This window comes from Nomascus leucogenys, chromosome 14, assembly GCF_006542625.1.
Source record: "Nomascus leucogenys isolate Asia chromosome 14, Asia_NLE_v1, whole genome shotgun sequence".
Classification (NCBI taxonomy): domain Eukaryota; kingdom Metazoa; phylum Chordata; class Mammalia; order Primates; family Hylobatidae; genus Nomascus; species Nomascus leucogenys.
This window is the reverse complement of record NC_044394.1, coordinates 3,402,663-3,474,751: the sequence shown is the minus strand read 5'-3', so window position 1 is coordinate 3,474,751 and position 72,089 is coordinate 3,402,663. Positions and strand designations below refer to the sequence as shown.

The 72,089-nt window shown below is 36.7% G+C and overlaps 1 protein-coding gene across 1 annotated transcript; it reads right to left on the bottom strand.

Annotated features, from left to right (window-relative positions):
• Nucleotides 1–41,545: 41,545 nt before the first annotated feature.
• Nucleotides 41,546–43,568, bottom strand: KIF2B (kinesin family member 2B). The gene is given in 2 exon segments (XM_012503290.2): nucleotides 41,546–43,135; nucleotides 43,137–43,568. Coding segments are annotated over 2 exon segments (2,022 nt in total).
• Nucleotides 43,569–72,089: the final 28,521 nt, after the last annotated feature.

The window sequence follows — 72,089 nt, the reverse complement described above, 5'->3', positions numbered from 1 at the left end:
GGGTCTTAAGGTCCCTAGCCACACTGCCTCCTTCTCTCCTCCTTTTAGAATCTTCTTATGTTTTGTTTTACATATTACATCTAGGAGTTTGGTTGTACATAGCAGATAGAATAGAACAAAAGCATGTCTACTTCATCTTCCTGGAATAGGAAGTTGTCAGAACCTTTAACATTATGAATACTTGATGATTTGGTTTGGATGTTTGTCCCCTTCAGATCTCATGTTGGTTTCAGGGGCCAGGCCCAGGGAGCCACTGCTCTGTACAACCTCAGGACACTGCTCACTGCATCCTGGTTATTCCAGCTCCAACATCCACTCAAAGGTGTTCAGAGTATAGCTCAAGCCAAACCTCTGGAGGGCACAAGCCATAGCCTTGGTGACTTTCACATGGTGTTAAGCCTGAAGATGTGCAGAATGCAAGAGTGAATCAGGCTTGCAAGCTTTCCGCCTAGATTTCAGAGGATGTATGGAAAAGCCTGGTGCCCAGGCAGAAGTCTGCTGCAGGGGCAGAGCCCCCACAGAGATACTCTCCTAGGGCAATGTGGAGGGGAAATGTGGAGTTTTAACCCACACAGAGTCCTCAAAAGGACATTTCCTAGTGAAGCTATGGGAAGGGAGCCATTACCCTCCAGACCTCAGAATGGTAGAGCCACCAGCAGCTTGCATCCTGTGGCTGTAAAAGCCAAAGGCACTCAACTCCAGTCTGTGAGAGCAGCTACATGGGTTGTGCCTTGCAAAACCATAGCGGCATAGCTGCTTAAGGCTGTAGGAGCCCACTTCTTGCTCCAGTGTGCCCAATGGGCTGTGGATTCCAGGGTATTTTGAAGCTTTAAGGTTTAATGTGTGTCCTGCTGGGTTTTGGACTTGCATGGAACCTGTAGCCCCTTTCTTTTGGCTGATTTCTCCCTTTTGGAATGGGAATGTCTACCCAATGCTTGTATCACCATTGTATCTTAGAAGTAAATAACTTATTTTTGATTTTACAGGTTAACATATGGAAAGACTTTGACTTGAGTCTCAGAGGAGACTTTGGATTTTGTATTTGGTACTTTTGAGCTGACGCTAGAAGCAGTTAAGACTTCGGAGGATTGTGTTTTTGCAATGTGGGAGGGACATGAGGTTTGGATCCCAGGGGTGGAATAACATGGCTTGGCTGTTTGTTTCCTCCAAATCTCATGTTTAAATATAATCCCAAGTGTTGGAGATGAGGCCTAGTGGGAGGTGTTTGGGTCACTGGGGTGGGTCCCTCATGAATATCTTAGCTGTGATAATGAGTGGGTTCCTACTCTGAGTTCATGTGAGTTCTGCTTGTTTAAAAGATCACGGCACCTCCCACCTTCTCTCTCGCTCCCTTTCTTGCCATGTGATGTGCCTGCTTCCTTTTGACCTTCTACCATTAGCGTAAGCTTCCTGAAGCCCTCACCAGAAGCAGATGCTGGCATCACAATTCTTTCACAGCCTGAACAATCATGAGCCAATTAGAGCTCTTTATAAAGTACCCAGCCTCCGATATGCCTTTATAGTGACTCAGACAGCTTTACACACCTGGGTCTTGTCCTTAGAGATCTTGATTTAATTGCCTGGGAACTTGACGTGGGGATTCATACTTTAAAATATCCCCAGATGTTTCTGATGTGCATCGATGGTGGAGAAACACTCAGACCTGATGTTTTATCCTCTAAAGTGAAAACTTGCATTCAACTACTGCTAGTGGTTTCCATACAGCATCACAGACCAAGTGCTCCAATCTTTCCCCCTCATAACAAGTCATAAAATTTGATTCATTAAAATGCAAATTATCTCAGTATTTATTATTGGCAATGATATTTTTTAAATCATTGCTTAAGACAGTTTGCCAGTCCATCAAAAGCAATCTGAGGATCGGATGTGGCTGGCCGTTACTAGCAACTTCGGGGCCAGCTAGCTGCATGCATTCTCACAAGCTAACAATCTATTCCTTCCTTTAAGTTCTTACAACCACTGCCCAACTTTAGAAATTCAGGCCTAGACAACTCCGTGCCTTAGTACTGAGCAGCTGCTCCCATTTTCTTTATCTTTCTATCAGTCCCATACCCTGGCTCAGATAATTACTTATAAAATATATCTTTTTATATAAAACAAACAAAAATTTTAATGGCTGCCATTTTCTCATTGTATCAAATTCAATGAGCTAATCATTGACATTCAAAATCATCACCATTCAACACAAATCAACTCTCCCATTCTAACCCACTCCCATAAACAACAGTCTAATCCTGGTAAAATTGTCCTATCTGATATATCTTACATTTTCCACAGTATATTCTGCTGTTTAGAACACTCTAAGGTGTTTTCTTCTTCTTCTTTTTTTTTTTTTTTTTTCTTTTTTGAGACTCTTGCCTCAGCCTCCAGAGTAGCTGGGATTACAAGCACCCACCACCACACCTGGCTAATATTTATATTTTTAGTAGAGATGGGGTTTCACCATGTTGGTCAGGCTGGTCTGGAACTCCTGACCTCAGCCCACCTCAGCCTCCCAAAGTGCTGGGATTACGCGCATGAGCTACTGTGCCTGGCTGGGAGAAAGTATTTTTAAACTACCCATTCAACAAGGGACTGCTATCCAAAATCTACAAGTAAACAACTCCACAAAAAGAGACAAATAATTCCATTAAAAAGTTGGTGGAGGAACTTTTTTTTCAAAAGAAGACATACAAATGGCCAAAAAGCATACAAAAACATTCTGAACATCACTAATCATCAGATAAAGGCAAATGAAAACCACACCACAATGAGAGATCATCTTATGCCTGCCAGAATGGCTGTTATTAAAAAGTCAAAAAACAACAAATGTGGATGAGGATATGGAGAAAAGAGAACACTTACACACTGTCAGTGAGAATGCAAATTCATACAGCCTCTATGGAAAACAGTATGGAGATTTCTCAAACAAATAAAAATAGAACTATCACTCCATCCAGTAGTTCCTCTATTGGGTATCGACCCAAAGGAAAAGATACCTGCAATCATATGTTTCTAGCAGCACCAGTCACAATGGCAAATATATGAAATCAACCTAAGTGTCCATCAGTGGATGTTTGGATAAAGAAAATGTGGTATGCAAATATCCATATATCTGTGTCTGTATATATATAGGTTTTATTATTTATCTATTGCCACATTTTGTGGCTGACTAGTATTTTATTGTGTATCTATTTATCTAGACATATATATTCTATATTAATATATAGTTATATAGCTATGTAGATAGATATATGTATTTTATAGATAGATATATAGATATATGCACAGTTGAATACTATTGGAATACTATTCAGCCACAAAAAAGAATGAAATCATGTCTTTTGTAGAAACATGAGTGGAATTGGAGACCATTATCTTAAGTGAAACAACTTAGAAACAGAAAATCGAACACTATGTTCTCACTTGTAAGTGAGAGATTAATAATGTGTACACATGGACACAGAGTGTGCAGTAATAGACCCTGGAGACTTGAAAAAGAGATAGTGGGAGGGGAGTAAGAGATGAGAAATTACTCAATGGGCACAATGTACATTATTTAGGTGATGGTTACTCTATATGTACTCTTAATATAGTATTTATCTCACTGTGTAGTAATTACCTGTTTAAAGGTTTGTCTCTTTATAGTCAATTATGAATTCTACGAGGACAGGAATTTTGCCTTATTCCTTTCCTATTCCTAGTATATAACTCAATTCCTTACACATATAAGATCAATTACTGATTGTTGAACAAGTAGACAAAACCATTATAATATTGTCATACACATATAATAAAATAAAGTTTATGGAAATGGCTTGTGAACCTCAGAATAGCTTTTAAACCAGGGGTCAGCAAACTACAGCCCAATCAGACCCACCATCTGATTTTGTAAATAGTTTTATTGGAATATATCTAGCTCACTCATTTGTTTACATATTGGCTATAGCTACTTTCACATTAGAAGACCAAATTGACTAGTAGCAAAAGAGATTATATGGGTCACTATATTGAAATTAATTACTATGTGGGTCTTTACATAAAAAGTTTGACAATACTTGTATTAGATGCTAGTTGCTTAGGGGCAATTCGCTTAGTGATTTTGTTCTTGGATATGGGCAAAGGGAAAAGCTGGGATTAAGGATCCCAATTTCTTCAATAATTTAAGCAATAGGTAATGATAACTTACTTCTTATTTCTGACTGGAAAGTGCATTTTTATTCATTTAACAAATATTTACTTGGAACCTATAATGTTCTAACCACTATTTCGGCATCAACAAGTTTATTCAATAAGTACTTATGGACTGCCTATCGTGTTCAAGCACCATTCCTGCTTTCATAGAGCTTATATTTGCTTTAGTAAAACGAAACCGACGCTTAAAGGAAGAATTACCAAAATTGACAGATTGGATACAGGGGCTGAAGGACTGGAAGAGTTAAACCCTTCTTATACATTTCTATCATACCATATAATTTATTAGTTCATTTTCACACTGCTGATAAAGACATATCCAAGACTGCGTAATTTATAAAGAAAAAGAGGTTTAATGGACTCACAATTCTACATGGCTAAGAAGGCCTCACAATCATGGTGGAGGGTGAAAGGTGCATCTTACATGGTGGCAGGCAAGAGAGAATGAGAGCTAAACAAAAGGGATTTCCCCTTATAAAAACGTCAGATCTCCTGAGACTTATTCACTATCAGGAGAACAGTATGGGGTAAACCGCCCCCCGATTCAATTATCTCCCATGGGGTCCCTCCCACAACACATGGGAATTACGGGAGCTACAATTCAAGATGAGATTTGGGTGGGGACACAGACAAAACATATCATATAACATGTTAAACTGTATTGAATTTCATTTATCTGCGTGTTTATCTTCCTGTATTTGATAGTAATCTCCCTGAGGACAGTTCACTTGCATATTTTTATTTATTCCTCTAGCTCTGAGACAATACCTGGCCAAATATTTTATTAAAATAAGATGAATGGTTGGGAAACTAGAAAGAAAAATCATCTTTGCAGGGGAGATTATGAGGTTGATTTGAGATATGTGGTTTGAGGAAGTAATGTAATACATTCAAGTCTAAATGCCCTCTGGACAAATGCACATAGAGAAGACAGCGTAAAGACTCTAATCAAGAAGCAGAACTCATGTTTTCTGATTCCCAGATCCGCACTCAGTCTTTACCACTTGCATTAACCCAATGAACAGCAGTCAGCACAGATGCTTACTTCTAAATGGATGGGAAGACACGCTGAATTCTCATTAGCATGAAAGGTATTATCATTAAAGTTGCATTATTTAGAGAACATGGGGAGTTATGAGGTATGGCTACAACTTCCTGAATCCTGCCTTTCTCTTTACAACCCAGGCCATCTGCCTTAATGGTCCTGCTAGTGTTTTCAGTGGCTTTCCATTGCCTTTGACAATGAAGGGAAACACCACTGTCAGTGAGAGCCACTCTAGAGGAAAAATATTCTTTTAAAAAGTGTATGAACCTCAGAACTAAAATCAACATGATCACAACACACAATTTGTTAAAAATAAGGCTCTTCTTTTCAGTCCAGTCAAGTTTTGCTGAATATCAATAAGGTAATAGCTATAGCGGATTTCTGCCAATTAACATACATTTCTTCTGCTGAAATTCACACCATTTTCCTTAATTAATCCTGACCTTTCATCCTGCATTTTATAAGCTTCTTAAGAAGTTAGAAATAAATAATTCAGTCCACATATTTTCTGCAAAGAGACAAGCTGTTTTACTCTATCCTCGGAGAATAAATTAGATAGCTGTTCAGATTAAGCTCATGGAAAATTGGATAAACAAATGCAAAAATCATACATCTTCTGCATGAAGCACATACATGGAAGCATTCCACTGCTGAAGGATGCCAGGATGATTTCTAGAGATTTTGGAAAAACACAGCATAATGGGAGGTGTTTTCCTGCTTTTTATGTTGAGGAGGTCATCCAGCTTTTTGGATTTGTAAACTTTAGAGTTCATTGTCAGTGTTTGAAATTGAAATCATGTCTTTGTGTTCATTCATATTTTCCTGATGTTGTCCTCCATAAATGGATTATAAAAGGCACATGTCAGTAAATCTTTTGCATTTTTTACCATATTATTGAAATGCCTATCTTCTTCCTCAATACGATGACATGGTCCCTTAACAATCCCATTCAACTTTTTAGAGTCGTGTTTAAAATGCAAAACTCTCTTCATATCACTCACATGCTTTTATATATTCAGAGGTTCCTATTGCCACTGAGTGATTTCATCACACATCACTTTTTAAATCATATTGTGTCATTCTACATACTCTATCTTTGAGTAAATACGTTAATTCTTGCTATTTATGCCAAATGTTACCTTACCTAAGGCTATTACCTCTGCCAGAGATATCTTGTGCCTTGTAAAAACCTCCCTCTATTCCACTACCTCTGCCAACATCCCTCTGTCCAGTGAAATACTGTCTATTCTTCAAAGTCTATGTCTTTAAGAAAGCTGTCTATAATCCCTTCAGTCAGAAGTGTTCTCTTCTACCTAAGTATACTTCGGATATTTAAGTTATACTCTTTTCTTTGTAAAATTTTAAGCATATAACATCTATATAGCATTTACCTTATAACTTGAAAGCTCTTTCAAGGACTTGAGTATGTTTCCCCAGTAGTTAGCAGACTACTTGTCACATTACATGAGTTCAGTAAAAGTCTCCAGTGATTAAAAGGAATCTTTACCAATATTCTCTGTATTAGGTAAAAGGTTGCTAGGAAAGAAATAAGAATTTTATATATTTTGAAGTTAGTTCCTTAACATTTTATGTAAATCTTACTCAAGAAAATCCTTCTAAATAATAACAAAGATACTACTTTTTGATGCATTGAAGAAATAGAGTGTTAGTTGGCTTTGCTTATTAATTTTTAGTAAAAAAATACATATTATTAGTAAAGATGGTTAAAAATAATTAACTCCATTTTGGTAGCTAGAATTATTAAATGACTTTCCCAAGACTGCATGTGTTTAGAAGTTGAGTAAGCATTAAAATCCTAACCTTTTAGGTTTCTCATTTGATTTGTAAGAACCATTAGCTAACCATCTTGTAAAATATATGTATATTTTGTTTGCTAAATCTGAGGAATACTTGATATATATATGGAAAACTAATACATTTGCACATGTACTAAAATTTATGCTCTGACATCAAACTCTTTACTCACTCTATTTCCTCTATGAACTCATAACCTGAAGATTCCAGCATTATTTCAAATGGTTACAAAATTAATCGATCAAATTAATGTCTTTAATGTTTTCTGGCTATTGCATTTGATTAGCCCAGCAATTAGATTATTTTTTCTTCCTTGGCTATTACTATATTTTTGTGATTTTGTTTGGTTCAACGATGTTTGTTTTTGCTATCAATATGATTTGAGAATATATTTGTGTTTTTGTAAATGGCAGTTAATAAGACTTAAGAAGTTAGATGTTTCCTTTTTTAATGTTTTTCATACTTACATTACTTGTAATTGAAATAATTCTATTAAGATTTTAAAACCTGAGTCTTGCTGCAAATTTTTCTTATTCTATTATGATGTCATATTTTAGAAAAATTGCTTAAAATCATTTGATAAAAAATGACTTAAAACAGATATTTATTTAACTTTTACCTTAAAATATAATGCATGAGAGCCTGTGATCTTAAAATTGTTTTAAAAATCTGAGCTTCATTTGATTTCTAGTCGTGTGCTCACATGTAAATTGACCATTTCATTATCACCAGCTTATCTCTTCTAAAACCTTAAAATCAAAGATTATTTTCTCCAAAATCCACCTCTACCATTAAATTATCACAGCCTCAGCTAAAGAGTATATTTGGCAGTCTTGAGATTAAAGAAAGTGGCACATGCCAGAGCTATAAATGAAAATGCTTGTAGAGGAGAAAGACATTGACTTAATTCATCTTGACCTTTTATTATGACCAACATGTATGATGGCTCCTGTCATAAAGATTGTTTTAGTTTGCTGCCTTGTCAGCCTAGGGTGATTGACAGAGCACTTTATGGATAACAAATTATTATTTTGCCCTTTGCTTGTGGCTGGTCAGCCTCGGCTGATCTTTCTTTTTCTTTTTTCTTTTTTTTTATACACAGGTTAAGAGCTGTCATTTAATCCTTTATATATAAAACATTTGGTAATTGTAACATTTGCTCTTTACATCCTGTCCCATAAATCCCGTAAGCTTTTAAAATTCATTACAATTTTTTCTTCTCTGCCTGTATCTTTTAAAATTATTATTATTTCTTCTAAAAAATAGGATACATGCACAAAACGTGCAGGTTTGTCACATTGTTATACATTTGCCACAGTGGTTTGCTGCACCTATTGACCTGTCCTCTAAGTTCCCTCCCCTCATCCCCCAGCCCACAACAAGCCATGTTGTGTATTGTTCCCTTCTCTGTGTCTGTGTGTTCTCAATGTTCAACTCCCATTGATGAGTGACAACATGCGGTGTTTGGTTTTCTGTTCTTGTATTAGCTTGCTGAGAATGATGGCTTCTGGCTTCATCCACGTTCCTGAAAAGGACACGATCTCATTCTTTTTAATGGCTGCATAGTATTCCATGGTATATGTGTACCACATTTTCTTTATCCAGTCTGTCATTGAAGTGCATTTGGGTTGATTCCATGTCTTTGCTATTGTAAATAGTGCTGCAATAAACATATGTGTGCATGTGTCTTTATAGTAGAATAATTTATATTCCTTTGGGTATATACCCAGTTATCGGGGAACCAGCCCCCAATAGGTTCTTCCTATTTTTCCGAAGTGTCAACTGGTCTGAGAAATAAAGAGAAAGAGTACAAAGAGAATTTTACAGCTGGGCCTCCAGGGGTGTCATCACATATTGGTAGGACCGTGATGGCGACCCAGAGCCGCAAAACCAGCAAGTTTTTATTAGGGATTTTAAAAGGGGAGGGGGTGTATAAACAGGGAGTAGGTTACAAGGATCACATGCTTCAAAGGGCAATAAAGATCACAAGGCGAAGGCAAAATTAGAATAACTGATGAGGGTCTATGTCCCGCTGTGCACGCATTATCTTGATAAACATCTTAACAGGAAACAGGTTTTGAGAGCAGACAACCAGTCTGACTAGAATTTACTAGGCTGGAATTTCCCAATCCTAGTAAGCCTGAGGGTACTGCAGGAGACCAGGGTGTATTTCAGTCCTTATCTCAACCGCATAAGACAGACACTCTCAGAGTGGCCGTCTATAGACCTACCCCCAGGAATGCATTCCTTCCCCAGGATTACTCCTTGCTGGGAAAAGAATTCAGCGATATTTCTCCTACTCACACATCCATCTATAGGCTCTCTGCAAGAAGAAAAATATGGCTCTATTCTGCCCAACCCCGAAGGCAGTCAGACCTTATGGTTATCTTCCCTCAATCCCTGAAAAACACTGTTATTCTGTTCTTTTTCAGGGTACACTGATTTCATATTGTTCAAACACACATATTTTACAATCAATTTGTACAATAGTGGTCCTGAGTTGATGTACATTCTCAGCTTATGAAGATAACAGGATTAAGAGATTATGAGTATTAATTGGGGAAGTGATAAACATCCATGAAATCTTCACAATTTATATTCAGAGATTGCAGTAAAGACAGGCATAAGAAATTATAAAAGTATTAATTTTGGGAACTGATAAATGTACATGAAATCTTCACAATTTATGTTCTTCCACCTCAGCTCCGGCCGGTCTCTCTGTTCAGGGTCCCTGACTTCCCGCAACACCCAGTAATGGGATTGCTGGGTCAAATGGTATTTCTGGTTCTAGATCCTTGAGGAATCGCCATATTGTCTTTCACAATGGTTGAACTAATTTACATTCCCACCAACAGTGTAAAAGATTTCCTATTTCTCCACAGCTTCACCAGCATCTATTGTTTCCTGACTTTTTAATAATCACCATTCTGACTGGCGTGAGATGATCAGTGATGTTGAGCTTTTTTTCTGTGTTTGTTGGCTCTGTAAATGTCTTCTTTTGAGAAGTGTCTATTCATATCCTTTGCCCACTTTTTGATGGGGTTGTTTTTTTCTTGTAAATATGTTTAAGTTCCTTGTAAATTCTGGATATTAGACCTTTGTCAGATGGGTAGATTGCAAAAATTTTCTTCCATTCTCTGTTTCTTGTTTACTCTGACAGTTTCTTTTGCTGAACAGAAGCTCTTTAGTTTGATTAGATCCCATTTGCCAATTTTGGCTTTTGTTGCAATTGCTTTTGGCATGTTTTTTTCATGAAGTCTTTGCCCATCCCTGTCTTGAATGATATTGTCTAGGTTTTCTTCTAGGGTTTTTATGGTTTGGGGATTTACATTTAAGTCTTTAATCCATCTTGAGTTAATTTTTGTATAAAGTGTAAGGAAATGGTCCAGTTTCAGTTTTCTGCATATGGCTAGCCAGTTTTCCCAGCACCATTTAGTGAATAGGAGATCCTTTCCCCATTGCTTGTTTTTGTCAGCCTCGTCAAAGATCTGATGGCTGTAGATGTGTGATGTTATTTCTGAGGTCTCTGTTCTGCTCCATTGCTCTATATGTCTGTTTTGGTACCAGTACCATGCTTTTTTGGTTAATGTAGCCTTGTAGTATAGTTTGAAGTCAGGTAGTGTGATGCCTCCAGCTTTGTTCTTTTTGCATAGGATTGTCTTTGCTATATGGGGTCTTTGATTCCATATAAAATTTAAAATAGTTTTTTTCTAATTCTGTGAAGAATGTCAATGGTAGTTTGATGAGAATGGCATTGAGTCTGTCAATTACTTTGGGCAGTTTGGCCATTTTCACAATGTTGATTCTTCCCAGCTATGAGGATGGAATGTTTTTCCATTTGTTTGTGTCCTGTCTTATTTCCTTGAGCAGTGGTTTGTAGTTCTTTTTGAAGAGGTTCTTCACATCCTTTGTTAGCTGTATTCCTAGATATTATATTCTCTTTGTAGTGACTGTGAATGGGAGTTCATTCATGATTTGGCTCTCTCCTTGCCTATATTGTTGGTGTAAAGGAATGCTTGTAATTTTTGCAAATTGATTTTGTGTACTGAGAACTTGCTGAATTTGCTTATCAGTTAAAGAAGTTTTGGGCTAAGATGATGGGGTTTTCTAAATATAAAATCATGTTGTCTGCAAACAGAGATAATTTCACTTCCTCTCTTCCTATTTGAATACCCTTTATTTGTTTCTCTTGCCTGATTGCCCTGGCCAGAACATCCAGTACTATGTTGAATACGAGTGGTGAGAGAGGGCATCCTTGTCTTGTAATGGTTTTCAAAGAGAATGCTTCCAGCTTTTGCCCGTTGAATATGTTATTGGCTGTGGGTTTGTCATAAATAGCTCCTATTATTTTGAGATATGTTCCATCAATACCTAGTTTATTGAGAGTTTTTAAACGAAGGGATGTTGAATTTTATCAAAGGCATTTTCTGCCTCTGTTGAGATAATTATGTGGTTTTTGTCTTTGGATCTGTTTATGTGGTGGATTACATTTATTGATTTGCATATGTTGAACAAGCCCTTGCATCCCAGGGATGAAGCTGACTTGATTATGGTGGATAAGTTTTTTGATGTGCTGCTGGAACCGGTTTACCAGTATTTTATTGAGGATTTGTGCATTGATATTCATCAGGGATATTCGTCTGAAGTTTTCTTTTTGTTTTCGTTTTGTCTCTTCCTGGTTTTGGTATGAGGATGACGTTGACCTCACAAAATGAGTTAGAGAGGAGTCCCTCCTTTACATTTGTTTGGAATAGTAAAATGGTATCAGCTCCTTTTTGTATTTCTGGTAGAATTCAGCTGTGAATCCGTCCAGTCCCGGGCGGTTTTTGGTTAGTAGGCTATCAGTTACTGCCTCAATTTCAGAACTTGTTACTGGTCTATTCGGGGATTCAACTTCTTCCTGATTTAGTCTTGGTGGGGTGTATGTGTCCAGGAATGTATCCATTTCTTCTAGATTTTCTAATTTATTTGCATAGAGGTGTTTATAATATTCTCTGATGGTATTTTGTATTTCTGTGGGTCAGTGGCGATATCCGCTTTATCATTTTTTATTGGGTCTATTTGATTCTTCTCTCTCTTTTTCTTTATTAGTCTACCTAGTGGTCTACCTATTTTATTAATTTTTTCAAAAAAACAGCTCCTGGATTCATTGATTTTTTGGAGGGTTTTTTGTGTCTCTATCTCATTCAATTCTTCTCTGATCTTAGTTATTTCTTGTCTTCTACTACCTTTTGGATTAGTTTGCTCTTGCCTCTCTTGCTCACTTAATTGTGATATTAAGGTGTCAATTTGAGATCTTTCTAGCTTTCTGATGTGGCCATTTAGTACTACAAATTTCTCTCTTAATACTGCTTTAGCTGTGTCCCAGACATTCTGGTACATTGTCTCTTTGTTCTCATTGGTTTCAAAGAATTTCATGATTTCTGCCTTAATTTCATTATTTACCCAGGAGTCATTTGGGAGCAGGTTGTTTGATTTCCATGAAATAGTGTGGTTTTGAGTGAATTTCTTAATCCTGAGTTCTAATTTGATTGCACTGTGGTCTGAGAGACTGTTTGTTATGATTTCAGGTTTTTTTTGCATTTGCTGAGAAATGTTGTACTTCCTATTATGTGGTCGATTTTAGAATAAGTGCCATGTGGCACTGAGAAGAATGTGCATTATGTTGATTCGGGGTAGGGAGTTCTGTAGATGGCTACAAGGTTCACTTGATCCAGAGCTGAGTTCAAGTCCTGAATATCCTTATTAATTTTCTGTCTTGTTGATCTGTCTAATACTGACACTGGGGTGTTCATGTCTCCCAATACTATTGTGTGAGAGTCTAAGTCCCTTTGTAGGTCTCTAAGAACTTGTTTTATGAATCTAGGTGCTCCCGTATTGGGTGCATATATATATATTCAGAATAGTTAGCTCTTCTTGTGAATTGTTCCCTTTACCATTTACTTTTGACCTTTGTTGGTTTAAAGTCTCTTTTGTGAGAGACTGAGATTGCAACCCCTGCTTTTTTTTTGCTTTCCATTTGGTTGGTAAATTTTCCTCCATCCCTTTATTTTGAGCCTGTGTGTGTGTGCACATAAGATGGGTCTCCTGAATACAGAAAACTGATGGGTCTTGACTATCCAATTTGCCAGTCTCTGTCTTTCAATTGGGGCATTTAGCCCATTTACATTAAAGGTTAGTATTGTTATGTGTGAATTTGATCCTGTCATCCTGATGCTATTTGGTTATTTTACACACTAGTTGATGCAATTTCTTCACAGTGTCATTGGTATTTATATGTTGGTATGTTTTTGCAGTGGCTGGTACCAGTTTTTTCTTTCCATGTTTAGTGCTTATTTCAGGAGCTCTTGCAGGGCAGGCCTGGTGATGTGAAAATCCTTCAGCATTTGCTTGTTTGTAAAGGATTTTATTTCTCTTTTGCTTATGAAGCTTAGTTTGGCTGGACATGAAATTCTGGGTTGAAAATTCTTTTCTTTGGGAATGTTGAATATTGGCTCCCAATCTCTTCTGGCTTGTAGAGTTTCTGCTGAGAGGTCTATTGTTAGTCTGATGGGTTTCCTTTTTTAGGTGACCTGGTCTTTCTCTCCAGCTGCCCTTAACAGTTTTTCCCATTTTGACTTTGGAGAATCTGATGATCATGTGTCTTGGGGTTGATCTTCTCATGGAATATCTTAATGGTGTTCTCTGTATTTCCTGAATTTGTATATTTGCCTGTCTTGCTAGGTTGGGGAAGTTCTCCTGGATAATATTCTGAAGTGTGTTTTCCAGCTTGTTTCTATTCTCCCCTTCTCCTTCTGTTACTCCAATCAACCATAGGTTTGTTCTTTTTATGAAGTCCCATATTTCTTGTAGGCTTTCTTCATTCCTTTTCCATCTTTTTTCTCTATTCTTCTCTGCATGTCTTATTTCAGTAAGGTGGTCTTCAAGCTCTGATATCCTTTATTTTGCTTGGTCGGTTTGGCTGCTGATACTTGTGTATGCTTCATGAAGTTCTCGTGCTGTGTTTTTCAGCTCCAACAGGTCATGTATATTCCTCTCTAAATTGGTTATTCTAGTTAGCAATTCTTTTAACATTTTATCAAAGTTCTTAGCTTCCTTGCATTGGGTTAGAACATGCTCCTTTAGCTCATTGTAGATTTTTATTACCCATCTTCTGAAGCCTACTTCTGTCAGTTTGTCCATCTGATCCTTTGCCCAGTTTTGTGCCCTTGATGGAGAGATGTTGCAATCATTTGGAGGAGAAGAGGTACTCCGGCCTTTTGGGTTTTCAGCATTTCTTTTTTGTTGATTCTTTCTCATGTTTGTGAGTTTGTCAGTTTTGGTCTTTGAGGTTGCTGACCATCGGATGGGTTTTCTGTGGGGGACTTTTTGTTGTTGTTGTTGTTGTTGTCGTTGTTGTTGATGATGATGATGCTGTTCTTGTCACTTTCTGCTTGTTTTTCTTTCAATAATCAGGTCTCTCTTCTGTAGGGCTGCTACAGTTTGCTGGGGGTTAATTACAGGCCGTATTCATCCGATTCGCTCCCATTCCTGGAGATGTCACTCAAGGAGGCTGGAGAGCAGCCAAAATGGGTGCCTGCTCCTTTTATTGGAACTTCCAACCTTGAGGGGCACTAACTTGATGCCAGTAGGATCGCTCCTGTATAGGGTGTCTGACAACCCCTGTTGGAGGGTCTCACCCAGTTGGGTGGCACAGGGAGCAGGGCCCGTTTAATGAGACACTTTGTCTCTTGGTGGAGAGGGTATGGTTTGCTGGGGCAAACCCACTTCTTTGGGCTTCCCAGGTTCCTCAGAACTACCATGAGGAGAGACTAAGTCTGCCAGTCTGCAGAGACTGAGGCCACCCCTCCCCCTAGGGGCTCAGGCCCAGGGAGATCCAAATTCTGTCCCTGACCCTCTGGCTGGAGTTATTGGAGTTCCTGCAGGGAAGCCCCACCCACTGAGGAAAGATGGGCCAGGGTTAGACCTGAAGAGGCACTCTGGCCACAGACTACCACAGCTGGTGTGTTGGGCTGTGGGGACAAGTCTTGGGACCAAGCTATCTAGCCTCCCTGGCTCCAGCAGGGGAAAAGCCAGCATCAGCTGATCTTGATTTCCAAACTGTACTCTCTCCCAAGTACCGTGTTAGTTGTCATTTGAAAGATTTGAAACCTATTTTCTTCAACATTCTGTGTTATTTTACTTATTTGGCTTCTGTCTTCATGATGACATTAGAGAACACTGGTTCTCAATAGGAAAGTACTGCCCCTCAGTGAAATTCTCTGGGTTATCACAATAATTGGGATGCTCCACCATTTAATAGGTAGGTAGGGATGATGGATGCTAGAACCCCTTCAAAGCAAGAGACAGCATGGTAAAGAATTTTTCTTAGGCTCTACACCAGAGCTCCACCTCCTGTCTAATGAGAGGCAACATCAGATTCTCATAGGAGTGTGAATTTTATTGTGAATTGTGCATGAGAGGGATTTAGGCTGCATGCTTCTTATGAGAATCTGATGATACATGTAAATGCACTTAAACCATCTTCCCCTTCCCCACCCCTATCGTGGCAAAATTGTCTCCCACAAAACCTGTCCCTGGTGCCAAAAAAGGTTGGGGACTGCTGTTCTACATGAATTCCAAATGTCCCTTCATGTAGATTAAAAGCTTTTAATAAGTATTTGAGCCCAGAACCTAACTCATTTTACACACAAACCCAGAAATTTGTGTCAATTTATTATGTATGTTGCATTTCCTGGACACCTGACATTTGTGTAAATGAAAGGAATAATGTGCTTTATTTTATTTTTTGAAGTTTATATCAAAAATTATTTTTCAGTTTGGAAAATATTTTACTGAGAACCATACATTTTTTAAAATTTAGATCACCCATGCCAAAATCCTGACTGTCCTTCATTTGCAGCTGACATATACAGGTAGTCATTTTATAGGAGCAAGAATATGACTAATTAAGTCTTCTAGTATAATCATGTCCAAGCCTTTAGACAGAGATATGCATGTTATTCAATTATAAGTTAGTTTTCTGTTCTTTCTTCTTAATGTTATGGTTTGGGCTCGATATTGATTTTCTTAGAATTAGTGTGTGTCAATATGCAATAGTATTTTATAAATTTCATTCCATGATAACAGTGGTGGTGCTATACAAAATTTTACTAAAGAGGACACTGGGTATCATGAGATTCTAAGCTACTGCTGTAGACACAGAAGATTCACTTTGACAGAGTTTACAGCAATGTTAAAGAATTTTGAACTCTCTCTGCTTTCACTTGTAGTTCACTCTGAGTCAAAACCACACACACACACACACACACAGGCACACACACACACACAGGCACACATACACAAAATGCCTCATTTGCTTTGAAAATAAACTATCACTTGTGACTGAATTGAATAAAATATATAGTTCAGGGAAGCATTAACTTAGTTCAGGGGCCACAAACTAAACCCTGTTCACTGCATGTTTTTTGACCAGCATCATGGTTTTAAAATTGTTTTAATTTAAATGACATCAGAGGAGGCATATCTAAAGTTCAACTGTACCAACAATGCTAGTGTATACCTGAAGAACAAAATAGTAGCTTACCTACAATAGAAATGTTTCTTGAGAAACAGAGAGAAAGAAAGAAAGAGAGAGAGAGAGAAAGCACGTGTGTGTGTGACTTGTACAAAATTGGCTTCCAGTAAAACAATGGGTCAGTGAGCAGTACTTAAAGATTAGGGGACTGTATATGAAATATTCTGATTTCTTGCTGAGCTTGGAAAAATCAGAAAACAGATGGTCTGGCCACACCAGATCTTCATTGTCTCACCACAACAATAATCTGGGACTGAGAGATGGCTGCCTCCTTTAGACAGGTAACAGCTCTCCAGGGGGTTCACCTTTCTTTATTGTTTCTCTCAGCTGGCCTGATTAATTGATTTATATTATCTGCCAGAGCCCTATATTTGTGACCTCTGGCTTAATTGGTTATAAAACTACCTACACAAAGAGAAACAAAATAGTCAAAGTAGTCGAAAATGTGTAGAGTGCTACAAAATATTAGGTCATATTTTATTCTAAGGTTATATGCTAATTATTAAAATAAATAACATTATCATATAGTATGATGTAATGAGGAAGCAACAGCAAGAACAACACAGGATCTATAACTAGGGTCATTTGCAATCTCAATTTTGCACCTTTACCTGTGTATGATTCTATATAAATCACATTCCCTTGCTTATCTTCAGTTTTCTTGTCTTTGAAAATGAGATAGTATAACCTGACTGTGGTGTACAATGTGAGTGTGTTCTGCTCATGTGCCTTTGGGTCACTTTTTTTTCCTGCTGTTTTTATGAATCCCTTCCAAACTTTCCCAGTTTCTATGTGGTTTTGCTTCCAACAGCTAGTAAAGGACTGTCCTCGGGCTACTGAAACCTATTTTGCCTGCAAATGGGAAGAGACAGTTACCTGAAATATTACATTCCTCTTGGAGCTCTTAGCCAATGTCTGAGGGCAGTAAAAATTTGAAATCCCGATCCTTTATCTCAGGTCAGCAGAATTCTGAAGCATAACTTATACTCTAAAATTTCTTTGCAGATGAGATTAAAGTTACCCTCTACCTTTTTTTTCTGATATTGTGCTGTTGCTTGGCTCCCTCTTTTTTCCTGATCTGCAACCCAGGTTCTCTTCTCAGGATCTAACTCTGGATAACCCTGACTAAACCACTGACTAACCAACCCTCATTACTGTTAGATGAAATGTGATGTATGAAAATGAAATTTTAAAACATTATTATAAAATGCTTTCTTTAAAAATCTTGTAGAATTTTCAAGGCAGTATCACCATCTTTTCCCATGCCAAAAAGCTAGTGAAAGAATTAACTTCATAGGAAATATCATGATAACAATCTATCCATATCTTTTACATAATCAGAATGTCAAGGACTCATTAGAAGTCAGGAAGTTGTGTTTTAATTATGGCAACATCCCTCTGTAACCAGTTCTAAATAGAACTCTATGTTGACTCTACAACAACGATGAGAAATGACATTGCATTATGGTTTTCTGTTTACTATGGTTCTCTTCAACTTAAAACTTAGATTTTCTTTGAGTAAAACAGGCTCTCCACTTGTTTACAGCATTATTTCTAAGTTGCAAAAGTCTTCTCTCCATATTTTCCTACATTACCGTGTTTCTCTCCTATATTTTTTCATTCAATGTTGGCTGCCACAATCATATACACAAAAGTGTGACGAAAGTGCATCTGAAGTGGAGGTTTTAGCAGCTAACAGTAAGTGCGCCAGGTCTGTCAAATGAATGCATTCCATAATTTTGGTCATGTATTCTACATACCTAGTTTTGTCTTCTTATGGTAACCTTGCTATTTCCCAATGGCAATCACTGAGTTTCATTACGATAGTCAACAATCCTTAATGTTAGAGTCTACTTTCATTGGCAAAATCTGAGAACCAAACTTTCAGTTCATCAGTAGGTGTGGTGAATTTAAATGGGCTAAAAGGAGACACATTAAGCCTGAAACTAACATTGGCAGCTGTTTTGTTAATTTGATTGTTATTATGGTCAATCGGCATGTGTTTAATGACTCAAAAACAAACAATTAAAATATAAAGCAGTCAGCTGAAAAACCAATTGTTTTGACACAAAATTATTTTTTTAAATCCCTTAAATTAGTTACTTGTTTTAGAAACAATTTCGGTATAAAACATTGGTTTGATCAGCTTCCCTTCTCTTACATACCACATAGAACAGAATTTTAAAAGTGTGGTTAAGCTTAATATCTTTTTGATTTAGCTCCAGAAAGTGGTTGAATTAGACCAAAATTCCTATTTTTAATGATTGTATTTCCAAATTTTAGTGTGCATACGCATAAAATCTACTTCTAATTATTCATTTTTTTGGAGGAAACAATATTTTCACAATTATTTACGGGAAGTACAATGTATAAAATGATTTTGGAGTCATTATTTGACTGCATGGACAACCCAGATATGAAAATTTATGGCAGAAACTAGATTATTTAGACACTTAATCTAAAATTTTCATAAATTGTAATATAACTTTATTAAAAATTAAGAACTTCTGTTTTTCATATTATTTGTCTTAGCTATGGAAATTTATAAATTATATTAGTATTTTACTAGCTTTAAAGTGGAGACTACATGTAGAAATTATTCTAAGATGCACATGTAAGTAATTACGGTCTCACAAAAAGGGAAAGATGCAATTTAAAAAAATGCAAACATTTAAGAACATGACTCCTGTTCTCTAAAGTAGGGTCTAATTGTGGGGTGAGATACAACCTGTAAACAGATGAGGAAATTTTAGGGTAATAAATATTTTGATATACATGATGCTGTGAGGATACATATGACAGTAACTAATTCAGACTTGGAAATTCGGGGAAGGCTTTTCAGAGGATATGCAAAACTCATCCAAATGAATTTTTTTTTTTTTTGAGACAGAGTTTTGCTCTTGTCTCCCTGGCTGGTGTGCAATGGCACAACCTCAGCTCACTGCAACCTCCGCCTTCCAGGTTCAAGCAGTTCTCCTGCCTCAGCCTCCCAAGTAGCTGGGATTACAGGCTCCTGCCACCATGCCAGCTAATTTTTGTATTTTCAGTAGAGCCAGGGTTTCACCATGTTGGCCAGGCTGGTCTCGAACTCTTGACCTTAGGTGATCTGCCCACCTCAGCCTCCCAAAGTGTTGGGATTATGGGCATGAGCCACCGCATCTGCCCCAAATGAATAATTTAGATGAGAATTTTCCAGAGGGACAGATTATGAAAAAGACCAGATAAGAGGGGTGTGTGTGTGTGTGTGTGTGTGTTTTAGGAATGGAAAGAAACTAAATAGAAGATAAAATTGTGTGAAGGAGGAAAGGAGGTATGGGATGGTTATGGCAGATACATTGATGAAGAAAGCAGAAGCCAACTAGGCAGTTCTTGTAAAATAAGTTTGTTCTTGTCTTAAAAGCAATGGGGGAAATGGAGAGGATTTCAAAGCCTTTAAGTAAGAGAGCTTCAGGCTAATATGTATATTTTAAAGTGTTCACTCTGTAATAATGGAGAATGGATAGTAGGGGTGAGATGAGCAAGACAGGAAGCAGAGAACCAGTTAGAAGTTAGAAGGCTTTTAAAGTCAAGCACCAAATGATCTCCTGTACACTAGAGGAATGGCAATGCTAATAGATGAGAATAAGATATAGGTAAAAGGAAGGGAAAGAAGAACATGGTGATGTTTTGACTATAAATGGTAGTGAGGGAAAAGAGGAGGGGGCATCAAAAAGACATGAGATTCCTGATTGTCCAATACCATACCGTGGTGCCTTTTACTGAGAAAAGGTTTCTAGGAGAAGCAGTTACGAATATGCCAGGTTTGTCTTAATGATCAGACTTTTAAGTGAATTATTTGATCTAAAAATTATTGTTTTAAAATTTTACATGTTGGTAATATGGCTCCCTCTAAATCATATACTTCCTCATTTCAAATTGGTCTTGATAGTAGAATATAGGTTGTGTTTAAATTTTGAGAGAGACACTTAAAAACTATGTGACTTAGGGTAAATTACTAGACTTCTCTGCAGCCACGCTTCTTTATCTGTTGACATTGAATAATTTTATCTAACTCGCTTGGTTGTTTTGAAAATTCAAAAAGATTACATATAGAAAGGGCCAGTCAAGAAAGGGTTAGCACTGGATCCTTGTCCTCATTCTGTGTTGATGTCCTTACCATTTTAAATTCATCACATATATATGCACACACATATATATATAAACGTATATATTCATATTATATACACACATATATGAGTACATACAAATGAGTGTATATAATATTAATGTATATAAATTCATGATAGAGATATATGCATATAAACATATATAATTATTCTGATATGTATGTATATTAGAATAGTGACTTCCAAAGATGTCTACAAACTGATCCTTCAAACTTGTGGATAAACTACTTTATATGGTAAAAGGGACTTTGCAGATGTGATTAAGGTTAAGGACCCTGGAAGGAAAGTTTATTTTGGGATTATCTGGGTGAGTCTAATGTAATCACAGAAATCCTTCCAAGCAGGTAACATTTCCCTGTTGTAGTCAAAGAGCCTCACTGGATGGATGATAGAACAAAGGTCAGAGAAATGCAAACTTGCTGGCTTTGAAGAAAGAGGAAGGGAGCCATGAGCCAAGGAATGCAGATGACCTCCAGAAGCTGAAAAAGACAGTGGGATGGATTCTCCTTTAGAGCTTTCAAAAAGAAACACAGCCCTGCCTGCCAACACTTTGGTTTTATTCCATCGAGAGTGGACTTCTGACCTACAGAACTGCTAAATAATAAAATTGGGTTTTTTTTTTTTAAAGCTACTAATATTGTTGCAATTAGTTGCATCAGCAATAGAACGATTATATATTACATATTTGTATTAATATAATTAAACTTTATATAAGCAAAAGTGAATGGCAAATTTTGAAAATAGGACACAAGCTGTTATTTGGAGATAGCTGAATAAGAGGCCAGAAACTACATATACTCTGTGCTCCTCATAAACTTGTGCTCCATAGCTTGTGACCTCAAGAGAACACATCCCTGGGGACTTGACCTTTGTGTTTCTCTCTCTTCTGTTTCACAGGTATTTTTATAACTTTCTACCTCAGCAGAGGAGAGGACATGTTATGAGATTTTTAAATGTTTCTTTCATATTATCCTAGACCAAGAAATTGTAGCCTTGGCATGTGCATTCCCATAAGCATTTGAGTAGAAAGCAAGCATTGGCCTTTCTACTTGAATAAAGGGTGGGTGAGAAGAAAGAGGTATTGAAGAGGCATATAATCAGGAGGAAAGTTAGACTAGGAGTAAATTCTCGGCTGTGTCTTTGCCTCTTGCCCATCCCATCAGGATGTATCCTAGGTTTCATGTCTTCCTTGACATCTCCCACTCTCTCCACATAAATAAACTTCAAAGACATCTATGATATGTTATGAAGGCTATGAAGAACTAATGAATACTCCACTGAGTGGTGTCATATAATAGAAATTCAAATATATTTGTTAGTCAAATGAATGCCTGGGTTGCATATATTTTAATTTAAAGGAGAGAGCTTTAAAAGAGCCATGAAACTAAACAAAAGCTTGTTTCATTGTTATTGTCCAAAATTGCATTTTTTAAGGATTACATTTTTAACGGCTGATTCCCCTCTCCCACAAATACTACCAGTTAGATAATTTGTATAATTTTAGAAACATTTTTAAAAGTACAACAATTTATAGTAGAGGAAAATACTGCTTTCAGGGGCCAAGACTCGAGGTAATAATTGGCAGCATCCAATTTTTTCTTCTCCATTAGCAGTCCCTAGAGCATCTGGGGAACGAGCATCTTGCAATCTAGATTCAAGCACTGCAGAAGCTCTTTGAAGTCACATTAGGGACTTGGTTTTCTAGCAGAACCATTATCTACCATATCGTATACTAGAAAATGCTTATAATGTCATGTTCGGATTTCTTTAAAGGGCAATTATATATGGTTCTTATTTCTTTTGTTGCTGGTTGACGATAACTGAGCTTAATATTAATGTTGTATTCACACATGATCACAAGTACAATTGCTTTCATTGAATTGGCCATTTAATCATTTCAATTAAAAAAAATCATACTAACAAATATGTTTTCTCATAAAATTAAATGTCCTTCCCCCAAAATCACCTGAATGATCTATTTTGGCTCTCTTTGGATAAAGACGACATTAGGGATGAAAGTCCCAGACTCAGCCACACTGAGAAACAAAACCACCTAACTGCAGGGATGGGGGACCACTCCCCATTTCCCTCTCTGTTGAGAGCTGTTCTGTTGCTCAATAAAATTATTCTCTGCCCTCCTCACTGTTCAGTTGTCAACTTATCCTTATTCTTCTTAGAGGCTGGACAAGAGCTCAGGAACCGCTGAACGTAGGTACAAACTATAGCACAGGTGAGCTAAGGCACATCCAGCACAGCTGCAGGCTGAGCCTGTATGCAAGCGGAGCCTGTGTGCAAGCCGAGCCTGTGTGCAAGCCAGACTCAGCCTGGGTGGGCCAAGTGGGTGGGGCATCTCCTGCAGCAGGTAGCATGCCTGAGTGAGACCCAGGTAGGAGTGTTGGCAGCCAGAGGTCCCCAGCTGGCAAAATGACCAAGTAAAATCCTGCGTCATTTTCTGGGGGCTTGTCAAGGATCTGAGGAAGGATGAACAAATGTGGACCCAAACCCTCTTTCACTTTCATTTCTGAGCTTTCTTGTCCTCAGACGTTTTCTGAAAACAGATGGAGCACCGGATCTCTGTTAGCCAATTAAGAATGAATGACATGGCTGCAGAGGAGGCTGCCACCCACACCCCATCACACTTAGGGATGAGAATGTCGGCTCTGTTCCAATCCAGTCTTTTCTAAGGCATTTTGCTTCTTTTTTTGTGGCACCTCTCTCTTCTTTATATACAATATTGGGGGTGTTTTGTAAAAACTGCTTTACCACCTGTTTGAAAGTATCTTATACACTCGTGGTTAAGTCATAACCTTAAACAAGGCTTGTTGGTTTCACCTGTGAGGCTACCTTTGGTAAATTTTAAAAGCCAGAAATATTGGCTGCTTGATGTGGCTAAAGTCGAGTAATAAGGGATTTAAAAGGATTTTTTAAAAATAGTTCTATGGTTAACATCCAGCTTAATTAAAAGTGGATATCCAAGCTATAGGTATGTTTAAAAGGCCTTTATGGCTTTTTGTTTTTCTCTTCTTAGATCTTGTTTTGCTAGAAAAAGTGTTTTTTGTTTGTTTGTTTTGTTTTCTCAGTTGGCTAAATTGTCTCCATCTTGTCTTGCCACTCTTAATGCACACATGAGAGGCACAAAGATAACTTCTAATAGGCTGGTACGTTTTAGGAAAAACAGAGAAGGTGTCACAGACCCCGTTTTGGGAAAAAAGTCTCTGTTTTCCTCATGGAACTCCAGGAATTAAAAGTGGATGGATCCCTCTCAAAATCTAAGGCTCCTAAACCACATGCTTTCCTAGCCTTGTTTCTTGAAGGGCTCCAGCCTGAGATCAATAATCCCATTAGGAGATTGGCAAAATGAATATTTGTACAACTAGTGAATCTTTTCCTGTCTGAGGTATGTGTTATGTGCGTGATGTTTATAAAAAAAAAAAAAAAAGCTCTAATTAATTGGCTTAAAAAATAAGAGCTTAGATCAAATATTTTTAAAGGAAAAATAAAAGCTCTGATACCTTTTAGTTTACATAACTTTAATCTTGTTTTAATTATTATTGGTAAAATACAAATACCTTCAAAATGTAAATATGGGGTCTAAATTATTCAGGTTAGATACTAGGTTTGATGCATGCTTTAAGGTCATAAACTGCTTCTTTGGCTTTTGAAAAATTGTTCAACTTGTCTGCTTTACAGTTTGGTAAGGCCTGTGGACATATGGAATTAACCACACCTCTAAATGTGCTGGAAACAGACCTTATCTGCACCTAGTACATAATTAAAATAACTGGGTTTTACACCAAAATTAAAAATTGCTCAGAATTAACATTATAACATATAATTAAGACTACTGAAAAAAGATTTGCATACAAGGTTTGTAAGGAAAATAAAATGTGTTTTTAGTAAAAGATTATAAGAAGGTATGATTATAAGAAGGCATGGGAATGTAAATTTTTGCCTCGTTGAGAGGGTTAAAGGATTGTCTTAGATAAGATAAAGCTAAAGGTTTAAACAAGTTGTAGAAGGTTTGTAAAAATAAACCTTGTAAAAGAAATTCTGTGTGTGAACATATTGACTAAATTCAAAAGGGTATTATTTTCTTTTTCCATAAATTAAGCATTGAAATAAAAGCACAACAAGATTTTCTTAAGGCATGTATCTGCTCTTTAACAGAAATTGGTAAGGAATTAAAAAAAGGTTCATAAGAACCTCACCTCATAGTCAAATAGCTAAGATTGTATAGATTTATAATATAATAAAGAATAATGTAATATGATATAATAATTTATTATATGAAATTTAAAAATTTTAAAAAATATAAAAAAATAATTTTTTAAAATTTCATTTAAAAAATTTGGGTGGACATTAATACTAGACTAATACAAGGGTGAAATTTGGCTTTCTTTTCTCTCAAACAAGATTTTCATGTAACATTAAAGGATAATGGAGGTTTCTCATTTGTCTTGAAAATAAACTACCAAAAAAGTAAGAGAAAGACAAGAGACAGATTGTTTGGAAAGCTGTCTTCCCTCTTAATGAGTAAATGGTTTTTCCCCTTTGTAAAAAATGTTTTGAGTCATGTTTTGACCAAATAAATGAATTATGGTAACCTGGAATTCACTTTCATAATATCAAGGATTTTAAACCTTTAACATATTTGATAGACTTTCCAAAATCAAATTTCAGCTTCAAAATTGTCTTTCCTGACCTCTAACTTTTAGATGCTACAGACAGCCCCTAGAGCATCCAAAGGAGAGGTAAATAGGATTATTTGGCATGTTTAGTTACACACAATTGCCAAAATAAAAATAAGATTTAATCTTCTTTAGGTTATATTTTAGTGAATAATATTAATATATGTTCAAAAATTGCATGGGATTTCTAAAATTTTAATGTCTCAGTATGTGTTATCAATCATAATTAGGTTATTATGTTATTGTAAACCACAGAAGTAACCAAATCTCTTTGTCAATTGTGTTTTTGGCTGTAACTACCCTGGACATTTTGTCATTCACAGACAATTGTCTTGCTTTGATCCTTTTCAAAAGATGGTTTATATAGGACCTTCACAGGTGCTCACAGATACGGGTTTCTGATATCTTTGGAGACTGTGACATTAGAATAAATGAAAAACATTCAGAACTCACCAAGAGCTGAAATGTTCATGAATATCAAGCAGAACAAGAGTTAACTGAATGGACTGAACTAACAGAAAACTGAAGTAATCTTGTTTAACTTTTTGCTTAAAACATTGCTAGTCCTCGTTTTGTTTTTCAGAGTCAAGAAAACTTTTCTTTTGAGCTATCTGCAGCTTTTTTTTCTTTCTTTCTTTTTTTTTTTTTGACGGAGTCTTGCTCTGTCATACAGGCTGGAATGCAGTGGTGCAATCTTGGCTCACTGCAACCTCTTTCTCCCAGGTTCAAGCAATTTTCCTGCCTCAGCCTCCCAAGTAGCTGGGATTACAGGTGCCCATGACCACACCTGGCTAATTTGTGTATTTTTACCAGAGATGGGTTTTCACCATGTTAGCCAGGCTGGTCTCGAACACCTGACCTTGTGATCTGCCTGCCTCCACCTCCCAAAGTTCTGGGATTACAGGTGTGAGCCACCGCACCTGGCCTGCAGCTTTTAACAATTGAGTAAGGTATACTCCTGTGAACAAAATTTGGGGCATATTTGTTTCTCTCACCTGGTTTCTCTAGAATTTGGAAACTATTTGTGAGTATTCTTAACTTATGGCAATATAGTTAGTAGGATAGGTGCGATAAAAATCCATTTTCTTTTGCAACAGGACACAATTGGAGAAACTGGTTGTTTTACTAAGACTTTGACTGGAAGGGTGCGCTTGCATTTAAGGAATCAAGCATGACTTGCAGAGCCAATAAAAGCCGCTTGGGAAAACTGGCTTCATACCTTGTCTACACTGTATAGGATTCCTAACCTGTGGTAGGTAAGGAACATCACTTTCTAATACGCCCAGGAGCCCCAAGCTATCTTGGGACTTCAAGAATGGAGGAATTTACTCAACTAATAGTAATTTGGGGGTATGAACCCATGGCTGGGCTCAGCTTTAGAAAGTGTAATCCAATATTCCTTGTGGAACAGAGTTCCATCAAAGCCAATTTAAAAGCCTATGTGAAAAATTATTCTTGCTGTGCTTTTTTTGTTTTAACAAATATGAAGACTGAAGAGAGACAAACTATGTTTCAGAACTTATCATACACTTGTCACTAAATTCTAATCTCATAAAAATCCCGAAAAACAGACAAAAAAGATTAGGTACTCAGTTTTCTGTGAGATTTGGAATTAGAATTTTAATATTGTCTTTACCAAAATTATGAAATATTTAAAACATGCAGAAAAGTATAATTATCTAATAAGAATCAGTGTGCCCATAACTTACCGAAAAGAGCTCCTCAGTTTACCTTATTTTGCTTCACATGTCTTTCTCTCTTTTTGTTCAATAAGGAAAACATTTCAGATGCAGTTCAAGTCCCAATGTATCCATCCTGGTCACATTAACTCCCCTGTATTTCCATAGGGGACCATTGTCATGAATTTGTTCTTTATTATTCTCATGAATATTTTATACTTTTCTACCTATGGTGTGCCCATAGTCGATGAATAGAAACATTTTGGTTTCTTATATAAAAGGTCATTTGCTACATAATCTGAAATGTGCCTCTTTTACTCATATTGTTTGACTGAGGTTTACCCATGTTGATAGATGCTACTGTAATTCAATCCTTTTATGTTTATATTGTAAAATATACCAGTAGGTACAGATGCAAGATTTTATAAATTCTCCTTTAATAATTACTCTATTGTGAATTTTTCAATATTGCAATGATGTAGTTCTTGAAAATACCTCCTTGTGTGCATGTGTGGGAATTCCCTGTGAAGTGCTTACACAAACAGAAAAGCAGGATGATGGGATAGGTCCACCTTAAAATTTACGGAATATTTTCAAATTGCTTTAGAAAGGGACTGTATTTGTTTATACTCCTAACATCAGTATTTGAGAATTTCAATTCTTCCATATCATTATGGACACTCAGTATGGTCAAACTTTAAAAATGTTTGCTTAATCTAGTGATTCCGAATAGCATCTTATGGAAAAATAAATGCTAGCAGGAAGTTGACTACTTTCAATTCAAGACTCATACTCATATTTTTGTGGATAATAAACTGCAGCCAAGATGAAAGCAACTTGTTTAAATTCACAGATTTAGTTAACAACAGAATTAAGATGAGAACAGGAACTTGCCTTGAATTCAGAATTCAATCTGTGGATTCACAGATTTCAGTAAACATATTTAACTGATTTATAACAAGAAAAATACATATATAGAAAAAAAGCAGTCACCTTTAAGAATTTTATTCCATATTTTTATCTTATTTCTTTCTTCTATTTTTAGTACCTAGACAGATCTTGGGCCTTTGAATCATAATTACATGTTCATGATCCTAAATAATCACCTAAATTTGATTTCATAATAAGAATGAATTATTGAATATCACCCATTAGTCTTTTTGAAACAATGGATTTAAGAAGTTATTATTCTGGAGCTAATCACATTAAAAATAAGGCATTGCTTTTGATTTTTGAATTCCATTTTATATAACACTGAACAATAGATGTCACTCTTTTGCCAATAAAAATAACTATGAAATTATTTCATTTGATTATTTTTCTTCATAAACAGTTCTGGTGCTGAAAAGATAAGTTATAAGGTTCTGGTAGAAAAATCTCAAATAGTGGAAGGAACCTTTAAATATTAATATCTGCTAGTGTTTTCTCTATGAAACAAATTAATATACTCTCAAACCGTTACTTTCTGAATTATTTTAAATATAACCAATCTAAAATTTCTGATTTTATGCCTTTCTATTAATGTTCTCACAATTAGGTGTCATTAAAAGGAAAGTTAGAATGAGGTTATTTGAGAAATATATGCCCAAGTCAGGAAAAGAAAACTTTCAGAGTGTAATTAATTATATCTTAAGTTCGTGCAATGTCTAGTAGTTCACTTGATAGACGGGGAATCCATAAAAATGGAAATCAGGGATAGAGAAGCCAAGAAAGAAGAAGTATACAAAATAATGCAATTGCGGCCAGTTCTGAGGCATGGTTAAATGGTAGATTGTGTTCCAGATCTCGTGGCTGAGGTCAAGGACACATTCAAAGTTTTATCAATTTTGCCTAAACAAATCAGAATTTTTTAAGAAGCTGAGGGCAAGTTGTGAAGGTGTTGGCAATAGAAGATGACCTATTGAAATGACCTAGAGAAACAGTGGAGTGCATTTGAAGATTGTTTAATGACAGTGCATTAATTTAAACCTGGGCATGCTATGAAGAAAGGTTAGGTCAAGGAAGAAGAAAAATGTTAAGGAAATGTTAACATCTGTTTCACTGATTGTGACATACTCAGCAAAAGCCCTAGCTGCCTGTGCTTGATGCCAAGAAAAATAGATGAATTCAGAAAGTATGGTGAATGAGCAACAACCAGGACCTAAATCTAACAAGCTGTATATTCTAATTGCATTTTTAAAGTGGTTTAAGATTTAAGAAGCACTTTCACTTTCATTGTCCTAGCTGGTTTCTGACTCTTCAGCCCATTGCAATTGGACTTCTGAACCAACTGTTTCATTCAAGCTGATCTCTCAAAGGTTATTAATGGCCTATAAATTGTCAACCATTGACCTGCTCTTAAGCCTTTATTCTCCCAGATCACTGCTTTTTATTTTCTTCTTAACATAGTTTACTCTCTCTGCCCTTTGAATTCTCTCCTTCTTTGCTTTCTGTACTACTTTTCTTTTTTCCCCTGGTTTTTCTTCTAATTTGATGACCTCTCCTTCTTATCCTCCTTCACTAATAATTTGTCCACTATCTTGCACCTTAAATTATTTGTTTTTCTCAGGTTTCTGCCTCTAGTCCTTTTCTCTTTCAATACTTCTGTGGGTGATTGTGTTGATGAGGATTTGAGCCATTTTATGTACAGGTCTTCATTCAACAAATATTCATTTTCCAGGTGCTATTCTAGATGCTGAGAACACAGTTGTCAAAAGAATAACAGCGTTTCTTTTCTCAGGCTTTTATTTCTAATGGGGGAAAGCACATGTGTAGGAATATGTTGAATTATTGACTGATGTGTCTACATCTTCATCAGTGCTACCCTCACACTTCAAACACAATTTATTGTACTCTCAGCCCCTATCCAACAGCTAGGAAAATATGGGATTGTGTCTTTTAGGAAAGTAAATTCAGGGGAAAACAAATGGGTCAATATTTTATTTTTTAGTGTTAAAACAGACTTTTGGTACTGAAAATAGAGATTATGATCTTGAGAGAAAAGGTTTTTAGAAGTGCAAGAGGGTGAGATTTTGTTTTTCTGAAGTATAATTTTACAAGACACAGGTCATAAAGTTTATTCCACAGATTTTTCTTGCTTTCCTACTCAGATAAGATACCAGTGGTTATAGAATGGGAGAGAAAAAGAGAAGGATCATAGAGGGACAACTGTTGTCTTGTGTTCTTTTTTTTCTCTGGGCCATATCTTACAGGGTTGTGGTAAAACCCTACATTAGTTTAAGTCATGAAAGAGTGAGATAACCCAGTTCACATTCCTGGTTGTGTTCCTACATTCTGGTAGGTTCTTCATGGGTGTTGAGAGAGTTGCATGTGGTCAAGCAGTGGCTGAAGCCAAAGGTACAGAGCCTCAGGGCATATCTCTGGCAGGTGGCAGGAGAGAGTTAAATGTTTTCCTACAGAGCTGAGTGAGACACAGATGTGACAGCAGATGCCAAAATACCTAAAGAAATGCTGTGGCTAGGTCAAAGGAATAGCATTAGCTAGTGATGGTGGAGTTTCTTGTAAGGGGTCAAACTGAAAAGCTGAATCCAGGTAGGTGCCAGTGTAGAGATATGACCCCTTATTATAAGGATGCCCTCTCTCACCACTCCTATTCAATATACTATTGGATGTCCTGGCCAGGACAATTAGGCAAGAGAAAGAAAAAAAGGACATCCAAATAGGAAGAGAGGGAGACAAACTATCCCTGTTTGCAGACATGACCCTATACCTAGATAACCCCATAGTCTCAGCCCAAATGCTTCTTAAGTTGATAAACAACTTCAGCAAAGTCTCAGGATACAAAATTAGCGTGCAAAAATCACTAACATTCCTATACACCAACAACAGTCATGCCCAGAGCAAATCAGGAATATACTCCCATTCACAATTGCCACAAAAAGAATAAAATACCTGGGACTACAGCTAACCAGGGAGGTGAAAAGATCTCTAAAAGGAAAAGTACAAAACACTGCTCAAAGACATCAGAGATGACACAAACAAATGGAAAAACACCTCATGCTCATGGATAGGAAGAATTGATATTGTAAATATGGCCATACTGCCCTAAGCAATTTATTAATTCAACACTATTTCTATTAAACTACCAATGACATTCTTCACAGACTTAGGGAAAAAAAAGATTTTAAAATTCATTTGGTACCAAATAAGAGCCCAAATAGCCAACACAATCCTAAGCAAAAAGAAAAAAACTAGAAGCATCATGTTACCCGACCTCAATCTATGCTACTAAGCCACAGTAACCAAAACAGCATGGTACTGGTACAAAGACAGACACATAGACCAATGGAAATGAATAGAGAACCCAGAAATGAGACTACACACCTACAACTATCTGATCTTCAACAAACCTGACAAAAACAAGCAATGGGGAAAGAATTTCCTATTCAATAAATGGTTCTATGATAACCGGCTAGCCATATATAGAAGATAGACACTGAACCCTTTCAGTTTCAACCTTACACCACATACAAACACAGATACAAAAATTAACTTACGGCTGGGCATGGTGGCTCATGCCTGTAATCAGCACTTTGGGAGGCCAAGGCGGGAGGATCACCTGAGGTTGGGAGTTCGAGACCAGCCTGACCAACATGGAGAAACTCCGTCTCTACTAAAAATACAAAAAATTAGCCAGGCATGGTGGCACATGCCTGTAATCCCAGCTACTCAGGAGGCTGAGGCAGGAGAATTGCTTGAACTTGGGAAGCAGAGGTTGTGGTGAGCTCAGATAGCACCATTGCATTCCAGCCTGGAGAACAACAGTGAAACTCCATCAAAAAAAAAAAAAAACAAAAAAAAAAACAAAAAACTTACACCACATACAAAAATTAAAAATTAACTCAAGAAGGATTAAAGACTTAAATGTAAAACTCAAATTATAAAAATCCTGGAAGACAACCTAGGCAATAAGGCAATACCACTCAGGACATAAGCATGGGAAAAGATTTCCTGATGAAGCCTCCAAAATTTAATCACAACAAAAGCAAAAATTGACATTTGGAATAAAATTAAACTGAAGAGCTTCTGAACAGCAAAAGAAACTATCAACAGAGTAAACAGACAACCTACAGAATGGGAGAAAATTTGTGCCAACTATGCATCTAATGAAGGTCTAATATTCAGAATCTATAAGGAACTTAAACAAATTTATTTAAAAAATGAATTCCATTAAAAAGTAGACAAAGGACATGAACAGACACTTTTCAAAAGAAGACATGCATGCAGCCAACAGTCATATGAAAAAAAAGCTCCACCTCACTGATCATTAGAGAAATGCATTAGAGGTAACAGCTTACACTAGTCAAAAAGGCAATTACTAAAAAGTCAAAAAATAACAGAGCCTGGCAAGGTAACAGAGAAAAGGGAATGCTTATACACAGTTGGTGGGAGCGTAAATTAGTTCAACCATTGTGGAAGCCAATGTAGCAATTCCTCAAAGTCCTAAAGATGGAAATACTATTTGACTAAGCAATCTCATTACTGGGTATATACCCAAAGGGATAGAAATCATTCTATTATAAAGACACATGAATGTGTATGTTCATTGCAACACTATTCACAATAGCAAAGACATGGAATTAACCTAAATGCTCATAAATAATAGACTCAGTAAAAAAAAAAATGTGGTACATATACACCATGGAATACTATGCAGCCATTAAAAGAATATCATGTCCTTTGTAGGGACATGGATAGGAAGCATCCTAAGAGAATTAATGTGGAAAGGGAAAACCAAATACTGCATGTTCTCACTTAAAAGTGGGAGATAAATGCTGAGAATACATGGATACATAGAGGGGAACAGCACACACTGGGGCTTATTGGAGGGTGGAGAGTGGCAGGAGGGAGAGGATCAGGAAAAATAGCTAACGGGTACTAGGCTTAATACCTGGGTGATGAAATAATCTGTACAACAAATCCCCCCAGAAGCTTACCTATGTAACAAACCTGCACATGTACCCCTGAATCTAATATAAAGGTTAAAAAAAAGGAAAAAAAGAGAGATATAACCACTTGTTAAAATCAGCTGTTTACCAACGCAAGTAAATCCTGAGGACTAGTCATTTACATGTGTCAACCGCTCACGTGAAAATTGTACTTTCTGTTTTGGGCAGAATGATGTATCAACGTAAAAAACCGATTTGAAACACAAAGACAGCTATGCTTTTTCTCATAGGTGAAATTCATATAAGATACTAGCCAAACAAGATATTAAGGGCTTAAACAAGATATTGATCCAAATTACTAATTGAAGATAAAAACAGGACAGAGAGAGGTCGCCTTTGCACTTCTAAAAACCGTCTGTGTTTGAGGTGATTCTGAACATAAATGAAGCTGTCTACTGGTCATAGCTAGAAAACAAGGGCTTGAACGGTAACAGTAAGAAGGAACACAGTAAGATAACAAGTCAGAAGGAAGGACATAGAAGATGATTAGTAAAATCTTATTTTATTGAAACTTCTTAAGTTGATCCTCCAAAATGACTCTGAGTTTGGCATAGTGGATATTTTTAGACTTTTGTAACAGGTAGGAAAAAATAATAAAGAGTACAGAGTGTCAGAAACTCGTCTGAATTCACATAGATACTAGGTGACAAAGCCTTAAGTCAAACCCAAAATATTTAACTCTAAGGCAGGTGTTTTGGCTCGCTGAGCTGGTTTGATTTTAATCTCAACATTTGGACTCATGTCCAGATAGTATAAAAACTATTTAGATTCTCCACCATGGCCTAATTCATTCATCCCTTTCTAGCCTCATAACTTCATGACAAACATGAGTGTGAGCACAGTATATTGGTTAACTGGCACCATGCCACAACCTTTATTTTAATTATGTCCATTTGTAATTGTTGCTTTGATAATTATTTCCATTTTTCCTGCTCCGGATTACTGTGTTCCTTCTTACTGTTACCGTTCAAGCCCTTGTTTTCTAGCTATGACCAGTAGACAGCTTCATTCATGTTCAGAATCACCTCAAACACAGATGGTTTTCAGAAGTGCAAAGGCGACCTCTCTCTGTCCTGTTTTTATCTTCAATTAGTAATTTGGATCAATATCTTGTTTAAGCCCTTAATATCTTGTTTGGCCAATATATTCGTTAAGCCTTTTAAAATAATTTCAGACATTACATTTATATTACATTAGAAAGAAAATGCCTTAATTAGTAAAAAAAATCAAATTTCAGAAAAATGATGTGTTAAGGTTTGCTATCTGGAGTTGCTCTTTTGGAGAATAAAAAGAATTAAACAAACAGTTTATAAATGACAGGCTTGCTTTGAAGATAATACCTACACTTTGAATAACAGATTATTTGACATTTGTTTTCTTAAGCAATACATGATAGAAACTGTATTTCTGCTCTAATATTTTAAATCTGCAATCAAATTGCAAGCAAAAAATAATTTATACATTCACCTAAGAAGCACATAAATATTTATCTAGGGCTCTCATACAGTTTTGTCATGTAGATTATTAAAAAAATAATTTTATCAAATGAAAAGTAGTAGAATAATATTAATAGTATAAAAATTTATGATCACAGATAAATTATGGGGAGAAAAACTTGCAATTATAAAACCTTCAGTTTGGTATTTTAAAAGTAGTTTTATTATGTAAAAGTTCACGCAGCCATTCAAAATAAGTTTGTCCACTACAGGATAGGAAAAAATACTTTAATTAATAGATAAGCATAGCTTATAATTAGCATGTCAAGTTTTTGTGTCTAAATGGATGTTTTCAAAGTCCTGAAAGTATTTATTTTTCTTAATTTAGCAGTTCCGACTTTTTTTCTACAATCTTGTTAAAGCGTTAATTTGCTTACAATCTTTTTTATAACTTCAGGACATCTGGGCAAGCTGTCAACAATTCTCTTATAGTGGACTCCAATTAATTTATTTTCTGAGTTTTTTCATTTACATAATATTTTATAATATTCAATATAAAATTGTATGCTGTATTTTTACATTATTTCAAGTATCATGTATATTCTCAGGAAGAAATACTAATGTCAATGGAAATATGAATGCACAGTAATTAAGAAAGAATTTTAATGCAATGGAAGCAAAGAAACTAAGAAGTAGTTAGCAAGCAAGCAATTTTTTACTGAAGTAGAAGTTTTAAGTTGTATTCTGTAGACTTGAATGTAAGAATTCTTAGAAAAATACATATTACTATATTGTTTAAATTACATCTAAATAAGAATATTTTTTTTAAATCACAGGGAAAAGGAAACCACACTGAGATGGTTATTATATTCACTGCTACCTTTCCCTCTTGGAGCATTTGCTGGTTCTTGAGACTGAACAGTAAGCCCAAAAAGAAGGCAGTAGCCAAGTAAATATTGTTGCAGTCTCACAGGGACACAGTTTCACAAAAGCCTAACATTAAAGTTCGGGCCTACCAGAGCCAGCAAGACTGGTTTTGCAAAAAAAAAAAAAAAAAAAAAAAAAAAACAAAAAAATAAAAGGATGACAGAGAATTGAAATATACAATATATGTGCAATTTTTCCCTAATGTATTGCTAACTCTAAGACTGTGCATGCATAGAAAAAGGTTCAAACGTGAAAATAATCATAAAGCAGTTGAAAACAGATTAAAAGTCAGCAGATAATTTATCAAGCTTATAGATTTAGAAAAGCAAGAGTCCATGAAAGTAGAAGCTTTTAGTTAAGATGCCAGACATGCTAAGCCCCAAAATTAAGAGTAAACCAGAACAAGGGATCAAGGTGATATGCCTTTACTCTATGTGTCTTCAGAAAGAAAAATAAATCCTCTTTGGAAAAATATAACATCGTATAGAGCCTTCACATTATATCATACATATTGTTCAGCATTCAATCAAAACATACTAGGCATACGAATACAAAGTACTGAACAACTTGAATCAACAGGAAAAACAGAGATCTACTCTAAAAGAGTCAAGTGAAAATCCTAGAATTAAGAATAAAAGTTGAAATTAAAAATTTAATGCATGAGTTTAACAGATTTGACAAAGAGGATTAGTGAAATGGAAGATAGGCAATTAGATAGTATCCAAACTGAAGCATTAAGAGATAAATTTATACAAACTAGACAAAATAGTATGAAACATGTAGAATACTTAAGTATTTGTAATTTCCAAGAAGGGAAGACATAGAAAGATCCAAAAATAATATTTGAACTGTTGAATGTTGATACTTTGGCGGGGCCAGTGGCTTATGTCTATAATCCCAGCCCTTTGGGAGGCTGAGGCCGGTGGATCACCTGAGGTCAGGAGTTTGAGACAAGCCTAGCTAATATGGTGAAACCCTATCTCTACTAAAAATACAAAAATGAGCTGGACATGGTGGCGGGCACCTGTAGTCCCAGCTACTCAGGAGGCTGAGGCAGAAGAATTGCTTGAACCCGGGAGATGGAGGTTGCAGTGAGCCGGGATCGCGCCAATGCACTCCAGCCTGGGCGACAGAGTGAGACTCCTTCTCAAAAAAAGAAAAAGTTAATACTTTATACTTTATCAAAACCAATGAAGGATATCAGTGACTTAAAAGTTTTATAAAACACAAGAAGAATAAATGAGAAATAAAGAAGAATAAATAAGAAAAACACACCTTGTTGCATTATAGAAAAACCAATCCTGATTTGAAATCAAGAGAAGGAAAAAAATCTTAAAAGTTCCTGAAAATGACAGTTAATTTTTAATAGAAATGGCAAAATAATAAAACAAAATAATGACTTCTTTGAAGGGCAAATAAATCAATAAATATGTAAATGAAAGAATAGATGACCAATAATTCCATAAGCAGCAAAAATACACTTCAAAAGAGGAGGTAAAATAAAGATTATTTAAATTAACAGAATTTTCACTAACAGGCTTACTCTTACATACACATATATGAGTCATATAAGAAGAAAAATGATCCTAAATGGAAACAGTAAAGAATTAAGCATGAAGTATTAGATATAAAGAATTAAATACAAAGTATACAGAATTAAGAGTATCAGAAAAATAAACATGAGTTATTTAAATGTATATTCACTGTTTAAATATTAATAATGATGTATTAAAAGCATATATATAATGCCTTAAATTATACAGATAAATAATTAAAAGATAAAAAGCATAAAATCTGGGAAAGAAATAATGAACTAAAATATTTAAGGTAGTTTCACTTTCTATGAAGAAATATAATGTAATAATAAGAATGCATGATATGATTTTCAACTTACAGGCAATAAATGCTCACAGACGTAAACCTAAATCTATCAGTAGTTACATTAAATCTAAATGACATAAATGTGTTCATTAAAAGACAAAAATTATAATATGGGATTAAAAAATTGTTTAGAACCAATTATATATTTTTATAAAGAATTAATCTTAGCTGTAAAGAACAGAAAGATTCAAAATAAAAGGGCAGCAAAATATACATCACACAAATACAAACTAAAATAAAGCTAATATTATCTGTACTAATATTAGGAAATGCAGAATTTAATTCAAGAAAAATTATGAGAAATGAAGAGAAAAATTTATTATGTTAAAACTGAACACAACAGGCATATATAAAACCCCAAATTTATATGCAACTAGAACATAACCTCAGAAGATATAAACTGAAAACTCTCAGAATTAAAAGGAAAAGTAGTTAAGCCTACAATGAAAGTTTAAGGATTTAATATCATGGTAAAGGATAAAGTAAATAAGTGTTACAAAATATTTGAACAACGTGATTAAACAAATTTAAAAATAGGCATGTAACAATGCTTTTAATAACTTATTGGTAAGTGAAAATTAGAAAAAATGAATACTTTGAATATTTGAGTATTCAATTTTTTGAATAATAAAAATATAATGTAGATTAACTAAAAGCAGTAGTTAAAAAGAATAAGTATAAAAGGATGACAAATGTATTATCTAAGCATAGAAATTAATAAAATGAAAAAAGTGGAAATTAAACAGAAGAAAAAATGAAATTAATAAAATAAAAACAAACACAATAAATAGCCAAGAGTTGTTTCCTTGAAAAAACTAATATAATTCATAAACATACAACGTCTGATTCAAAATAAAAAAGAGAAGATATAATTTACCAGTATCAGGAAGGATAAAAAAGAAATAAATAATATGGGCATGATAGATAATGAGTATAGTATAGTTTTATGAGAATAAATTAATAAAATTTTTTAAAGCTGGTATGAGAAAAATATTAAGTGTAAACTTGAATAATATTATTTCCACTAAATGAATTGAATCTAGAAAATATTGCCATAAAGATAACTCCAGAGCCAGATAGCTTTGAAGTATTTAACAAAAATTTAATAGAAATCATATCTGGCCTGGTGCCAGTGGCTCCTACCTGTAACCTCAGCATTTTGGGAGTCTGAGGTGGGTGGATCACCAGCGGTCAGGACTTTGAGACCAGCCCGGCCAACATGGCGAAACTGTGTCTTTACTAAAAATACAAAAATTAGCCTGACGTGGTGGCAAGCAGCTGTAATCCCAGCTATTCTGGAGGCTGAGACAGGAGAATTACTTGAATCCAGGAGGTGGAGCTTGCAGTGAGCCGAGGTGTTGCCATTGCACCCCAGCCTTGGTGACAGAGTGAGACTCCACCTCAAGAAAAAAAAAAAAAAAAATCCGAATGATTTCAGAAAACAGAAAAAGAGAATAGGCTTCTCATTTTGTTTTATAGAGTTAGCAAATCTTAATTCCAATCCCTGAGAAAGATATCAAAAGAAACTTATAGCATAATATCTCTCATGAATATAGATACAAAAATCCTAAACTAATTATTATTATTTCTAATTCAACAATGTATAAAAAAGTGTAAGTTGAATTTATTTCAAAAAGCAAGGTTGATCTAACATTTGAAAAGGTATTGTAATTTGTTACACGTAGAGACTAAAGAAAAATATCATATGGTTATTTAAATAGATGAAGAAAAGACAGGGTAAAATTTAGCACTCATTAACAATAACTAGATATAGATAAAGAAATTCTGAATCCGATAAGATTGGTCTATGTATAAAAATTGAACCACTAAACTATATTAATTGCTAAACTATTAAAATATTTTCTTTGAGGTAGGGAAGCAGACAATTCCTGTTATGACTTTTTCGACTCAACATTACATACAAGGCCTTATGGGAGTAAGATAATAAAAGTATGTACTTTTGAATAAAAGGTATAAAAATTGGAAGGAGAGAAACAATATTTTTATCATTTACAAATCCCATAATTATGTACCTAAAAACATCCAACATAATATATTTTAAATTCTATTAGAACTAGTAAGTTAATTTATCATTAAATGAAAAGGTCCAAACACAAACATCAACTTTTCCCATATATATTAGGAATGTTTTGAAAATTACATTTAAATGTGATAAAATTTAGATTTGTCTTAAAAACATTATCTAACTGACTCTCTAATCATGATTTTAATGAAAGTGATGTAACACCTCAATATGGACAATGATAAAAGATTGAGAGAAATTAATAAAGAACTAAATAAACATCCAAGAGGAATATTCATGGATTGAAGACTCAAAATTGTAACGGTATTAATCTTTATCAAGTTAATTGATTTAATGCAATCCAGTCAAAGCACTGCTAAGTGTGTGTGTGTGTTTGTTTGTGTTTTAAAGACCACAAATAATAATTACAAAAGACCAGACGTTCATGGTCATCCTTATTGTTTTACACTGATAGCTTTCGCTAGGACGTTATTATTCTATGCTATGGTAATGTGCCAGTTATCCTAACGTTAATGAGGTCTTTGTAACTTTTAGGCAAACATTTGAAAATAATGAGAGTAGCAAAATTTGGAGACTATGTATTGTCTAAATTTCCTTAATCTGCCATGGACTTTTTTTTTTTTTGCAAATCATTTCTATTTATTTCTTTTTAAAAAGCATTTGGAACTTATAAGATTTGAAACTGAAAGACCCTTCTTTTTTTGTTACAGTATTTTATGTTTGCTAATTAGTTTGCTGCACGTATTATTTATTATATTTGTATTTACGTATCAGATTAGCTTTTTTTGAAAGAAAGAAAGAATGGACTTTGTGATCTTTGAATCAGGAAAATGTTTCAATTGTCTAATCAATCTAAGGTATCAATGTTTCTGACACTACTTTTGAGGTATTTATGGGATGTGTTCCATTTTAGGTGGGAGTTTTTCTACTGTTTGGCTTATACCCTGCTCCAATTTGATACAGGAAGGCTTTTTATGTGAAACATATGAATACAATATATGGTAGAGTGTGTGAGGAAAAAAAATTAAAGACACTACAGTCAACAAAGCCCTATTTATGCAAAACGTGCAGACACACATACACACACCCCTACACACATGCACTTTAATCACTGCTAGGGAGTACAGTACTTTGCCATTTCAACTCAAATGTTTCCTTTAAAAAGTCCCTCTAATACTAGGCTCTCATACATGGTTTCAAGGAAAATCCAGCCTCCCAGTATGATTAGATCTTAAAAACCATTTGAATCTAAACAGCAATGCAAGAGAAAGATTCATGAACGGTATCATTAGATTGACTCCACTGTGTACCCTTGGTGTCTTTCCAATCTATTTCCTTTAACTCACAGTGTTTTGCTTTCCCAGCTGGAAGTTTAGTGTATCTGCTTTCATCACAGCAGGGTTTCTCTACCTCGATACCATTGATATTTGCAACAGGGTAGTTACTTGCTGTGAGAAGCTGTCCTGTACACTTCAGGGTCCCCAACCCCTGGGCTGCAGACCGGTAGGTCTGTGGTCTTTCGGGAATCAGACTACACAACAGAAGGCAAGCTGGCAGTGAGAGGGCATTACCACCTGAGCTCCGCCTCCTGCCAGATCAGCGGGAGCATTAGATTCTTACAGAAGCATGAACCCTACTGTGAACTGTGCATGTGAGGGATATAGGTTGTTGCACGCTCCTTAGGGGACTAATGCCTGATGATCTGAAGTGGAACCGTTTCATCCCCAACCCCACCCACGGAAAAACTCTCTTCCACAAAACCGGTCTGTGGTGTCAAAAACGTTGGGGACTGCTGCTGTACACGTTGAATGTTTAGCAGCATTTCTGGTCCTCAACCCACTGTATGCCAGTATCCTCATCACCCCCAGTTGTGACAATCAAAAATGTTTCCAGACATTGCCAAATGTCCTGGTAGGGGGTGGGGAGGAACCATTCCCTGTTGAAAACTACAGTTCAGCAGGATGAAAACAAACTACAGAAATACAGAGGCAGAAAAAAAAGCATGTTTCCCATCAGCGTATTTTAAGATGTTTTAAGCTTTTCAGGAGGATCTTTATATTTAGATAATTTGGACCGTTTTCCTGTATAAGAGTGGTGGAAACTGCAGCAATGCAGCATTTTGGACCTGATCTCCCGCCATTGACTTCACTCTACCTTGCTCTTCACGTGGAGGTCAGCTTGTAATAATTTCAGTTTCTTTTGGATCTCGGTCAGAAGATCAATTTTCTGCTCCAAAATGGACAAAGACCGGGCAATGCAAAAATCAACATCATGGTTTGCTCCACCAGCTCTCTCCTGGATGTTTTCCAGCCATTGGCTAGAGCCCTTCCCTGAAGCTGTGGTACCCTTCCCTAAAGGAGTGGGTAATGTTTCAGCCTCTTCAATCTCTTTCTGCTCCTCACTCTGTACATAAGGTATTTTAATAAATTCATCCCTCTGAAGGGACATTTCTGAATTTCCGATGTGACTTTTGAACATCCTTGGTGCCTCATGTCCAATCGGATAGAGGCCACGATGGTAGGGCCTTACATCTACATTTAATTTGTTTACTCTGTTTGCATATCTTGAAGTGTTGAGAGTGTTTTCACAAGAGGTCATCCCTGGAGAGATAGTAGCAATCATGCAAGTGGAGGAGTTCTGGCTGATAAAGGAGTCCCGGAGCACCTGTGTGAGTTTGCTGGCTCTGAATGGGGTGTGGGGCTTGTTCTGACCCAAAGCCAGAATCCATTGTTTGAGGGCTAGAAGACTCTTGTTAATCTCTGCCCCTTCCAGCTGCCTTTTCCGGCTGGCCTTGGTCGTATCTGCTCCCCTTTCATTCCCAGCTAAATCAACGAGGGAAAACTTGCCATGCAGTTTCCCTCCTGACTTCAGGATGATCTGGAACACTGCATGGCCCCCGGATGAGTGAGCGTTGACAGATGTTTGCCTGAAAGTCCCACAGCTATTCCCTATTTCCACCAGGTTCAGCACTTCCTCCACACAGCACACCTCTTTCTCCTGCAGCCCGACCACTTGGATTTGCTGATTGCCATCCTCAAGGACTTGCAGCTTCTTCTTCCAGTTCAGCAAATCATACACCTTGCCCCCATAAATCTCAAAAAATGTCCCATAGACTTTGAGGTCCAGCTTCTCGTATGTGGAGTTTCTGCGCAGGAGAAAGACATCCTGTGCCACCAGAGCATAAGTGCCCTTAGAACAATCCTGGGCCCTTCCTGAAAAGTCTCCACCCATGGTGTACGTCTTCCCACTTCCCGTCTGCCCATAGGCAAAGCAGGTGGCCATGCCCTTGCGGAAGACGGACTCCACCAGTGGCTGGGCGGTGAACTTGTACACCAACTCGTTGGAGGCTTTGTCATCAAAGGCATGGTCGAAGCAGAAGGTCTGGTTCTCCAGGTAGCGAGTGAGGTCCACCTTTTGCTTGGACTCATGCACCATCACCACATTGTCCGAGGGGACCGTGATGATATCCAGGTCCTTCAAGGTTGTCTCTCGCTGGTTGAGAGGCCGCTTCCTCACGCAGACGCAGATGCGATGTTCTTGCGGGGGCTCCAGGACTGAGATCTTGCTGCTGTCCAGGTGCCTGGGATACTCTTCGATCACGTGCATGATTTCGTAGTTGGGGTTTCTGGTGTTGCCATCGAGGGCGCCTCTAGCTCGGATCTCCTGCTGCTGCCGCCTGCGCTTTTCCCGCTGCTTCTGCAGTTTCTGGATTTCCCAGAGGCAAGGAGACTTTTTTCTGCTTCATCAGACAAGGTTTGCTGGGGACCCTCACGTCCAGGCCGTCCCCTGAGGCTGTTTTGTTTTTCTGGGGGATCATCAGAACCCGTTTCGTGGTGGTACGCAGGTCCCTGACGGCCGAAGAGGGCGCTGGAGCCAAGGCGGACAAGGGCGGGGGCGGAATGGGGCGTTGAGCAGAGTCCAGAGCTGGATTCAGCAGGAGTGTGGTCTCCAGGTCAATCTTCCTGCCTTTTTTCACTGCTTTCTCCACCCACTCTACCGTGACCCAAGAGTTTTCTCTGTTGATCTCCGTGGCCACAGCGAGGTGGATCTGCTTGTCACTGCGCTGGATCGCCACGTAGATACCCACCTGGATGTCTCTGAAATGTGGCTTCAAGGGTTTCAGGGGCAAGAGGCGTGGGGATTCAGGGAGGCAGAACTGGCTGGCCATGGTGAGTGACGGAGGTATCAGGGAGCGCTCCAGGGCCCTTGGGGTTGGAGCAGCAGCACCTAAGCCAGCCTGAAGCGCCCAGAGCACGGAGCAGGGTTGCAGTCTGTGCCTGCCTTTGTGAGCCTAGCGTGCCAGGGCCCGGATTGGGGCCATACGTCACAAAAGGATGAGAAGAGGCGGCAGAACCTAGGGCTTAGGAGTGAATGGTACGGGAGCACAAAGGGATGAAGCGATTGCTCTCTGCCAGTGAGGGTGAAGGGGTTGGAGGAGGATGTGGCGTGCTCTCCGGATCATGGCAAGAAAGAACAGGTAACAGAGAAGCAATGGGAACCACGGAGTTGAAGTTTAATTTATATGTCCCATGTACATGTATGCCTAAGCATAAAAGGAGGCCTTGGCTGGCAGTCTCAAAGCTCAGTGCTTTAATTTGAGAATTGCTATGAAGTTCCCTTAAACTTTAACTCTCCAGTGATCAGTGGGAGCAGATGAAGGTAGAGCTATTTGCAAATCTCAGGCTTCGATATTCAACAGGATCCCAGCAAGGCTCCTCGAACCTGCCATCTTCGTTTTTTCACCTCCTTCAAAACGTGTAACTTGTTTAAGAGTCACAACTTAAAGTTATTACAGTTTAATCAGCTTTCTCATTACAAAATCAAAATGAGTAGCATGTAGCAGGTCGTTGTGGTAATTTGCTCATATGAAACCACCTTTCGTACAGCACCTGGGTTTGCAAACAACATGTTTATCACATTCCAAGTGGCTCTGACAGCTATAAAGTGAGTTTTGTTGTGCTGTGGTCACCACCATTTTTGAGATTAGTTCAGTAATTACTTTTCCAAACTCCTTCAGTAATTACACTTCTGGCCTCATTATCCATAATTTGGAGAGAAAGAAAACACATTGTGTGGAAAGAGATAATTAATCTTATACCGCCCCCCAGCACCCTGCAGTACTTGTGCGTGTCCTTTAGAAGTTGTTAAGCAGGCCTGGAAGGCAGCTAAGACCATCGGATGCAAAAATATATTTTGCCAAGATTGCAATATTTTCATGTATAAGAATTAGCTTATAAAATAAATGACATTGACTTTTAGACAGGCCAAGCTCAGAGTAAGGGTGATGCCTTACGTTCAGCTCCCTACCAACCCCCATGCATGTTGCCTTTTCGACGGTTGAATTTTATCATAATTGTACTTATAGCTCCAAAGTAATGTAAAGTAGCAAGTTACAACCTTCCCTAGGAATAAGGGCCACTATAGAAATAAATTCTACTCTAAACTAACTTTTCTGTTCAGTCAGTTTAGTAAAGCTTAGATTTTGAAAAGAAGGTGGAAGGAGGATGCTGGATAAATTAGGTAAGTAAGCAGTGCTCATTTCAAGAGGAGTTTGTATGCAGGTGGAGGGAGAGGAGAAAGGGCTTTAGGCAGTTGTCTTCTAAAAAATATTATGTTTTATTTCCCCAAATTATCAATATTTAAAGTTGTGCTTTAAATCAGTTGTTCTTTCTTAGTTTCAAGGCCATAATGTAAATATTCTTAATACACTGTATTTGTCATTAGCACTCTGTCATTCAGGTTGGAGTACAGTGGCCTGATCATAGCTCACTGCTGCCTCAAACTCCTAGGTTAAAGCCATCCTACCATCTCAGCCTCCCAAGTAGCTGGAATTACAGGCATGTGTCAGGATGCTTTGCTATTTTCTTTCTTTGTTTCTTTCTTTTTTTTTCTTTTGCTAGGGATGAGATCTTGCTATGTTGCACAGAGGCTGGTTTCAAACTCCTGACCTCAAGAGAGTCTCCCTTCTCATCCTCCCAAAGTGCTAGAATTATAGGCTTGAGCCACTGAGCCCACATAATGGTTTGTTTTGTTTTGTTTTTTTAACCGTTACCTTTGAAAAAGCTGGGTCTCTCTCAAAGTTATGAAAACTCTAGACCCTCCAGGCTAGCCACAGGGTTTTCATCTTAGCCAGTAATGTTTTAGACAGACAATGGATGAGCAGCTCCATGATAGTAGTGCCAAAATCAGAGAGAAAAGTTTCCTTTTACTCCCTCTTTCTCACCAACATGTTCATACAGGTTTTCATAGCAATTTCAGGACTTTTTTTCAGTTCTTTTCTCTTTTATATAGTTTCCCTAGTATATTGCATTTGTTCCTCCAGTTTAATTTTATATAAAGCTGGCTAGATAGATTGTTAATGACCAGAATTACGAGTCCTAAACTTGTAGTCACCTGCAGGAACTAAAACGTTAACAAATCCAAAACTGATTCCGTTATTTTCTTACTGAAAATGGCAGCTCTTTGTTATTTTTCATTGCTTTTAGTAACTTCAACATTTACTCATCTTTAAAATCCTGACACAGATCTTTGTGTTTTTCCTCTTTCAGCCCATCCTAACTTAGGTAGTCCTTTCCCAGTCGCTAGAAGTCTTCCGTAACCATGATATCATTTAATCTCCCAACCAATTATGAGCTTGTTTTCTTTTTTCTTTTTTTTGCAACCTCATCCGGTCAGGTACTTAGTCTATTTCTCACGCTGCTCCTAGAGTTATTTTAACAGGTTCTTCCTCATTAATTCACTGCTTTTAAGCATTTTAGTAGCTCCTCATCATCCTAATGATATGGGGTAAATTCCATATGAAGACTTCAGGCACATCATCATCTTGCCTGCTTTGTCATCCTCAAGATTTCCCACTATCCGTACTTAATCTAAAATTGAGCCATGTGGAAGAAATTGCAGCCCTTCAAACACACCATTTTCTTTCAAATTTCAAAGTTCTAGTCCGGTGGTTCTCAATATTTAAGATATGTGAAAATCAGCTGCAGGGCTTGTTAAAACATAGGCTACTAGGCTCCATGCCAGAGTTGTTGATTCAGTAGGTCTGAAGTGGGGCTGAAAATTTGCATGTTTAACAAGTTCCCAGGTAATGTTGGTGCTGCTGGGTACAGGGAAAACATTTTGAGGATTACTAGTACAGCCCTCTGACAATAATCCTTCCTTGTCTTCATGGTTTTCCTGAGCTCTTCAATACCTACCTCAAACATCACTACCCTGGACAGGTTTCTCTGACCTTCTTGATAATAGCCAGGCAAAATAGCATTAGATAAAGACACCCCTTCTGAAGAAATGGTATCTATTACTGGTCGAATTTGGCTAGTCAAGGGAACCCAAAAGCCTAATTTTTAGTAGTACATTTAAAAAAACTCTCATTGGTGAAAATAACAGTAATCTGTTTATAGAGAGCTGATTGGGTGCTTTTACAGTTTCGATAGTCTGGAACTTCTTTGGAGCAATCCCTTTTTATATTTGCTGATATAAAATTCACAATTCAGAAACCATCTGCCTAACTCTCTCATTTAATGGAATTTATTCTGACAGACTAGTCCATCTTAAAACCAAAAACCACTGTGAATCTTAAGTAATGAGATAAATACAGCATTTGTCAAAATGAGAAGGCCCTAGATGCAAGATATCAGCCTTGGCCATGACCTGAATAGCTTTTGGTAGATGGGCAGTTTCTCCAGATTAGAGACCAAAGCCACCCCTATATTTTTAACTGAATAGAACCAAGCAGTGCGTGCTTACTTTGTGCTATTTCTTATGTCAAAGAAATCCTTCAAGGAACTTACCATTTACACTTTTTTTTTTTTTTTTTTTTTTTTTTTTTGAGATGGAGTCTCGATCTGTCGCCCAGGCTGGAGTGCAGTGGCGCAATCTCGGCTCACTGCAAGCTCCGCCTCCCGGGTTCACGCCATTATCCTGCCTCAGCCTCTCCGAGTAGCTGGGACTACAGGTGCCCGCCACCACGCCCGGCTAATTTTTTGTGTTTTTTAGTAGAGACGAGGTTTCACCGTGGTCTCGATCTCCTGACCTCGTGATCCACCCATTTACACATTTTGTTCTGTGAACCTACTAAAAAAGCTCATGCCTTGACAAACTGTTGAGTGATAGATTCTCTTTAAGTCTCCTTTTTTCAAAAGCCTAACAAGTATCAGGTGTAGCCCCACAAGAGTGGGTAGGGTGGGTGGAAGTAAGCGCAGGAAATGAGCTTTGTAATTTTCATTTATTAATTACAGATATATTCCCAGTTTGGGGCTTGTCAAAGTTGATTTATACGAGAGAATGTGATTTCTAGTCTCATTTTAGATACAAATCTCCCAGGAGATGTGCATCAAATACGTGCCTTTCTAACACTGTTGTAACAGACATCTAGCAGCTGTTGGACTTGTTTGATCACCCTGGGGGGCTGCACTTTTCCAGTATAGGGATACAACCTGCGGTTGATTTAGTTATTCAGAGGAGTTCAATGGATTTTCCCAAATCTCTATGAAGAAATGAAATGCATCATTTTCATCTATAAAGTTATTTTTTAAAGAGGAGAGAGGTATCTTACTAAGTTTATGCCTTTTTTAAAAAGAGGAAATTAACTTTTAGAATGAGAATGGTATTTTACCATTACGGCTAGTGTCTCTGTCTCCTGACATTTCTACATTTTCCTAATGCTCTACGCTTAACCTATCCAGATAAGTCCATACTTCTCCAACCCTCACATTGATTTAATAGGCAAGAATTGTTTCTATGACAACAGTATAAACTCAGAGCCACCTTTCCCCTGCTTATTAAATGGGCTTGCCTACCTGGAGATATCTATAAGATTTCTATATTTTTTTTTAATTGTGGATATTCATCTATAAAGTTAGCCAAGATAACAAAGCTAAAAATTGTCCCTCTCTCACTTTAAATCCATTTGTGTTGGCCATCTTTTAGCTTTCAACTCTATTTAGCACGCTGAGTGGAGAGGCTGGGTTTCACTTCCGTTTTATGTTACTGTTGTTTGCTTGTAATTCACACTAAAGCTATAAGCTCTTTAACTTGGAAGATGTGCTATATTTCTCATCTTCAAAGAATGTTCTTTAGATGATATGATTCAGAATATTTAATATAATTTGTATTGGAATAAATATGAAAAGTGATATAAAATACTTGTATTTGAGAAATGGTTGGAGGAATTTGGATATTTGTCCTAGAGAGTTTGACAGACAGGTCTTTCTATATACACTTAAATGGCTACCTTATAGAAGAGGAATACAATTTGTTGTATTTGATTTAAGGTGTGTCGACATTCAAAAATTCAAGCACTAGGCCCTCAAGACTCAGCTCATCATCATTTTTCTTAGAAAGTATTCACAGATATTCATAGCTCCCTTTCCTCTACCTCAATCACAGATTAGTTAGTTTTCTTTATCTCAACTCCCACATTTATTCTATACTTATTTTTGACATTGCACTTATGACTGTGTGTGAAAAGAATCTGCATCTTTCCAGGTTAAAAAAAAATAAGCTTTGAGAGAAGCAAAGAGGATAACTTATTCATAGTTGTATTCCTTCTATCTGTCATGCAGACATTAAATTTCCTAAAACTATAAAAACTAGCTTAATAATAGATGGATGTTTCCAACTTCAAATCAAACTAATAAGAACTTCAATCTAGTGTGCATTCAGTGAACCTTAATAACTATCTCCTAAATATAAAGGTCTATACTAAGTGGTAGATTATATAGTATTACAGAAAACAGCCCTAACTTCTGCCTTCATGGAGCCTACAGTATCATTTTTGGAAGCAGATACTAACAGATATAGATACAGATAAATATTGATACACACACATATATTCACACACACTTATACACACACATGCACATACATACATACAGATAGATACAGATATATAGATATCATTCTAATAACTACAAGAGTTTTTGAGAGTCAGGGTTCTATCCCATGTATATTAAAACAAAAACTAAATGCAACTTGTTGGGAAAGGTAGTGCAGAACACATTTCCATAACAGACCCAGGAGTTGGGCTAGATTTGTATTCTCAAAGCAGGCTACATATCAAAATCACCTGGGAAGCTTTTACAAAGAACAGATTGCCTGGCACCACTCAGACCTACTGAATTAATCTCCAGGGGCCAGAACCTGGGAATCCATTTTGCTAAAATCACACCCCAGGTTATTCTTATGTTACTGTGAAGCCTGAGAACATTGGGCTGGATGCCCTCTAGGTCTCTTTCTACTCAGAGATTTTATGATCCTGTGGTTCTGTGCATAAAAAAGATGATTCTTTGATACACCTGTGGCCTTTGAAATTTCTTTTATTTTCATAAGCTGAATGTTTAAAGATACTCCTGATTTCACAAATGAGACACAATGCAGTTTTACTGAGAAAGCTACTTTTAGGTTTCTGCAGAAGATTTGCTACAAAATATAACATTTGGTATTATTGTCTAACAACATAGAGTAAAATTGCATAAAATCAAGACCTCATGTCATTAAAGATGTGCAAGCATGAGAGCGTACCATTTATATTTCCTATGGTGCTTCAGAATATCATGTTGCACATAGTAGATATTTAATAAATGTTTGCTATACCAAATATTGGATAGCTTCAGCTATGATATTTCAGACGGCTCGCCTTTTTGGCTGGTCTTGCCTGTTTGTTAAGTGTAGAAGATGAAAGTTATACCAAGAATGAAAACCCTTAACTTTGTAATATGTCTCAGTGTGATCTCTATAGGTAATGTTATAAGCGCTGTTTATCATTGTCAGAGCCTGGTATCTGCCTGTCTTGAGAAACATATATTTACCATTTTGCAATAACCTTTAAATTCTTACCTGGAAACAGAAAGCAAGAAGACTAAAGTTCTAACAAATAGGACATGATATCAAAATAACCAGTCGATCCTGGGTAAAAGAAAATCCATTAAATGGTTGATTTAATGGAAATAACAAGTTGACTATTTTTATTTCGACTACACATACCTAGTGTTGTACAAGCTGCTAGGATTAAGGAATTATTGAAAAAACCCCAGATAGAACCATTTACTGTTAGTGAATAAATATTTGGTTTGGTGAATACATGATATTGCTGAAATAGCAAACCCTGGGTAAAGATATATACTAAAATCTGCATTTAACAATTGCTTCTTAAGTAAGCGATTGAATGGATAAATAAATATATAACAAGATGGTTGTCAAATGTCAACAAACACGGATTTTTCAGTCAGACTGAATGAAAAATGCAATTCAAATTATTTTTTAAATGTACTTTAAAAAATCTCCAGTGGCTTTTCATTTCACTGCTTAAACACTCAACTTATCTTCATGGCATCCAAGACCCTGCATAATTCACTCTTTGCCGGTCCTCCCTATTATTTAGTATCACTCTTTTCCCTTTTTAAAAAGTATATTTCAGCCACACCAGTCGTCTCTCAGTTCTTTGATGCACCCAGCTATTTCCTGACCCAAGGTTTTCACATACCCTGCTTTTCTTGGGACTGGCTCTTTGTCATTCTGGTCTTCCATTTAATAGCTGTGTGCTTTTGTCACTTCTTGGGTTTGTGAATCTTGATCCCACTGTTTCCTAGTTCTGTGACCTTGAATAAGATATCCAATCTCTCTGAGCTTCATGGTTTTCTTTTTAAATATATAAAAGCTACCAATCATATCCACCTCATAAGGATGCTATAAGGAATGTGTACAAAATTGATGGAAAATGCTTAGAACAGTGTGTTACCCACAGTAGGCACATAGTACATGTTGCTTATTATTTTCATACTTTATAATTACATTTATTTGCTTATTTTGGGGGGTGGGGGGATAGAGTCTCACTCTGTCACCCAGGCCGGAATGCAGTGGCAGGATCTCAGCTCACTGCAACCTCCACTTCCTGGGTTCAAGCGATTCTCCTGCCTCAGCCTCCGGAGTAGCTGGGATTACAGGCCCGTACCACCACACCCAGCTAATTTTTGTATTTTTAGTAGAGACGGGGTTTCACCATATTGGCCAGGTTGGTCTCGAACTCCTGACCTCGTGATCCACCCACTTCGGTCTCCCAAAGTGCTGGGATTACAGGCATGAGCCACTGCACCCGGCCTTTTTTATTTTTTAATCTATCTCTCTGATTAGACTGTCTCTGCAAAGAGAGAAGAGGACCACCACGCCACACACCTTTAATATAAAGAGCACCAGACCCAGAGTAAGGGCGCCTAGGTTTGTCAGTTCAGGCATTGATTCTTATTTTACCTTGAAGAAGCAGCATCATGTGTTCTCTGATTTCGTTTTCTCATCTGAAAAAAGAAAAAAAAAAAAAGAGACCAAATCTTCCATTTTTTTCTCTGGTTTTTAAATAAGGATGCGTCTAATTTGCAAACCGTTAAGTACCATTTCAAAGGCAATATGATTATTTCAACTTTGTAAAAGATTCTTGAAAATGCGGTTTCGGCCAGGCCCAGTGGCTCACGCCTGTGGTCCCAGCACTTTGGGAGGCTCAGGCGGGCGGATCACCTGAGGTCGGGAGTTCGAGACCAGCCTGACCAACATGGAGAAACCCCTTGTCTACTATAAATAGATAATAAATAAAATAAAAATTAGCTGGAGGTGGTGGTGGGCACCTGTAATCCCAGCTACTCGGGAGGCTGAGGCAGGAGAATCGCTTGAACCTAGGAGGCCGAAGTTGCGGTGAGCCGAGATCACGCCATATACATTCACAAGTTTAACGGATATGTGGAGGATGAATTTGTGGTGTGACGAGATAAAGCCCTTCTAAAAAGAAATAATTTGGCTCTGACTCTGGATTTTGTTCTCTTTTTCCATTTTTATTTCTCCAATGTAAGAGTGATGGACTTCTTTATAAGGTATTTAATTCTCTAATCTGAATAAAAACTTTTCTATCCAAAATTGAATTTTTATCCAGCTTTGGTTGAGTATGGATGTATGTGACTGTATACAATCAATTATTTTTGTAGTTTTCTTTTATTTTCCTTAGCATGATAAATGGTCAAAACAATTGGAGAATCATAATAAATGACTTATTAAATATTTCCAGGAAATTCTGATTTTCATTTCATTGAAAATTTATCTTCTGGGAAAGAGAATATCAGAAGGTGAAAAATTATGTTAAATGGCAGGAAGTTGTCCTAGAATATATCTGTATTGTAATTGGGACCTTTGATCTGGGCCTTGCTTCCTATTTCATCAGCCATTGGACATAATATTTGATAAAAGAAAACTATCCCAAGTAAGATGAGAGAAAATGTTCTCACTTTTTTCAGGCATTACCCTGAGTTACAATTACCAGTCTCCTTAATTAAATGGATAGATTTTTATCAAGCCAATAAAAATTATTCATTATAACCACTTACCAAAAACTGAAAGTACTATATTATCTATTTGATAATTTAATGGGGTATAATCAATCTTTGTAAGAAAAATTATTAAATATTACTCAGAGAAAACCTGAATGTAACATTACTGCTACTAATTCTTAATTATGCACAGATCTTATTAATGGAGATTACAGAATTTAATATTGATTTCAATCTGTGAGCAATAACACTATAAAAGTTCTGTACATGTGTAACTATATCTCTGTTGTTGACAAAGTACTTATATATACCACATAATTTTTGATTCTACAGTAACCTATTTAAGTTAAACAGTGTAGATATTATTTATCACATCTTATTAATAAGAAAGCTGGAACTTAGAGAAAACCTTTATGGGTTGGCCTTTCTGAAAGTTATTTGAATTGAGATAAGGGCACAGATATATAGAGTAAGTTTAGGATTTTTTTCCAGCAAATCACAGAATACAATTAAAAAACCTACAAGGATTGTAGTTCCCAAATATGAGCCTCAGGCAATTTACCAACTCTCTTATTCTCAGATGTTTTATTTTGCTTTTATTTTTTTTTTTTTGGTATATAAATGTGGGTGGTAGCATTGTGGTAAGGACAGTGAATGATGATGTTACACACAGGTATGTACGTACGTATGTATTTATGTTCACGTAGGTTTGTATGTTCTGAAGGACACATAATTATTGATATTTCTCATAATAGAATGACAAAATTTTAGATTTGAGAGGACTTAATGATTACAATTTTTCTTTGCTTTATCCTGATTTTTGAATATTCTTCAGACAAATAGCCAATCAGACTTTTGGGATTTAACTGAAAACAGATGGGTTTTGAGAACCTGCCCTGCCAGTGGAACTGAAGAGCTATCAAGTATTTAACAGTCATTGAGCACTTATTATATGCCAGGCACCACACTAGACATACCATTAATGTTATAATTTTGCATGTTGCATGCACTTTTCCCTGAAAAAGTGTTTGTATAAAATATATTAAGATTCATGTAGATATAAATTGAAAACTATGTATCTGCATGGGAAATGTGTGTACGTATAAAGGACAATGACCAGATCGGTTACTTTAGCGATTAGTTTGAAAGATTCCTATGATAAGAACTTTTCTTAGGCTGGGAGAATGATGACCATTTTAATTTACATCTGTATTTGGTAAAATGTTGGGTGGTGAAACTAGGACCAGGATTTACATTATAGTAGATTTGGAAAGGTGGAAAGAACCAGAACCGTAGAGAGAGGAAGAGTAAGAGAGACAGAGAGAGAGAGAGAGAGAGAGAGAGAGACATTTATTAGGTTGCTGAAAAAGTAATTGCAGTTTTTGCCATATATATATACACACACACACACACACACACACACATAAATATATACAAAATATATATATACACATAGAAATGTATATGCATATACATATGTACATATATACACATATATTTTATAAACATTTGTGTATATAAACATATATATATATATATATATATATATATTTTTTTTTAGATGGAGTCTCGCTCTGTTGCCCAGGCTGGAGTGCAGTGATGCGATCTCAGCTCTCTGCCATCTCCACCTCCCGGGTTCAAGTGATTCCCCTGCCTCAGCCTCCTGAGTAGCTGGGATTACAGGTGCATGCCACCATGCCCAGCTAATTTTGTATTTTTAGTAGCGACGAGGTTTTGCCGTGTTGGCCAGGGTGGTCTCAAACTCCTGACCTCAAGTGATCTACCTTCCTCAGCCTCCCAAAGTGCTGGGATTACAAGCGTGAGCCACTAAGCCTGGCCTATAAACATATATTTTATATAGAATTTCATATATACCATATATACATATATAGTACACATACATATGTATACACATAATGTATCTAATTCATAATGTATCTATTTAAGTCTTAAAACAATTTTAAAACCCTTTGACATATTAATATCTTAATTTAATTTTCAAATATTTAAAGAAATTTGAGGCTCAGAGACAGTAATTCTTCACTGTTGCAATTTAAGCTTACAACCTTTTTTGAACAAAAATATGGCTGGGATTTGAGCTTACATAGAATTTAAAACCCATGTGTTTTTTTACTACACCATACTGTTTCCAGTTTGTAGCCTAAATGTTGTTATGAAAGAAGCTTCTGGTATGAAAAGAAATAGAAGAAAATAGAATATAGTAAACCCTGAGGAGATAAAAAGATTAGAGCAGAATGATATTTTACTGGGACCTCCTAACTGTTCAAAACTGTCAGCAACTGCCTTTTTGTTTTTTTTTTTTTTTTTTTTTTTTTTGAGACGTAGTCTCACTCTGTCGCCCAGGCTGGAGTGCAGTGGCGGATCTCGGCTCACTGCAAGCTCCACCTGCTGGGTTCATGCCATTCTCCTGCCTCAGCCTCCCGAGTAGCTGGGACTACAGGCACCCGCCATCATGCCCGGCTAATTTTTCATATTTTTAGTAGAGACAGGGATTCACTGTGTTAGCCAGGATGGTCTCAATCTCCTGACCTCGTGATCCGCCTGCCTTGGCCTACCAAAGTGCTGGGATTACAGGCGTGAGCCACCGCACTCGGCCCGGCAACTGGCATTTTTAATCTACAGAAATGAAAGATAATCCATACCTAGATTTGTACTGTTTCACTTTATGTTACATAGTCCTGACATGGTATTTGATGTGGCAACGTGCTTTGCTCCATCCATTTCATGTACCCTGGATGGATGCTCGTGGTTTTTAGCCTTTCCTTGCTTGTAACTAATGTGTTTTTATGTATACTGTCACAGACAGTATACTAAAGTCTCTGAGCAAAACACTGCTAAAGAACTCATGCATAAGTACTAGAAGTGTGTTCTCTAACTGGGAAACTGTTTCACTCATCTGAAAGAAAATTAACCTCCTCACAGAGTGCAGCCAGCTCTCATTCTGAAGTTTGAAGTGTGACTCCATGAGGAACCAAGGTTGCAGGAACTCCTCTCTTCTTGCCTGGATTTTGATCTTTCTCCCTTCCGAATTTGTAAACAAAACCTTCTCTCTAGGCTTGAAAATTCTTACAGTGAATCTCTGGCCAAAAGAAAATGATTCTTCCAAAATGTGGAGAAAAATTGGCCAGATTTGAGAGTGTTTTGGATTGAAAGTGGCAACCGTGTGCCAATATCACAAAGAAAGTACACATTGCCTCTGCTTACACTCGTTTGTGCATAAATTACAGCTAATGTGGCTACAATCAATGCTGTGCAGAAAAAGTAATGCACAGTCTCTGGCATTTTGTGTAAGAGACTAGTTGCTCACTTTGTGGTGGCTGTATTTTATACATAAGAATTTCTTTCACGTTTTGCAGTTTATCTACAATATTTTTCACGTCAAAACACACCATTATCTTGAAGCCATTTCATAGCATCACTAATAATAGTTCTTTGTTTCTTACAACAGAAGTTCAAGACCCTATTTAATAAGATTTCATGAACTGGTTGATTCTATAGCAAGGTTTAAAGACAGAATGGTTTCACTTTTGACACTCAGTCTTTTCACTAATAAGATAAAAAAACAAGTAACAGTCTCCGGTAAAACACTAAAAGACATCTGAAAACAAATTTTATAAAACAAACAAAATGATTCTGTCATGTTTTTGTGTTATATTTGTATAATTTCTTTAATTTACAAACCCATTTACATGTATTAGCTCTTGTTTAATAATTTGAATTAATCAAAAACTTTTGAGTATTTGCTCTTTAGTAATCATTGAGCTAGGCATACGTAATCTTCAATATAATTGTGTGAGGCAGGCTGTATTATTTTTGGTTCTGAGAAGAGGAAATTGAGGCATAGAGGAATTAAATTACATGACCAATGTTACATGCAGTTAATCATGTTAGAAACATTGCTCAAAGCTCTTTTATTTCCAAATCTAGTATCCCTTTTGTGACATTTTGCCTCTATTATGTAACGAGAGATAACTCACTTAGGAATTAATGTCAGTCTTATCTACACTCAAATTATTTAATAACACTGCAGAAAACAGTCTGTCCTGAGTAGATCTAAGAATTTCCCAAAATGAGCTGTTTGAAACATTTCCAAATTATTCCTAACTGCTATATATTGAGCAATAAAAGAAATGGCTTTCTTGTATTTTTCCTCTTTGTGTTTGTGTACCTGCTCACAAAAATCATCTCATACATAATGCAATGTAATAAACTACATCTTGTAATGGCTACAAAGCCTTGCCCATGTGGAAATAGAACCGGAAATCCATTACTAGTGATGCACCCTTCAAATGCAATTCAAGTTTGACAAACATTAAACAATTTGGGCAGGCACTTGCAACCGATGTTTCCTCTGAGTGCTTTTTAGGTGTCTGATCATCATGTTATTATTCTAAAATGCCAGGAAGAATCAATAATTTCCTTCAGGTAAATCACTATGGGTTGAAATGCCACACAAGAGTAACCATTGCCCATTTTCTTCTGGGAAAGATAATATGAGCTCCCTATTCACAGGTTGTTTTCTTTTGAAAAGATAGTTCTCTTGAAATTTCATTTTCTCTTTGTGGCTTCTAAAGTATGTTGCTATTTGATCATACTCTCAAATAAAATTGGTGATTTCCTAATAGAATAAGCACATTCTCGTTCACTTATAAAAAAGTGAATATAATTAATTAGTGGCTCTGTTTCCTTTTCTATATGAAACAAAATAATTTCTAGTTCTCAATGAATTAAAATAAATTTCCTTTACCAAAAAAAGCATTTCACCCAGCTAAATAAATAATCCTGCTTACATAGACTGGTTTCATTCTCAAGAAGCATTCGTTAGAAGTGTCTAAATATATCTGTTTTTGACGTATTTTCTTGCTTTATTTTTAGAAGGGAAGAGGTTCTGAGACTCTCTTATTTCTTAGGAAAAAAAGCTTTATAATTTACAATTTTTTGTCTTTAAAATGCACACTGAAAGACATTAGTTTTTGGCACTGCATTGTTATCCCGTTGAGCTGAAAAGTTTTGATCTTTGTACAGGGCAGAAGTAGGGAGATTCAAGCAAAGAATTTAAGCACAATGAAACATGATCTTAGATACATCCCCTTCTTATCCACTTTACTTCGTTTGGTGAAAAGAAATTTTCTCTCTCTCTTTCGGGACTTTTTTTGTTATGTAAAAATTATCCAAGAGTAGAGAGAATAGGGTAATTCACTCAGTGCTCATCACTCACAAAACTTATTTCATCTATACTCCTCCCTATTCTTGACTATCCTCAGAATATTTTGAAGCACATGTCTTTCCATTCTTAAATATTTCAGTATATATTTATATAAGATAGTAATTGTATTTGGCAACCATAACCATAATACCATTAAGCTAGCAATTAGTACTTCCTAACATTATCAGAAAGGTAATTATTATTCAAGTCTCCCTGATAGTTTGTAAAATGTCATTTTGCATTTGATTTGTTCAATTTATGATCCAGCCAAACCCTACACATTACGCTTCTCTGAGATTTCTGTAAATATCTTTCAATCTGTATGTTACTCCATCATTTTTTTAATTCTTATTTATTTTTTTTAACAATTTGTAGAAGAAAATGATTTATTGCTCTGTGGTATTCTTCACATTCTAGATGTTGCCAGTTGCTTCCTTGTAACGTTTCTTGACGTCTTCCTCTACTTCTTTTATTTTCTATAAATTGATAGTTTGACAAAAAATAGTTTAGAATACTTCATAGGTTGGCTTGCACACTTCTCACTTGTTCACACCATGGGCACATCATGACTGGTGTGTCTCTTTTTTTACATGATGTTGTAGATCATATTATTATTTAACAAAGAATCTCTTTTTCCACTGAATGCTTCCCTTTCCCCAGACTTCATGAGAGAAGTATACCTCCCAACTACATGGGTACTGAACTTAGCAATTTGGCTTGCTGTGGCTTATAGAATGTGAATGTATGTGACACAGATCACATCTGTGCCAAGACTACAAATGCATTTGCATTGTCTGGCTTAGCTTCTAGAATTCTTGCCTTCTGCCATGAGAATCATGTGTTTCAAACAGCAACTGCTTCTTTTATCTTGGGTTACAGATTGTGAAGACAGAATAAGTTAACCTGAAAGCAAACCACAGTTTGGAACCAAGCCAAGCTTAGCATAAGTTGACCCACAGATCCAATTTTTTCATAATCAAGAAATAAATGTGTGTGTTTACATGCTATTGAGTTTTGAAATTACTTTTTGGCCAACATCATTGCAGTAAAAGCTTAGTGATATAAATATTAATATTGATCAATGGAGTGGGGTGTTATCAGATTGCTCTGCCCTCTTTTAACTTAATGGTTTTGGCAACCATTGATGATTATTGCCTGGATCATTTACCTCATTACGGGATGCAATGTGGTGATAGTCTATCATTCCTCACTCATATATTAATCCCAGAAGAGTACCTGAGAAGGAAACTTGGGTATGGTTTTGTAAACCAAAAATAAAATTCTGAAGTTCCCCAACCATCTGAATGGAATTCCTCCTCAGCCAGGGCTGTTTTAAAATTTAACCCAAGAGATTGTTTCAGGCCATGATGAGAAGTGGGAGTAGAACATGACTCATTATACCTCTCCAGCATTAACATCAACACAGACATTAAGTCTGATAAGAAACATCTTACATCCTATTGTCTCTAACGCTACTACCTAAAGGCTTCATCTGCTAATAAGAACTTGGGTCTTCATAACCCTTTATCTTAACCCAGGCATCCCTTTCTATTAATCCCCGTCTTTAGATAAACTCAGCCAATCATCAACTAGAAAATTTTTCATCTACCTATAAGCTAGATGCCCCACCCCACCCTCAGTTCAAGTTGTCCTGCCTTTCTGGACCAAACTAATGCATTTCTTAAATGTGTTTGATTGAAGTCTCATGTCTCAATAAAATGTGTAAAACCAAGCTGCACCCGGATCACTTTGGGCACATGTTCTCAGGACATCCTGAGGGCTGTGTCATGGGCCATGGTCACTCATATTTGGCTCAGGACAAATCTCTTTAATTATTTTACAGAGTTTGACTCTTGTCGTCAACAGTTTGTAAAGGAAAGTCAGAGTAATTTTTAAAAAAATATTATTTCACTTTATTTGCTGGTTTTAAGAATAATGAACTGGTTCTCTAGCATCCTCCAAAGATGACCAATGTGATTTGGTTTGAATTACTATGTACTCATGGATTTTCATTAGTATAAAAATGTCAAACACTGTTTTATGTGTATCCACCAATTGCTGATATTAATCTTTTGATGCTCACATTGTCTACTCTTACTATTTCTGGTTAAAAATATTAATAAGTTTATTAAACATTAGAGCTAGAAACCTTTCTCTAAATTTTTCTAGTGGAGCTGCTTTTCCTTTCTCTAAAGCCTGGAAATTATTACTAAGGTTGGGGATGCAGAGAAACTGCTCACAGTAAAATCCCTTGATAGACTGAGTCAAAGGCAGTGAATGCTGACTGTTAGGAAATCCCGAGTGGAGTGCGGTGTATTGGAAAATGGCTCAAAGATCTACCATCAAAGATTAAGGGCCCTTGCAACTATTGGTAGGGGATTCCTGACATAAAGGTGGTATCCCAGTTAAATGATCTTCAGTAAATGGCAAATAAAGCATTAACCACCCGGAGCATTGGCCCCACTAATTCAGTATTTATAGCCATTCAAATTATTAGCTTTTTAATTAACATGGAAAGATCTGAAAGTACATAATTGTATTCCATTCTAATTATATTAACGGATTACACACACGAAAATTAGAATTTTGTTTTTCTAATATTCTCTTTAAGAATGTGCAAATAGAGTTGATGTTTTCTCAATAAATGTCTCTCAACTGTTATTATGTTTATAAACAGAATAGAAAAAATACAAGTTAATGGTATTCATTTAAGTATGTTGCATCCAGTTGGGATTATAGAATTAAAACAGGCTTTACACAAGGGTATTAGAGATATACCACATCCATTTATTTAATTCTCTGTAATAATAATCTGCTCATTGAATTATTTAACACATCTTCTTATAAAGGGCTTTGTGCATGTACTAGGATTTGAATATGAACAGATTAGATTGTTACATTTATTTCCTTTAAGACGGAATCAGCTGAAAGAGTTATTTCAGAGTCTATAGAATAGAAATTAATTAAAGGAAAGCAAATGCAAATTTGAGAAAAGACTAAGAATCTACTTCTGATTCCCTGATTGCTCACTTGGGCTCAACTTTAATGATGTTGGCTTAGGAATTTTACTGAGTGAAGCTTCTCATCCTGAGATCTTTTAGTTCTTATATTAAAACATCAAGCCAAATTCTTATTGTAAAGTTGTTTTTTTATACTTTGTATTAAACCTAAGGATATATACTGTCCGTGCTTGTAATGTAATCTAAAAAGACTCCGATATAATGATCCAAATATTGGATCAACTCCAAGGTGTAAGAAGTGAGGCAACTTTCTGTGTCAAAATAGTTTGTTGACCCAGGAGGATTTGGTCTGACACTTGTCTATTCTAAAGAGGTGATAGGAAGATGTATAAAGTGTCGATGTTTTCCTGCCATATCCAGACCTTAAAGCATTTATTGCCCTTTATCTTTACCTGAGCTCTGATATATGAAGCCGGAATTTCCCAATAAGGGAAAGCAGCAGGCACATAATTAGAAAAAAAAATAGAATTTATGTTTAAAATTCAGAACCTTTGTTCTAACGAAAGACAAATGACTTCAGAGGAATCACTGTTGAAGTGGCAATCCCAACCCTCTCTTTAACTCTCTCTACCATTTAGAAGCTGAGACGTGGAAAATGAGATGGAGACAGAAGCCTTACAATCCTGCAAAGCCCCTTAAAGAGAGCCCTGTAACTCTCTTTCCTCATCCCAGTTGGATATATGAGGTAGTAGTAGTTTAAATAGTTTTAAGTTTCCATCTGTACATTAAAAAATCACTCCAAAAGTTTTGGAATCACAATCTTTCTTGTTACTTTTCATGATTTTACACATTGACTGGGTTCATCTGAGGAGTTCTTATGTTATACACGATGTTGCGATTTGGACTGGAGCTTCATTTATCTGGGGACTCAACGTGACTGAAATGTCCAAGTTCGTTCATTCCCATGACTGGTGCACTGATGAACAGCCAGAAGACTGGGCTCAGTGAAGATAGGGTACTGGGATGGCTAGACCTTCCTCCTCCCCCTTTCTCTCTGTGTAGTCTCAGGGACTCTTCCTCTACATGTTCGCTTCAGTATATCAGCTGGACTTCTAACATGAAAGCTCAAGGCTTCCAGGAGGACAGAATGGAAGCCTGCAGTTCTTTTTAAGGCTTAGACCCAAAACTGGCACAATGACATTTTGGCTACATTTTAGGTACAGATTCAGCATTGATGGGAACATCTATAAGAGCATAAATGTGATGCACAGGGGTCAACTTTGAAGAGTATCTACCAGGAGAATAGAAACCTTCTTTCAGTTTGTGGGTCTGAGAATAGAGAATACATTGTATACTTTTTCGTGGCTGTCCTTGATGGTTGCAGTCCTCATACCATTTCCAGCAATCCCACAATCTGGTAATGTATAGTCTAGTTTCGTGGGTTTACTCTGCAGATGGGCCTGACAGGACAGTTTGTGCTTGGCCTCAGAGGGATTTAGTGAACCAGGAGAGGCTTGTGGTCTTGGTGAAGAGATGATGGATGCCGCCCTTAATAGGGATTTATACACAGAAGTTCCTTGTGCCTTTGCGAGAATCTTAAAGATTATAACGGCCTCTGAAAAACCTTGTGTTGCATCTTTATAGAAGCAGATTCACTTATCACTGGTGTTGAGAACCTGATATTCTATAACTTGACCTATAAGATTCATTATAATTTCTAGGTAATGTATTTTTTCTATTTCAGCTTAATTAATACTATTTTCTATTAAACATCATTATTCAATCAAGTTCTGTTGGGAACTTACTATATAGTAGGGACTACTTTAGGAGACACAGCAGTGCGAGCAGTTTGCAAAAGCTCTGCTTTCCTTGAGCTTTGTAGTTATGTAAGAGAGGAGACAGACAACACAAAACTTAGAATACGTGATGTATGACACATGATATTAAAAAAAAAAGGAAAAGAGTTCTAGTATATGGGTGCTGAGGAGTGGAGGTGGGGCAGTACAGTGTGCCTTACTGAGACAGAGACAATATGAAATTAAATACCTGCAAATTTAAGAAAGAGCATTCCAACTAGAGGGAATAACAAATGCAAAGACATGAAGGTGAAAGCATATCTGGCTTGTTTGTGGAATCAAAAGGATTGTAAGAAAGCCCTCAAAGCTTGACCAGGGTTAGCAAGGAGGAGAAAAATAAAAGATGATGAGTCAGAAGACATAAAGGAGAGTATAGTCAGAGGTTAAAGGGTGTAGCAACCATTTCCAACTCTGCAGGAAAATTATGCCATATAAAAACTATTTGAGTACCTATTTATTTATTATTGATATATAATAGTTATACATAGGGTACATGTGATATTTTCATACATGTGCCCAATGTACACGTACAATTACCAAATCAAGGTAATTGGGATAGCTAAAATATCATCTATGTATTCATTCTTTGTGCTGGGAATATTCCAATTTTTCTATTTTCTAGATATTTTGAAATGTACAATACATTATCATTAATTATAGTCTCCCTACTGTACAACTGAATAATAGAACTTATTCCTCCTATTGAACTCTGCTTCGTACCCACTAACCAAATTCTCTTCATTTCCTACTTCATCTCCTACTTCCCAGTCTCTGGTAACCACTACTGGACTCTCTACCTCCATGAGACCAACGTTTTTAGCTCCCACATATGAATGAGAACATGTAAGATTCACCTTTCCATGCCTGGCTTATTTTGCTTAACATAATGATCATCCATGTTGTAACAAATAACAGGATTTTCTTCTTTTTTTACGGAGTTCACAGAAGGGTTCACAAAACTCAAGGAAACATTCACTTCCATTTGCTGGTTTACTATTAAGAATACAACTCAAGTACAGCCAGATGGAAGAGACCCACAGGGCAAAATATGGAGAAGGGGCATGGGGCTTCTATACCCTCTCTGGACAAGCCACCCACCCAGCACCTTCATATGTTCAGCAACCTGGACATTCTCCAAATCCTTTCAGTTAAGGTTATTCTGCAGGCTTTATTACTTAGGCATGCTGGATGAAATTATTGGCCACTAGTGATTCACTCAATCTCCAGTACTCTTTCCTCTCCCCCTGTAGTTTGTGGGGTGAGGCTGAAAGTTTCAATCCTCTAACCATATGGTTGGTTTCCCTGGTAACTGTCTCCCACCTTTAAGGGATTTCCAAAAGTCATCTCATTCATGTAAACTCATGTGTGATTGAGAGGGATTTTGTTAATGAACTACAGAAGATGCTCCTTTTACCTTTATCACTTAGGAAATCACAAGGGTTTTAGGAACTCTGCCTGAGAACTGGCAACTAAGATCAAACATATATTTCTTATTACATCACAACATCACACTGAAGCCAGTTTATAGTTGTTTTTCTTACTCAAGAAGCAACTTTGTTACAATTTTCATTCTTGCAGAGCCACAATGCTACATGATATATTTGTGGCATAAAAAGTAAGTGAGTTTGTTATCTTCAAGGCATTCACTCTAAAAGCAAAACAATCCGGTAAGAAGCTGTAGTCACACATCACTTAACGGCAGGTGTACATCACAAGAAACACCTCCTTAGGCAATTTCATTGTTGTGTGTGAACATCAGAGTGTACTCACACAAACCTAGACAGTATGGCCTATTACACACTTAGACCGAATGATATAGTCTGTTGCTCCTAGGCTCCAAATCTGTACAACGTGTTACTGTTCTGAATATTGTAGGTAATTTGAACGCAAAGGTAAGTATGTGTGTATCTAAACAAATCCAAACATAGAAAAGGGACCGTAAAAGTATGGTATAAAAGATTAAAAAGTGGTACCCCTGTAGAAGGCACTTACCGTGAATGGAGCTTGCAGGAATGGAAGATGCTCTGAGCGAATCAGTGAGTGAGTGGTGAGTGAATCTGAAGGCCGAGAACATTACTGAACACTACGGTAGAATTTATAAGCACAGTACACTTAGGCTACACTACATTTATAAAAACAATGTTTTCTTCAATAATAGATTAACCTTAGCTTATGATAACACTGTAACTTTTTACTTCATAAACCTTTAAACATCTTTTTGATTCTTTTGTAATAACATTTAGCATAAAACACATTGTACAGCTGTACAAAAACATTTTCCTCCTTTGTATCTTTTAAATGCTATGGGCTTTTTTCTATTTTAATTTTTTTTCTATTTAAATGTTTAAAAAAAAAAACAAAAAAACTAAGACACAAACACACACATTAGCCTAGGCCCACACAGGGCCAGGATCATCACCATAACATCTGCCTCCATGTCCTGTCCCTCTGGAAGGTCTTCGGGGGCAATAAGAGGTATGAATCTGTCATCTGCTGTGACAGCAATGCCTTCTCCTGAAGAAGCTTCCTGAGGCTGTTATATGGCTTTCCCTCTCTCTCACTCTCTGTATATACATACTGTGTATATATATATATATATACACACACACACACACATACATATGACATATATATACACATTCTATATATATGCACAGAGTGTGTTTATATATAGTGTGTGTATATATATGACAGATACATACACTATTATATATATAAATATATATATATATAGAGAGAGAGAGAGAGAGAGAGAGAAACAGTGATAGTACATTGTAAAATAACAATAAGAAGTAAAGTATAGTAAATACGAGGTAATATGAATTTTTTAGCTCCATTATAATCTTAGGGGACCACCATAGTTTATGCGGTCTGTGGTTGAGTGAAACGTCTTTATGGGGTGCATGACTGTAATTGATTTTGTCATGTCATAGATTGCCATCAATTGCCCTCTTTGTTCTTCTGCTCTTCAGAGAGAAATTTTCCTTAAAGGGATTTCAAATAGCGTTTGTAGGGTTTTTTTCTCCATCTTAAGTGCCTTCTAAATATTTCAGCAGTTATCACCTGTCAGGCCATAATAATTTGTCATCATAAAGAAGGAGGAATTTTTTTGTGGGACATATATTTAAATGATTCTGCAGCATACAAAAGCATCTAATACTGAATGCTTGCCTGTTCTTGCTTGTGTGATTTTTGCTTGGCTTATGATAAGCAGCAGGAATATTCTATGAAATGCCTGTATATCCTTAAATTTTGGAATCAGTGTATTTCTCTAGTGGTTACATTATCAAATGCACATATTTTGTTCTTTTTAAAGTATATTTTATTGGAATATAATCTACTTACAGAAAAGTGCACACAAATTATGTGTGTCATTGGACAGATATTCATAAAGTAGCCAGCACTCAGATCAACTGTGTAGCCAGCACTCAGATCAAGAAACAGAACACTTATGAGCACCAGGACGCCCCCGTCATGCTCCTTCCTAATCATTACTTCCCCTTTCAAGTGTAATCACTATTTTGTATTCTGGTACTTCAGATTCATTTTTCCAATTTTTTAAATATAAAATTTTCCCAAAGATATACATTTTACTGGGCATGATACAAATATACTCTTTTGTCTCAGCTTCTGTGTCTCAATCACAGGTTCATAAGACTCAAAATAAATAATGGCTGTTATGTACAGCCAGTATTTATTTATTTTTATTGCTGTGGAATATTCCATTGGATTAATAGACTGCCATGGGATTTTGAGTTATGGAACTGATACTAGACTGTGAATCTGAGCAGGACACTTGATTTCAATGAGTGGGACAATTAATACCTGACTCCTCATGGCAGGTTGGCTTTCCCAAGAAAGCAGCCTCTGAGATAGTGATTAGTGCATATAAGAACTTACTGGAATGTGTCCCCTCAAGCAACACCTGTGGGAGAGGAGAAGGAAGCAACACGAAGTGGAGGAAAAGTTGGGCTGTGATGAAATTACAACACGGCCTCAGCCACCCCTGCTTACGATGTTCCTTCAGACTTGTCTTAATTTCCCTCAAGGGGGCAAGACCTTTTTGCTCCCATATCAACCAATCACTGGATTCATGCTGCCCGCAGTCAGAAGGCTTGACCTTGAAGCAGGTATCTCTCTGCAACACAATAAGCTCCACACTTCTTGTTAAATAAACATTCCTAATAGTAACAATCTAACAGGTGCCTCCCTGCCTTCTCTAGGGACCAGGCCTTCTAATGGACCCTTGTGATGCTAATAAGTTTGCAGACATAAGCATTTAGTTAAGGTTAGAGTCCTTGTGAGTTGAAAGTGAAAAAAAAAAAAAAAAAAAAAAAAAAAAAACCACAAACTTTAAATTGAGCTGTGGAGAAAACTGTTGAAAGAATCACTAAAATTAGGTAATCATTTTGTATTGTGCTCTCCTGTCTCTTGTGTACTTCACAGTGTACACATTGGGTTTATGATGAAGGAAAAAGAAAGAAGCCTAATCAAATTGTCCCACTTGCAGTGCTGAATGAGTCTCCATGTCCGCCTTTCATGGTGGCAAAGTAAGAACAAGAAGGTAAAGGGAAGAAAAATTAGAAGCAATATTTTTTAACAACCTACTCGGTCCAAAGCACTCTACTACTATGTGTTTTGTATGTTTTGTCTCATGAAATTATCATGGCTATGTGACGTATCTGTTACTGTTCCCACGTAAAGAAGGAAGAAGGAAGAGGAAAAGAGAGCATTGTGGATCAACAGTTAATAAGTGTTAAAAATAAAACTCAGACTCAACTTCAACTTATTCCAGTTCATTTTTTCTCCCAACCACAACATACTTTCTCTCTATGAGATGAGACAAAATGAGCATAAACCACTGGGTAGGGGAGGTGAGTATTTTCCCTTTACTTACAACAGAGTGCACATAATTTAACTTAACAGAATCAGGAGTTACTTACACCATGTGTTTTTTCCCTGATTTCAACATAGATTTTGTCTATGATAAAAACACATTTAGTGTACCTGCTCACTAGAAAGAAAGCCTCAGAAGACACGGATCTTGGTCACTTCTGCATCCCTAGCACATAAAACAGGGCTACAGGAATTTCACTAACCCATTTCTTGATTCAATAAATGACATATCAGTTCTTACAGCTCTTCGGCCCTTAAATACCAACTGATACGCATTCAATTCAGTCAGTCAGTTAGTGACAGATGCGAAATACGGGATTTATTTGTATAAACATAAGCAATATCTCAGGATTCTCTTCATTTTCAAAAAACTAATGAAATTAAAGCATCATCCAAGGACACACAACTTAGGACTTCAGTTTATCCATTCAAAGAGACCTCTTAAAAACGGAGGGTAACTGAGTCATTTTCTGTCTCTTCCTCCTTTCTTATTCTTTCCCCTTTCTCTGCATCACTTTTATTTTAAAAAATGGTGAAAATAACTTATGAGAGAATAAAACACCGAAAGAGTCAGAAAGAGAGAGTCTGAAACTGAAGGGGTAAGTGAGGACCATTTGTGGCAACATTTCCAGAGGTGGCAGCCAAGGAGCTGCAGATAGCAGAGTTTATTTATAGTTAAAGTGAACAGAGATGCCTTGTGATGATGTTGGCTGTGAATTTTTGTTTTAAGGAAGTAGGATAAATAATACACCTACCTGAAACAGGAGAAAACTAAACTTGGAAAATCTCTTTAATGACAGAAATAAAAGGAGTTGTGAAATTATGCTGCCTGGTACTTTTGCTGTTGTGTGATTCCTTTGCAGTAGATGAATAATTCAATCTCAAGCTCCCCAGTGGAATACTTTGGGGCATCTACATGAATCTCATAAATGTCAAATTTATTTGCTTGTAGTCATTACCACATCCTAAAGAAAATGGATTTCACTTATTCTGCAATACAGGATCATCAGAAAGTACAGAAAATCTGACCATTCCTAAGAAGAAGAGTTAGATTTACTTTCCTTAAGATTTAAGGCCAAGTTCAATAAATAGTGAGTCATTGTACCTGCTACATTATTTTATGTCTGAAAGCTAGAAATGACCTAGCTTATTATATTCCTCCTACCCAGTGTTTCTCTAGCCTGTGCTAGACATGTTCAGAGTTGGAAATCTACTACATTTTTGGACAGTGCTCATGGTTAGGGAGCTCTACCTTATATTAAGATGAAATCTGCTTTCTTGCAAGTGATTAGCCTACTGGCTCTAGTTCTGTCTTCTAGAAAAATTTAGAGGATTAATCCTATTCCTGAAAAAATAATCTTTTTATTATTATTATTATACTTTAGGTTTTAGGGTACATGTGCACAATGTGCAGGTTTGTTACATATGTATCCATGTGCCGTGTTGGTTTGCTGCACCCATTAACTCGTCATTTAGCATTAGGTATATCTCCTAATGCTGTCCCTCCCCCCTCCCCCCACCCCACAACAGTCCCCGCAGTGTGATGTTCCCCTTCCCGTGTCCATGAGTTCTCATTGTTCAATTCCCACCTATGAGTGAGAACATGCGGTGTTTGGTTTTTTGTCCTTGCGATAGTTTACTGAGAATGATGGTTTCCAGTTTCATCCATGTCCCTACAAAGGGCATGAACTCATCATTTTTTATGGCTGCATAGTATTCCATGGTGTATATGTGCCACATTTTCTTAATCCAGTCTATCGTTGTTGGACATTTGGGTTGGTTCCAAGTCTTTGCTATTGTGAATAGTGCCGCAACAAACATACGTGTGCATGTGTCTTTATAGCAGCATGATTTATAGTCCTTTGGGTACATACCCGGTAATGGGATGGCTGGGTCAAATGGTATTTCTAGTTCTAGATCCCTGAGGAATCGCCACACTGACTTCCACAATGGTTGAACTAGTTTACAGTCCCACCAACAGTGTAAAAGTGTTCCTATTTCTCCACATCCTCTCCAGCACCTGTTGTTTCCTGACTTTTTAATGATGGCTATTCTAACTGGTGTGAGATGGTATCTCATTGTGGTTTTGCAACTTCAGCAAAGTCTCAGGATACAAAATCAATGTACAAAAATCACAAGCATTCTTGTACACCAATCACAGACAAACAGAGAGCCAAATCATGAGTGAACTCACATTCACAATTGCTTCAAAGAGGATAAAATACCTAGGAATCCAACTTACAAGGGATGTGAAGGACCTCTTCAAGGAGAACTACAAACCACTGCTCAATGAAATAAAAGAGGATACAAACAAATGGAAGAACATTCCATGCTCATGGGTTGGAAGAATCAATATCGTGAAAATGGCCATACTGCCCAAGGTAATTGATAGATTCAATGCCATCCCCATCAAGCTATCAATGACTTTCTTCACAGAATTGGAAAAAACTACTTTAAAGTTCATATGGAACCAAAAAAGAGCCCGCATCGCAAAGTCAATCCTAAGCCAAAAGAACAAAGCTGGAGGCATCACGTTACCTGACTTCAAACTATACTACAAGGCTACAGTAACCATAACAGCATGGTATTGGTACCACAACAGAGACATAGATCAATGGAACAGAACAGAGTCCTCAGAAATAATGCTGCATATCTTTGACAAACCTGACAAAAAGAAGCAATGGGGAAAGGATTCTCTATTTAATAAATGGTGCTGGGAAAACTGGCTAGCCATATGTAGAAAGCTGAAACTGGATCCTTTCCTTACACCTTATACAAAAATTAATTCAAGATGGATTAAAGACTTACATGTTAGACCTAAAACCATAAAAACCCTAGAAGAAAGCCTAGGCAATACCATTCAGGACATAGGCATGGGCAAGGACTTCATGTCCAAAACACCAAAAGCAATGGCAACAAAAGCCAAAATTGACAAATGGGATCTAATTAAACTAAAGAGCTTCTGCACAGCAAAACAAACTACCATCAGAGTGAACAGGCAACCTACAGAATGGGAGAAAATTTTTGCAACCTACTCATCTGACAAAGGGCTAATATCCACAATCTACAATGAACTCACACAAATTTACAAGAAAAAAACAACCCCATCAAAAAGTGGGCGAAGGACATGAACAGACACTTCTCAAAAGAAGACATTTATGCAGCCAACAGACACATGAAAAAATGCTCATCATCACTGGCCATCAGAGAAATGCAAATCAAAAATAATCTTTAAAATAATCAAGGTTAGCTTCTGGACGCCCCATAACAGCTCTTCTGTAAGTTAAAGAGCTAAATATGCCTGCTGCTTTAACTTTTCCAAGAATGATAGATGCATGTTATTCTGAAAAGGCATCTGTTACCATTATTTTTAAATTGTAGATTTCAGGTCTAAATAGGGTTCTAAAGTTGGTACAAGCAAGTTGTCTACACATTTTTTTTTTTGCTTATATACATCATAAGATATTTTAAAAATAACTGCTGGGCCCCTCACACATTTTTAAGTTATCATCTAATTTTATTTTTGAAAATTGTCATGTTTAATTCCCAACCTAGTGTTTATATTTGTTAAATACATTTTCATCAAAGTTTTGAACAGTAGATTTTCCTCATTCAGTTTGTGGAAAATATTCATCATGTAGAAAATATTCACCATAGAAAAAACCAGAGGTTACTGGACAACCATTCAGCCAAATCAGCGTAATTTTCTCACTGACTATATCTGATTTCATTTGTCAAAGCAGATGAATTTGTTAATAGGCATCTCCTTGACAACTTCTCACTACTCAATTCTAGGAGAGATAGGTAGATAAGACCTAGAGTGCTGCCATATGTTTTTCAGCTGGCTGAAATATGGCACTACCCTCTGATAATCTCTTACCTACCTGGGGTCATTTTGCTTTTTTTTTTTAATGGAAATTTCTCTCAGGAGCTGTGTGTCATTGAATTGTCCCTTTGTTTGAAAGCTAGGGGTTTTATATTCTGGGACAGTGCCCCAGGTGAGTAAAATTTCGGATAGATGAGAAGAATAACTCTCCCTGTCTCTCTCTCTCTCTCTCTGTGTGTGTGTGTGTGTGTGTGTGTGTGTGTGTGTTCAGTAACTAATGGGAACAGGGTGCTCGTTTCGCAGATTTCATGGTGGAAGGCAGTTTGCCATGCACATTTTCACTTAACTAGATTTAAGGACAAATAAAGACGAAAGAAGGAAAGTGTTCTCATGTTCCTGCAACTTGTATAGTAGTGTCATTGGATCCTTAGGGTGTCACTTCGCCAGCTGGAAACCTCTGTGGGCAGTGGCACCTTCTGCTTGAGTATTGCTCATGCCTGCTGGGCTTGTTATGCCAACTTGGCCTGGCAGGCTGTACTCAGCTCGTGTTACTGGCCTGGATGCCACAAGCCAGGTGGGGAGTGGAAAGGGCTGTGTGAGCAAGTGAGCATGGGGTC